Source organism: Passer montanus, unplaced genomic scaffold (genome assembly GCF_014805655.1).
Source record: "Passer montanus isolate IOZ18808 unplaced genomic scaffold, ASM1480565v1 scaffold21, whole genome shotgun sequence".
In the NCBI taxonomy this organism is placed as follows: domain Eukaryota; kingdom Metazoa; phylum Chordata; class Aves; order Passeriformes; family Passeridae; genus Passer; species Passer montanus.
In genome coordinates this window covers 8,166,693-8,226,820 of record NW_024366703.1, presented here as the reverse complement: position 1 = coordinate 8,226,820, position 60,128 = coordinate 8,166,693, and the positions used below count along the sequence as shown (strand labels likewise).

The following is a 60,128-nucleotide window of genomic DNA, read 5'->3' as shown; positions in this document are numbered from 1 at the left end:
CCAGTATTCTATAATATACTGAAGGAAAAAGGGACAAAACAGGGTTAAAATATCATCTTCAAAGACCACTTATATGAAACTCTGAAATACTGAGATTTCTGGTCTCAGTGAAAACCACAGAAACTAGATACAAAAAAATCACAAATACCTTAACAGAGGTAATATTATATTTAAATGTTTAAATTTTTCTTAAAATATTTTTAACAAGGTTTTTTATTAAGTGAAACCCTGAAATATTGAGTAAATTTTAGAAATAGCAGGTTTAGCCTGACACTTTGCTTTCCACAAGTGGATTTCACATTACTACCATAATAGCATTTTTATGTTGCAATTAACTTTTCTCCTTACAGACCGAACAGAATATTTCTTATTCTTCCTGCTAGACTTTGCTCCATATTCTCTTCATCACCGCATCACCAGCACAGGAGATTCAGAAGTACTTTAAGCTGGCAACTAAAGAGTTTTTCCTGCTTAGGTCTCTCATTGAGGCCCACCTTTATCACACAAGTAGACACAGGAGGGAGCTCAAGCAACCCCATTCACACTGAGGTTACGTGTCTTCCTGCAGCAGCTGAAGTGATTCTATACCTCTCATTCTCAAATCAGGGTTCCTTTAGGTCTTGGACTTCGAATTCCACACCTGCAAGAATAGAAGTCTCCTTTTTTAGATAGCAAAACAACTGATATGTGCACCCTGCATACCAGAAAAAAAAATCTGTAGCAGCGCTGGCTGAGCTGAGACCAGAGGGATTAAACCTTTGCTCACCAGATTTGGCAGTTGTAGATGTGGCTGCACACACACCTTCAATGAAACACTGCTCTTAGTACTGCTGGCTGAACTCTCAGCTGCCTTTTATGTTTGTTCTTGCTTGTCTACTTCTTTCTCCTTGCTAGACCTCACAAAGAAAACCCGAGGAGTTTCTCTTCTTTAGCCTCCTCCTCCCATTCTGCCTAAGCTGGAAGTCCATGGGTACAGCAAAAGGCATCTCCTGGGGAACAGGGAGCAGGAATTCCTTCTCTTCAGAGGATTTTTTTATTTGTGCAGCCACTGAGGCAAAGCTCTTGAAAGTAATGCTCATTTACCCTTTATATTCCTTTCTACAACAAATTTCATCCCCCTTATTTTGTCTCCCTTTCCCATTGCCCTTAATAGGAATATTTCATGGAATCATGAAATGGTTTGGATGGGAAGAGACCTTTGAAGGTTATCTGATTCCAACCTGCCTGCCATGGGCAGGGACACTTTTCATTGTACCAGGTTGCTCAGAGTTCCATCCAACCTGGCCTGGAACAATTATGAGGTATCCACAGCTTTCCAGTGGCTCGCTCCTTTCATAATTAAAAAAAAATCTTTATGCTCAATATAAAATATCCTTTTTCAGTTTAAAACCAATGCCCCTTGTCCTGTCATTACAGATCTTGGTAATGAGTCTCTCCTGTCCTATAAATCCCTTTATGTACTGAAAGGCTGCAGTAAGGACTTCCTGGAGCCTTCCCTTCTCCAGGATGAACAAACCCAACTGTTTCAGCCTTTCCTCACAGGAAAAGTGCTCCAGCCCTCTACTCACCTCTGTGGCCATTCTCTGGACTTGCTCCACCAGGTCCATGCCATTCCTGGGCTGGGTGCTCCAGAGCTGGACACCATACTCCAGGAGGGGTCTCAGGGAGTAGAAACAAGTGGGCAGATTAACCTCTCTTGACCTGCTGGCCACATTCCTTTTTATGCAGGTTGACTTTCTGGGCTGCAAGCACACATTACCATCTTATGTCCAGTTTTTCAGCACCAAAATAAAAATATTTGAAAGTGTCTCTTTAACCCAAGTTCACAATCCTCATTAAAAATGAAGCAGTTCATGAGAATCCAAAATAAATTCTTACAGGCACCTAAAATGAATTCACTAAAGGGAGAATCTACAGCCATAGCCCTCAGCAGCTACTGTCACCTGTTTCCACATCACACACAAGAGGTCAGGGAGCCCTGGAGGCAGAAAACATAATTAAATGAAGATTTGGATCAAATCATCTCAAAGTCAAACTGTGAGCAGACACCAAGATTAAATGTTTGCACATTTGCCAGAATATGGCCAAAACTAATTTTATTTTGGCACATATTTCTATAAATAATAGAATAGGCACTGACAGTGTGGCCTATTGTTTTCAGTTTTCCTTCTTTCTGTAACATCAGCAGTGTCAGGTAATTCTGGAAAGAAAGATAGTTTTGTTCTACTTTTTTCAAAAGAGGTTTTGGAGGATGTGATTATTTACTGATCTTCTTTGCAGTCCTCACACTATGAAACCCAACTTAGGCATTATCTTTGCACACCATAGCAATGGTGATTTGTAACAGCTGCAGCACCAAGAATGAACCTGGATGCATTAGAAGATCCCAGCAGAAATCACATGTCCAAGAGGACTTCATTAAATATAAGGAAGATTATTGACTTTTATCTTCTTCCTTATTTCCCTAATTTCTGCTGCTCATGATTGATGCAGGGATGTGATTATTAGCAACCTTTTTGCTGGGATGCACTGGCTGCTGCTAGTTGTCCTCTTTCCAGTTAAGCCCATACAGAACTCCCCAGCTGCTGCATTATCTTTCAGGCTTCTCATAATTTGCAAGGAGAGATCATTCTTCATTTGAGGGGGAATAAAACTAGCTTGATTTAATTTTCCATTTCTCCATTTCCCCTGTATCTAGAGGCCCAGTTTCCTAAAATGCCTGTTTTTCTGCATTGAGATGCTGTACTTTACATCTCTGAAGAGACCAGACATTCCATATTACCATCTGAGCACACTCAGTGGGGTATTGGAGTGCAGAATTCTCAGTCTGTTCCTCTGCCTCATTCATTACTGAGCAAATGCCTCCACAATGAACCAGTAAGTTGGCAACCCCATCTGCTCTGAATATACCCTGCCACCAGAGGAACCAACAGAATGTGTATGACATTCTTGTCCCCTTCTTCCAGCAGATCCCAGAGAGCTTTGCAAACTGCATAAGCCTTGAATGGGAATGCAGGTTATACATTGATTTTTTATTTTTTTTTTCAAATGATTCAAAGGATTTAAAGTTAGAACAGGCTCAGCTGGGCAACTGTGATAGTGTCAATGGCAAAATTAGCTAAAGAGCCCAGAAATCTTGATGCTGTTCTGCCTTCTGGTCAGGTCTTCTGCACCTTAAATTCATTTCACTCACTGCTCTGAGCAGAAGTCTGAAACTTATTTTTGACAGGGACTGCACTTCACCTCTAAGGGGAGTTTCTCCTTATTTGTATGCTTTATTTCCCAATTCTACTGCCTCAGAAGTCTCATTCTGTCCCAGACCTGCATATTGGCTTTCCACAACCCTCCTCATCTTGCATGGTGCATTGATCTATTCTTGCTGAGACTGAAGGATACAGGTACCTGCAGGAGTAGCATTTATGCTGGTTTGCATAGCAATGATTATAAAGAAAGTACAATCAGCAATTCCTTGCCAATATCTCTCAAGAGAAGCAATATTAAATCCTAGATTGTTACAATACTCTCGCTAACAAAAGTGTTTCATACTGGAAACATATTTTTAAAATATCTGGGCACTGCTATTTAAATACAAGCTCCAGTCCTAACCTGGAGACACTGAAGACTCCAACACCCAGGACACAGTGTGAAAATAAAGCCATGTCATGACCACACAGTTCCCTGCCACACAAAACCACCTCCAGCCTCTGCTCACCCTTGTTCACAGAGAGAAGTTCACTTATCTCTTCCAGGGACAACTCATCCAGACACGCAAACCCCTGGAAAACCCAGCAGAGACTGATGCACTCTGCTGCCTTGCAGAATGCTCAGGGCACCTGCCCTGGCCTGCCTGACTGTCACCACAATAGTCACAAGGGAAGAGCAGTTCTGTCACAGCCACAACAGCAGGGATAGATCTGCTGCCTGACTTCAGCTCTTTTCTTTCTTACAGGGAAGAGATAATGCAAAGGAACCTGAGGAAGGTGAAGAAGGCGGTGCAAAGAGAAGATATGAATTTACTGGTGATCAGAAGTGTGAAACTGCTCATTTGGTGCTTCTTTCCTCTTCTTTTCCTTCCCCAAGATTTTCTTTCAAACAGAATTCCCAGGCAATATCTACTTTTTCCTAGCTATTTTTTGTCTGTTTTGTTTCTCTAGAAGAGGAAATAAAGCTGTATATTTTCAGCTAAACTATATTAGTTATTGAGTGTTTTGCACTGTTTTTAGGGGAAAGGCTAAATGTTTATTAGAAAATATTTTGACAAAGGAGAAAACTAATTTCTAGCTAGGTCTAGCTGTAGGAAAGGTGAGCATGGCTCACTGAGTCTGTAACTGTATCAAAGGTTTAAAAAGTGCCAATTTAAAATCTAATCCCAGAGCCCTTGCATGAGCAATCCTAGTAAAGGGAGAACAAATTTACTTTTTTGCCTTCAGATTTATATTGGTTGTCAATATAAGCAAATGAGAATGAACGAAATTTAGAACCACAGACTGTTCTAAGCTGCACCACTTCAAAGAAACTCTCCAGGAGTCAAAGGATGTGCTTTTAATTAGCACTGGAAACACAGAGTTGAATCAAGAAGATACAGTTTTTAAGTTAATGAAGGTGGTATCATTTATACACTACAGTATCTCTGAATCACACAATACATTTCAAATACAAAAATTAGGATACCTCCCTTATTACCATGCACTCATGGTAACTGCTAGGTATGCACTCACCTTCCTTTGGTTACTGAGGTTTAATCAAAAAAATTCTCTAGGTCACTGTACCTGAACATTTTGTAAGTATCCCTGCATCTTGGTGATGTCTGTGTGTAAGCATCAAAAAATGATTGCTCAATTCTCAATATTCCACCACTTGTGATATTTCCAAAGTAAACAACTCTTCCTCCATTGGGAAATAATATCTAGGCTAAAATAAAATTGTGAAATACTAAAAGAAATCTAGCCTCCTCCATATTAACCTTAAAACATTTATGATAGATCAAGGCATTGAATTTCCAGATATAATGAGAGCTTTCAGCTCTGAGGTAACTCCTCAATTTATAAGGGAGGAGAGTAGGTTTCACCACTCCTTGGCCACCTGCCTCATAAAATCCTTCTCGTATTGTGCAATTGCAAAAATGGAAGTTAAATTATTGTTTTGTCTGGTCCTGCCTATGCTAAATCTGCTTAAACCCCATGTAAAGCCTCCTTCGTATGGACATAAATTACAATCACCCTATGACACCCTAAGCAATGAACAGGAAACTGGTCTGTGTGAAAATAAAACCTGCTGAGTGAATATCTCTTGTGAAAATCTGGCTTTTGATGGCAAGAAGAGGTAGAACATGACAGAAATTGTCTCTGAATCTTAGAAAATGTGTGGCAGAACAAGATGCTGACAACATGTTATTGAAGTATGTAGTAAGCCTAGCTTTTACATTATACATTCCTGAGCTAAAGGTGGTCAGTGTTAGAGTGCATCTCGTATCCATATTTCTGGTCAAGTTGGTTTCTTACTGATAAATAACAACATTGAGGTAAGAGCAGTGAAAGCCAGAGTCATGTTTTAAATAGACCAACAGTTCCACTTGAGGATAAGATCCCACTACCCATGTGCTCAGTGCTTGAGAACACAAGTTAAATAAGATCAGTGTCAATCTGCTTGTAGTCCTTATACTTATTCCAGCCAACATTCCCATTGCTCCTGCAAAGCAGCCCACACCTCAGTTTAGCACCCTCAGACCAATGCACTGAAAAGAGAGGTTCATCCCTCCACAGTCACTTTCCCAACTGCACTGGCTCCAGTTACTACTCTAAGCATTCCCAGATTTCCACTTATTTCCCGTTTCCCCATTGGTTTCAATCCTGCATCACAAATTCATAAAGCTCCTGTTGAGTTAACCTCAGAAAAAGGACCTTAGCTCAAAATGGGGTTTTCAACAGCTCTTGGCAAGGGCCTAAATTCAATTTCTTTGAGCAACTGTGACAAAATTTTACCAAAAGCTCTTTTAGGCATATCAGATAACCCCACTCCAACTCTGCATCAGCATTTTTCGCTGCACTGCACTTTGCCATCTTTTTGCTCTACAAATGCCATGTATCTTACAAATAGTAGGCAGCCTGAAATCCTACACCATTTCTTTGAGTCCTTCCCCCCCCCCAACCAAAATACAGAGACAGCTGAAGAGCTCAGAAAGAGCAGCAGTGCTTTTATTGAGTAATGCTGGCTTGGCACAGGAACTCTGATTAACTCCTATCATGTTAAGTCACGTTGTTTGCAAATTGCCTCCGTTTCCCTCCCTCAGCCTCTCCACCAAAAATCCCCAAGAACATCCCACATATTCAATAAAAGATGATAGTATCAGTAAAGAACAAAATTAGAGAAGTTTCACTCTCTTTTTGAAGGGCACATGTTTTTTCAGAGGCAGAGACAGTAAGGTTTCCATAATGTTTGCTGACCTGGAAAAAAATACTGTATTTCCAGAAGTGTGAAGGAATTCTGTTCCATTAATTCATTTGCATTTCATCCCCCATAAGATTAGGAACATAACCCTTTCTGTCTCCCCTGTCAGCTGACATTCCACATCCCAGCATGGCTGAGGCCACTGTCATGCCCCATTAAGCATTAGAGGACTTTGCTCAGCCAATACAAGTATTTTAAAACTCCCTAGAAAACACATTTATCAAATGGATTCGCAGTTGTGTAAAATCAAAGTTTTTAAATGTACCATATTTAGTACGCAATGGACTGTCAAACACCTCCAGCGTGCCAAATTGCCACAGCTCATTGCATCTCCTGGCTTATGAAAAACACGTAGAAGCACAGTCCTTTTGATATGCCTATTTTTATCATATTTTTGTTTCCTCAAAAAAAAAAATCAAAGCTCAATTCTAAATATAGAAGCAACAGACAAAATTTAGCATAGAACATAACCTGAGCAGGATCATAAAGCCCATGTCAGATCACAGTATGACTTATTCACCTGTGTGGGAAAACTAATACATATATTCACACACCCCATAAAATTTATGGCTCTCATTTTAAAACAAAGGTGACAAATACTTGTGCAATTTAGAAAATGGACCACTTTTCATGATTTAGCAGAGACACACACAGCATACTGTGTTCCAATTACAAACTAAATGGCACACATTCACTGGCAAATGGGAAACAGAAAATTATTTGCTTTGAATGTGTTGAATCATGGGAGAGATTTTGAAGTGGCACAGCACAGAAAACATCTCCAGCATGCATTTAATCCGCACAGATCAACGCTTAAGGCTTCACACATGAATTAGTGACCAGCACAATATCAAATACTCCTGTCCCATGCCACAATAATAGCATTACACAGCCCGACAATAAAACATTTACCCATTAATTCACCACTAGTTGCTCCGTGTTTGCTGTTGCTGGAAGCTCCCCAGAAAGGTCTGTCACTTCTGAACTCAGGTGTGTAATGTGCAGGGCATGGCCTCACCTTCTATGTGACCAATTTAAAAGTCACATGAAAAAGATGGCTAAAAACTCAGTTTAATGCTGGGAAGACTTGCAGTGGTTTTCCAGGGCATGCCTTTCTTTCCTCCTTTTACCCTTCTATGGCATTGGAACAACCCTGGGAAAGAAGGAACAGAGTCAGGCTGTGCTGGGGGGTAAAACAGAGCAACTCTAAAGCCAATGACTCAGGAAAGGCATTGGGACCAGCACCTGTCCCTGGGAGGTCAAGAGCTATGAGAACACTGTTCCTGATTCATTTCTGGCTTATATTGCCCTAACTCCATGACCTGTGAGAGAGTTGTAGCTAAATAAAAGCTGCACTAAACTCAAGGCAGTTACTCAAAATTTGCACCAGGAGCTGAATCTCTCAAGGCACATCCAAAGTGTGTGTAGGCAAGAAGAACATTTGTGATTATAGGAAAGGCAAACACAGCAAAATAGGGACTTAACAAGGTGAATAATGAAGAGAAAGCAGCACTCAAGTTGTTGTTCATACCCTTCTACTTCCATGCAAATGAAACAAACCTGAATGCTTGCCTGAACATGAGGGTAAGAAATGCCATTCATCACATTTACTCCTCATCCAGCACCAGCTCCACAGCTCATCTTCCTGAAATGAGGTTTACAAAGGTGATGAAACAAATAGAATATATAGCCTGCCATTGTGTTTCAAACAGGAAAAGGTGTGCCCATCGGCAAGGGAACTGCCTTAGCAAATCCAAACCCCTGCAAACAGGAAAAACATGCACAGAGTCTTCTAGAAGAAAAAAGTAAAACAGTACATTTTTAAAAATCCCTGCAGAGTCAGGAAGAGGCTGGAATACTTCCACTGTCCTTTCATGTCTCATTTGAACTGAGTACAAGAAGGGCCTGAGGCAGAGCTCCCAGCCAGGAGCACAGCTCAGGAACACAAACCTGAGGAGAGATGCTGCAGAGGTGCACAGCCTGTGGAAATGTGGGACCTCCCCACAGCAGCAATGCAGTGTAACCCTCAGGTGTGAGGGAGAGAGATTGCTCACTGGACTGATGAAAACAGGCACATACACAAGATAATTTGGGGATGTTATTTAGTTCCATACCTCCTTTCATTGACCTGACTCTGGAGTTTGGAATCTGACAAATGAGATTGTGCTACCCAGGACTTCTACTCGTGATTTTACCCCCAAGTAAAGGCAACATCATAGGAAAACACATTCCCTCCTCCACCAAAGCTCTAAAGCTGTGCATCATTCTGAAGCAGAAGAATAATGTCACAGTGGTAAGAATCAAGCCATACATGATGCCAAAAGGTGAAAAATCCAGCTTTGTATTATACATAACATATATATACACTAAGGGTGATCCATGTATTCCTTCAAATCCTAGTCTGTCCTGAGTTCTGAAAACAAAGTCTTAGACCTCCCTACATATTTTGACAGAAATGGAAAATGTCAGGGAAAAAAAAAAAACAAAAAAACCAAACCAAACAAAAAAAATATCAAGGGGGCAAGCTCAGTGCAAACTCAAGAAAGCCTTAGTCTTTTCCCTAGACTGCACTTTTCATTCATTTTGTCTTACAGCACAGTACAAATTGCTGAGCTAAAGAATCTCCTGATTTCAAACATAAAAGCACAGAGTAACAAGGCCGTGGTCTGAAGGATCACTGCTTTGCCTTTCTCATACCCAGACAATCCTTGCTCTGTTCTGCACAGAGAAGGAAACTGTCCACCCTGTTCACACCACATCCTCCGGGACAGATGAGCACCCAACATACCGAAGTGGCTTCCCCCAATACACTCCCTGAATTTTTAGTTATTTAAAAAGAACAACAGCAAACAAAAGCTCAATTGTGAGTACATCCTGAACTTAAAATCATCTAGAAAAGACCTTCCTTCATTCCCTGCTGTAGCTTTTTTTATCGCTGCCAGCTACACCGCAGTGCCCTAGGGTAAGTCACAAAATTCTCCATTCTTTTGAGACAGGAATAGTTCAGCTTAGAGAAGGAGCCATTGTCCATGTGACGAGATACATGTACCTGATGTCAGCACTGGGTTTGGGAAATAGGAAACCAAATTGAGAGAGAAGAAGAGGGAGAACTCTTCATTGTAATACAAATGCACCCACATCCACAGGATTTGGTTTGGTACTCTGGCAAAAACTCCTTACAGAGGTACTGAAAATGCACTTTAAGATCACACCACACCTGGGACTCTGTGATACTGGATGTGATGCAGAGACTGTCACTGCCAAGAACTGTTTTCATACTAAGCAGACCGTACAAAGAGTACGAAGAGAAATGAATAATTTGTAGCCATCAAACCAGCACTGTCTTAAAAGAGCTGGAGAGCAAATGCAGATTTTATATTGTGCACAGAAGGAGCAGCAGGTATCAGACACAGCGCAAACTACCTGAGAGCCTGTCTCATGCATCCATGCTTAAAGAGCTCCATGCCAGCATAGCACATGAACCAGCACGTCAAGTTAAGAATAAGCATTACACATCACAGTCTTCACAGGCTTGTGAATGTTGGGCTGTTGTGATTGAAGTGCAGGACCTGGCAGTTCACCTTACTGAACCTCATGCAACTGGCATTTCAACCCAGCATGTCCAGCTCCCTTGGCCTTCCTACTCCCCAGCAGATCAGCACTCCTGCCCAACTGTGCTGTCTGTGAACTTGGTAAGTCTGCCCTCAATCCCCTCCTCCAGACCACTGAAAAGGATATGAAACAGGCCTGCCCCCAGCACTGAGCCCTGGAGAGCACCAGTCGTGCCTGGCTGCTCACTGGGTGCAGCCCCATCCACCACCCCATGGGCCCAGCCACACAGGCAGGTTCTCACCCAGTGAGGTGTATTCCCACCCCATCCATCTGCAGTTTCTCCAGGAGGATGCTGTGGGAGACAGGGTCAAATGCTTTACTAAAGCACAGGCAGACACATCCTCAGCCTTTCCATCATCCATGTGATCACATTCCTCAGTTTGACCCCTTTGACAGTGGTCCCTGGAGCACAGACCAATCAGGCAAAATGAGGAGCACACACTGTAAAGGCAGGGCATGTTATTAGCTTTGAATTTCCATGTCAGGTCTAAGTCAACAGCTCCCAGTGCTTGTGGTAGCAGGGAAGGCAGATTCTAGCAGCATCAGGATGAGGATTCTGGGCTGGCTTTCCACCATGAGAACTATTTCTGTAATAGCATTTTCAGAAACTGCATCTTAGGAGGATGTTATAGTCACCCTAGTAAGGAGGGAAAGGGAATATGGCAAGAACCAAGTAAGCCTACTCACATGTTCAAAGGCAGAGAATTACAGTCGATAGCTCTGATACTAAGTGGTAACTCCAAGCCTCCAGCTCCTTTTCTTGCCAGAAGTTAGCAGGTATCTGCTATAAGCATGCACCTCTGTGGCTTGCTGTCAGGCATCACCAAAGGCTGGAGAGATGGTAGATCTACAAAGAAAGCAGAGGCACTGGCACCAGGATTTATGTCACTTCCCTCCCTTTTCTAGGGTTAAAAACCAGCATTACAGTCTGCTGAAAAGTCCAAAAGAGGAAAATTAATTATTTATGTAATTATTAATGATTTAAATTAATGTTCCTATTAGATTTTGCTGATAATTGTCATACAGTTTAAAACTGGTTGTGGATCAAGTCAAGGGTAAATGCACACAATTTCCTCTGTGCCAGCCAGCCTTCTCCAGCTCCAAAGATTCCCATGCTGCAAGCATCTCTCTCCATCACAGCTGCCACAAAACCACAGCCAGACAGAGCTGGGACAGCAACAGAAGGCAGGAGACTGTACAAGCACCATTTTCCTTTCCCCATCTGGGAGACTACTCAGATTTCAGGCTCTGTCGTGGCTTCTCATCTTCCCAAGCAGGCTCTGGTAGCTGCTGCTCAGGGCTCCCTGCACTTCATGCTTCCTGCTAACTCACACTGTGTTGTTACTTGCAGAAGCTAGATTGCCACATTTTCACCTTTTTGTATGAAATTTTGGTTAAAAATAGAGCTATCTTGGGGGAAAAGTATTTTCAAAATTTTAAATCAAATCATATTTTCACTTCAAATTTGTAAAAATCAGCAGGCACTTGGTTTTTCCCATAAAGAAGATTCAAAACCAAACCGTGCATGTTTAATAATGGCAATTATTTTACAAGCACTTCCATTTTTCCCCCTACTTCTTGCTGTCTGCTCCTATTTATGCAGAGACTTGAAAAAGTATGCAAGTTACTCATTCCTCCCAGCCCTGTCAGAAGGTTTGAAAGAACGTATTTTTCATAAGATAATAAGGACTTACTTAAAAAGCTTTTATGAAAAGCAGCATTGTGTTTATGCTTTTTAGAAGCAACTAAAAATTTTCACAAGCAAATTTGAAGTCAATAACCATTCAGCAAAAAGTTTTCCTACAGAGAACTTTGACTAGCAGCCGCTGAAGTCTGACAGTCAGGATGCTGCATGGACTTGGATCTAAATTAACTCAAAAGCACCCGAGTTCCTCCCCTAGTCACATCTTTATTACTATGTCATATATAACAAGAAACTCAAGTTTGGTGTTGAGGCAATTTGACAACACATGCTTACCTTAAGAACTTTTTTGATTCTACAAGGTGTACCAGAGGCTACACATTATTGCATCTCAATGTCAGTCTTCCTCAACAATTACCAGAATAACTTTTTCAGCTTTTTTCCCCACCCACAACTGAGACTGATATTTTTTCCCACTGAAAAATAAAACCCTCATTGCCATGGGAATTTACTAACAAATTCCCATAAGGCACAGTCTTACTCTGCCTTTCCACTTACAAAATTAAACTTAAAAAGTGACAGAAGTTGGCCAAGGGCAAGAATGAGAGAATCATAGTGAGTGCACTGAAGGATCACAGTAAAAGCATGCAGTTAAAGACTAATAAGAATTGTGTCTTTAAGGCAGGATCTAATCAAAAGAAAAGACAGAGCATGTTGTATTAGTTGTTCAGTGGATGACACCAACAAAATGCAGGAATGGGGGGAAAACCAGCTTTGTAATACATGAGGTGCCTTCTTTCCAGTAAGAGAGAGCTGTTAGACCATTACAAGAACTCTGCTGGGATAAAGCAGACAGTTCTGTCACCTACAGTCACAAAGAGTTACAAAGATCAGAAGTGGTGTGAAACAGGGCTAACAGTATGATCAGGAAGAGAAAAAAGCCATCCGACAAGTGGAACTTCCATTATAAAAGCAAAATCAAATGTGATCATTCTCCATATAAATCTTCAGTAATTATCACTAAGAAAAGAATTAACATGCAGTGACATTTTAGCTGGGGAATATACAATGATTTCTAATCACAAGTGTTGGACTACCAAATGGCTTTTTGTTTGCAGTGATTCCTAGCTCATTTTAAAGTGAGTTTAACCAGTTAATAAAACAGTTAATGTTTTTGACAGCACAGACTGGGACCTCTTGACACAGAAGATTCATTCCACAAATTTTCTTTCATGTTTCTGAACTCCTAAAGACTAAATGAATCCATGTTTCCATCTGCTGGGTTGAAACATTTGTTCAACAACAATATTCTTCCAACATTTATCATTGTCGCCTGTTCATTAAGCACTGGATATGGAATTACAGCTCTACCAAAGAAAGAACATATCTAGGCTCTTCCCATCTAAACAGAAAGCTCTTTCATCCTGTTATGTAAGTTTCCTGCTCCCCAAAGGAATCTCAAACACTTAAATGCCATGCACTGGTTTAGCGTACACAGAGATTTACCAATTATAGCATGCAGCTCCTCTGGGGTGATGCGTGTCAGCTGCTTCAACAGCCCACAGCAGACACGCAGAACAGATGAGAGCATGTCCTCCTGAACACACAGAGCAGATTCTCTGGGAAACAGGCTGGAACTACACTAAACTTGGACTCTGGCCAGGACTTCATGTCTCACACCTCCAAGTGGTCCCACAATATCTCTGAAGCAACAGGGAAGTTTGTTTTAGGCTATATCCAAATAAGACTCTGGAGTTGCTGACATCACGATGGCACATAAGCGGTCTATAAGAAAATTGATAAATTAGCATTAGTACTGAGGACCACTGTGAGTCAGGGTAAGGATATTTTACCCAATTTACAAATGGGTAAAGTGTGGGTAAAGTATAAACCACGGCTCACTGTACCTAAGTAATTTCTACATAGTAGCAAAAGAACTCTGTGGTGGATTGAACCCCAGTTTATACCCCAGTTGTTCTTCCATTAGCTGTTCTTTAAGCCACCCATTGCTGCAAAGAATAAATATGAGGTTTATTTACTGAAGTGAAAACTCCCATGCTTATAAATTTCACTCCCAAAATCCCAGACTAATTTCTTGGATTTCAACAACTCCTATTTCACCATTTCTAGTATCTGAAGAATGCAGATACCCTGTCCTTTCAGGAAAAGCTGCCTCCATATGTTAATTTCCATGACAGCCTTGACACCCATTTGTCTATGGTAGATTTACAGTAAATAGTAGATTTATTTTTAGTCCAAGCTCTGCCACCAAAAGTAGTGAATCCATTTTGTCCTCCACAACAGCTAAAATAAAGTTTTGTACTTCCGTGGTTTTACCCATCAAATGAGCTCCCTGTGCTGCACAAACTGATGCACCAGGGGGGTCCATCAAACAGATCTACTCCATGACAACAATGTATATGGACTGTGACTGAAATCTCCCCGCGGTCTCAAAGTGGAGCACTACTTTCAACCTTGTTTTAGAGCTGGGGTAAAAGAAATCAAAGAAGTTTGCTGCAGAACAGAGTGTTGAATTTAAATTACTCAGTTCATATGCAAAACTTCTAAGCATTAGACCAGTCTTCCTTTTACCGTAAAAAAATATAGAAGAGATCATAATGTGCTTAGGTGACAATAACATGCTTCTCTAAACTGCATGTTTCTTAAACTAAAAGCTTCAGATTATTGGAAACATTGGTGTTCCTAATGTCCTTTTATAGCCTAATTCCTCCTTTTTCCTCTACTCCACCTCCAAACTTTGCTGTGTTTGAAAATGTCATCATTCACTTGGTGACACATCCCAGCCACGTAGGGTGGCAGCTGAGTCACCTCCCTGCTGTGACGAGGTGTAATGGTGACAAAACTGCACAATCCTTTTTTGGGCACTTTGTGTTGGAGGTTGCTCTATACAAAGGCTGGGTGGGAGGAACAAATCAGGGTGGGAGAACTCCACACACACAAAGGAGAAAGGAGGGATTGGAGGTGGCCCTGGCAATCAAATTACATCGTCAAGCTAAAGAGCACATGAGAGCCAGGCACAGACTGAAAGATCAGGAGTGAGTCAGAGACTCCTTTGGGTTGACATTTGGCTGATATCTACTGAAGGCTCTGAACTAAAGCATCTCTTGAAGCATCTATGTCTCTCCAGAGACTTTGTGGAGATACTGGAATGTAGCATCACATCTTTGGCTTTGATGCCAGCTAAAAATGTTTCTCTCTTTCTCCCACCAATTCTGTGTCTTCCAGTTCATGAGGAGGTTCACCTTCTTCTCAGGCCTGCTAGTAAGGCCATTTGTGGGGTTCTCCTGGAAACTGGAATAGTAGATTATCCTAATTTAAAATATGCCATTTGTCAGGGGAAAAAGGGCCAGAAATCCCTGCATCCAGCTTTGCTGTTCAAGAAAATGGACCAGCACCACAGATCACCTAATATTCCCAAGCCTTATTCTGTTTGACTATGCCCTCATACCCATGTCAGAGAATGTTTTACCAGGCAGATGATCATACAGCACCCACAGTAATAAATACTGCCTAAAGTGCAATGGAAAATCACTGAAAAATCAGACTGTTCAGTCTAAGCTGGACTTTGATGGGTAGGTGGGGAAAAAAGTCCTTCCAAACAGGTGACAACACATAATCCCAAGTGCACAATTTTGCCTTGAGTCCTTGATGGCCAAACCCCCATCCCTTGTGTATGAGAGAGAAGCTGAACTCGTGGTGCTGAGATTCCAGAAAAACAGCTTATTTACATCCTTTCCCCAAGGAATAAATTTGCTCATGAAAATTGGCCTCAGCAGAATGGCAGATCAGCTACATACATCCTCTTCTCTCTCTAATGCTCAGGAGCCTGGCAGTTGTGTTTCCTAGGTTTGAAATCATGGTTTTATGCAAAACATTGTCCAGCATGGCAGCTGGTTAACCAAGGAAACAAACCTGGAACTGACCACCAAACCATAACCTTCTTGCACGTTCATTTGTGCCTCCTTTCTGTGAATCAGGAAGGGCATTATTCCAGGTGGTATTATAATGTCCTGGAAATATTTGCAAACTTCTAGAAAAACTTTCATTTCCTTTTTGGCCTGCACCATGAAAGATCCATTTTCTCCCACCAACTGGTCCACCAAAATACTGGACCTTTTATCAGACCAATTTACAGCTAATAGAGAAACAGAATAACTACAAGCAATGCTAGAGCATCACTGACAACTAAGGACAGGATGCTTTCTCTGTTCCCTTAGTGTTTCCCACTTAAATATAGACCCACTTGCTACGTCATGATGACCTGAAGACCCCTATCAGATGGAACTACAGGTCAATTATTCTTCTCTTCTATCCTCTGCTTCAAGTCAGCTCAGGTCCAATTTTAAATGCTTTTAAAAGTAAACTCTGTACAGGAATCTTTTATCGACACTTTCTTACAACTGGAGTTGAGCAATTCTTCCTGTGGAGGCCACACTAAATGTCTACAATGGGTTTGACCTCACAGGATACATCCCTGATGCAGTCTTTGTCCAGTTTACTCTCTGGGGGACAAGAGGAGAATAGAAAAAAGTATAAGAGCAAAAATGAGAATTCAGTGCACTGTAGAGTGTTCTCCCTGGTGTAATTGTCTTGGCTGCACAAAAGTAGTAAGTACCTATTTCTGGGACTTCTGTAAGAATCTCAGCTTAACAGCTGACCCTTACATACAGCCTAGTTACAAAAAGAGATGATCCATCATTCACACATCACTTCCTCACCTTTGGCTGAAGTAACTGGAAAGGGATCAATGGTAAAGATAAAACCTGAAAAATCAGATGTCTTCCCAAAGGGGCCAGGAGTTTTTACTTTTATTTAAAAAGCTTTGAGAAATGTTAACAGTAAGTCAATATAGACAGGGGAAGAAATGCAGCTGGGCTACCCCTTGCTCCCAGGAGCAGGCAGACAAGGAAAGAGCACAACACTTACACAGTAAAAAGAGATCTGCAAAGTTAATGTCTGTCTCAGGCCTGCAGCAGGCCAGAGTGTTACTGTGAACCCAGCATGCTGTGCAAGCTGCTCTAAACTGGCTAAGAGTAGTCACTTTATTCTGCACTTATCAGTGCCTTTGGCACTGCTTATCCTTTTGTCAGCTGGGGTAGAGTTAATTTTCTTCCTATTAGCTGGTATGGAGCTGTGTTTTGGATTTAGGATGAGAATAATGTTGATAACATGCTGATGTTTTAGCTGTTGCTGAGCAGCGCTTACACTAAGTCAAGGACTTTTCAGATTCTTTGCTGCCTGGCCAGCAAGAAGGATGGGGGTTCACAAGAAGATGGGAAGGGGCACAACCAATACAGCTGACCCCAGCTGGACAGAGGGATATTCCAGCTCATATGGCATCCTGATGAACAATAAATGTGGGGGCAGTTGGCTGGGGGTGGCAGCCAGCATGAGAGATTGCACGGCAGGAGAGGGACACAGTGCATTCCCAGCCTTGCACCATCCCAGCCAAACCAGAGCACCCAACTGAAGCCTCTAAGTTTTCTATGAGAAAAAGAGAAAACAGCTGCATGCTCACCCCCAGGAACTGTGCACTGTGTGCCTCTCTCCCAAAACCTTCTGTCCAAGGCTGCAGCAGATGAAGGTTCAAATCCTGCCATAATGCTTGGTGGAGCTGCTGGCCACTTAACACACAGGACTCCTGCATGTGTTGGGGGAAGACAATGTTAAGCCCTGTGGTTCATGTGGACAAGAATTACTGAAGAGTCACCAGAGTCCCAGGAGCACTGGCAGGACAAAGATTCTTTACATTTCAGATTTCTGCCCAATGTTACCCCCAGCCCTCAGAAATTAGTCTCCAATGCTTACAGTCCTATAACAACCCCTTTTAAAAGGCTTCTTCATTTTCTGGTCTTTCTGTGTCACATACCTAATCAAATGTGGTAAATTTATTCTGTAGTCCCTTCTACACGTTCTCTTCCTCTTCGAGATAATTTTCAAATGAATTTTTTTCCAGCATCTGCTCCTTCCTGTTTCTGTACCACTGCTGCAAATGGGATTTTTCTTCTTGACATCAAAAGAAGCAAAATAGGGCTTCCTAAGATAGTTTTCTGGCTGATTACACAGAAGCAGTGCAGTAGTCATGAGCAATAGATAAGTAGCTTTAACACATCATAGTTTTGCTTCTTTGGGCTGTAGAACAACATAAATATGTTAATGAATCCTGCTCTGTGCCCTGCAGAGCTCCACAGCAGCCTCTGCAAAGGTGAGTACACGCCTCAGTGGGAAAGGCTCCTGCTCTGCACCTGCAGCTGTGCACAGGCACCAGCACAACAGCCTCACAACACCTCTAATGTGCCCTGGGCCACCACTAAACCACACGGGGCCAGCACTGGAGGTGGTGACAGCTGGAGATGTCCCTCAGGGGGTAATGTGGCCATTGAGCGGGGAAGCAACACAGGCCAGGTCCTCCGGAGAGGACTGCCATGAAATAAAATTAAGAATAGTATCTAACTGTCTGTTTCAACCACAGATCCCATCCAGATCATACCTGAACTAACCCGCTCACTGATTTCTTTTTTTCTAAAAAAAGCAAACAAAACAAAACATTAAAAAAACCCCTCTGGTGCTCCCATGTGTTCATATTTAGGTAACAAACAAACTGGAAAAACCCAGTCAAGTAAAAAAACTTTTGCAAAGGGGTTCAGGCAGGCAGTACTTAGAGAACAATTTCCTGAACAGAAACTGTCTTCACTGGCTAACAGCACAGAGACAGTCAGTTTTATGCACTGCAAAAGCATGTCTGTAGAAAACTATAGTCATGGTCAAAGGAGCAGAGATAGAAGGAAGGATGAAGAGACACTCAGGAGGATGGAAAGGCACAGAGGTTCAGTGAAAGCAGAGCCCTGGACTGCTTTTGGCAGATTCAAATATCTGCTGTAGAATATTTCTTATGATAACATTATATATACATGTATTTGGAGATATGTATTTCTTTCCTACATTTATGGAATTGTCATGAAATAAAACATTTCTCAATAAGTAATTCTTCGACAGAATAATTTACAGTTATGTACACAAGTCATCTACCAAACTACAGTTGCATCTAGACTTCCATTTCTGAGCTAGTTCATAAGATTTTCATGTAGTAGCACAATTTTGCTTGTATTCCTGAGACTGCAGGCAAATGTTTAAATATTTTACAAATAGAAAACCATTTTGGATGAATTTTTAAAGCCAAGATGTAATGTTTCTATTCCTATTTGATTTGAGGAGTTTCATACGGTTAAAGAATGCCCCGTCTGGGACTTGAACTGAGAAACCAATGGCTCTTCAGTTTTTACAGGTACAGACTGATTCCGCATTGAATGCATGGGATGACTTTTGAACTTCTGGTTAAACTCAAGACACTAAATTATAAAAATGTTTCCATTATCATTATATATTCTATATTCCCTTACTAGTTGCTTTCCAGCTTTCCAAAATTCTCAGTATATCCTGAGACAAACCTGAACAATTCAGTGGTGCAAACCACATCTGAATGAGAACTGAAGTCTTCCTGGGGTGCCTGAAAGGAAGGAGCCAGATAGAAGACATTAAACTATTTTCTATATAGATTTTTCATCCATGTCCTTTACCTGATGAATGGCTGCACGAGTCTGAATTAGGAGTTTCCTTGAAAACACCATCCAAAACTAACAAATTGACAGGTAGTTATAGAATGAAAAATATACCCTAGAAAATAGATTGAGTTGAAGTTCCTCAAACTGTACAAGGCAATAAAGCAGGAGTAGAACTGCTAAGTCAGGTCAAGCTCCACACAATGTTTGAAATAACCCAGGTAGAAACTTCTTAGAGATTGCTGAAGTAGACAAAAAGGAAGTCTTTGAGATTTAGATTCTTCAACTGTTAACATTTTCTACTCTTTCCTCAGTTCCTTGCCAGAAAGAATCCCCCCTAAAGAAGATGATGTCCTCATTCTGAAGCTCTTTGACCATATTCAATTTTTGCATGGATAGAGAATTTTAGCAAAGACCTTGAGGTCTTCTGTGTTCTCTGGTACTTTGCCATACAAATAAATTGGGTATTTAATACCAGACGTCTATGGCAATGAATGCTTTTGTGGATGCGTGGTGGGAAGGAAGAGTGGATCCTTTGTCATCCTTGAGGAGCACAAAAGGAGGGTGTATCTGCCCCTTTATTTTTGGTCTCTGAGGCCCCTCCTGGAGCAAAGTGTCCAGCTCTGGAGCACTCAACACAGACGTGTTGGAGCAAGTCCAGAGAAGGACCACAAAAATGATCAGAGGGCTTGAGCATCTCCCTTGGAAGACACAGAGCTGCAACTGTTCAGCCTGCAGAAGAGAAGGTTTTAAGTTCCTTTCTAACCCATGCGTTTTTGTGACTCTGAGAAGTTAGCATTAAGATTCAAAATATGATGAACAAAAAGAAAAGGATACACAAGCCTGTCAGCCTGCTACAGAATTCTCCTCTGCTGTCCAAAACATTTTTTACTTTCAAGAACCAACTTTCACAGAATAATTTATGTTCTTTACTTGTTATGTGCTTCCTTGCAAACATTGAAATCAATCATGTCTAGAAACCATCAGACCCAAATAGGAGAGGATTATGCAACAGCGTGTCATTAGTGAATCAATATTTTCTGACCAGGCCATGTGCTTGTCAAGGTCACATTGATTTCTTTAATGACCTTCCTGGCAGATCCATCCGTGCTGCAGTGGTTACAGGTGCACACTCACCTCATTGCTTCACAGTCTGCAGGATGCTTTTCCATCCCAAGTTTCCACTCTTCATCTGAAGCACCATTGCCCTCCATATGTTGTGTCCAACTCCAGCAAAACCTGGACACTGCTACAGTGTCTCCTGCTTCCTCTGGCTGGACACAGTCAGCTGCTGAGATATCCCATTAAATCCCCTGTTCAAAAAGCATCAGAAGCTACATGTGCTTAGCACACTAAAACCACATCATTTTTTACGGAAAGCTGAAAACTATCAAATCTCTAGGGTATGATCATAAAAATTTCATCTTTGGCCATCGAGCAGTGGTCCTTATTATCCATTGAGTACACACCAGGAAGTGTAATAGGAGCAACATAACAGGATTGTTCACCACTGTGACTGTCATCTTTTACTTTTAAGCTGGGAATTGTTAAAACTTGTCTTCCCCATTTTTTACAGCATGACATTATGAGGTGCATTGAAGAAAAACAGTTCAGAGTATAATTAGATATCAAGGGCAATAAGCAGAAAGTTCTATATTTATTACCAGATGTTAGTGGCAAGTTGCAATACAAGCATGTAGCCTGGCAGCAAAGACCAGGCCCAGCAAGAGTTGGGAACAAGAGCCAATTCACACAGGAGTGTTATGTCCCAGGCTGAAGAGTGGTGTCAGATATTCCAGCAGTTTCTTAACCAAATAAAGCCACAGAGCCAAATCAGGGTGCAACATGAGTGAGAATGTTATTTCTAGGCAGAGTACAGACTGGTGGCAGGCAGAAGAACTCCATGTGCCAAGCAAAACCAGTTAGCCAACTGTCTCTGCTCTTTGGGTGTGAACATGTTGCTTTTCTTCTGCTTGGATGATTTTTAAATTTTTTATTGAATTCTGTTCCTAACCCTAGAGTAAAGCAGCCCAATTCTCAATGCTGCTAATAAAACAACTCCCATTAAACACAACATTTAATAAAGAAAAAAAGCAGTCACATAGGTAAAACCAGAAAAAAGTTGGCTGGGGGATAAGTCTGCAATAGGAAATTTGGAGCAATCAGAGAACACAAATCTGGCTGCTTATCCTGCAAAATAAAGATACGTGAGGAAAGCGATGAGCTAGTTCCCCTGGTTAACACCTGATTAACAGTTGTATCATTACAAAGCAAAGATGAAACAATTGAAAGTCTCCTCATTAAAGTAACACAGATGAGGAAAAAAAAGATCTTTGAAAATGATGAGCAGTTAACACAAGTTTAACTCATTTCCCAACTGGGTGAGCAGAGAATGGAAAAACACCGAGAATTTGGAGAAACAGTTCTCAGAATAAGTGTGAAGTCCCTTTCTTCCCCTATATAAGAACTCCAAGAACCAAACATGGACTTTTTTTCAACAACTGTTCAAAACCATGAGTTGATTATGTGCACAGCCTGTTCCATCTTGGGTGTCAGCTGTAAAGTAACCATATAGGTATTCATTAAATTCTCATAATGACATCTGGTGCTGAAGCGCCTCTTAAAAGACTATCAGTACCAAGTTTTTGGGAGATGCTGGCCCTCACTTTCATTAGATCCACCAAACTTTGGGAGCAGTCCATAAATAGCACCTACGCCAGTGCTTTTGTCACGTACTCAGTGCCTCAGTTGAATTAAAAAAGTGCTTAGACCATACCAAAGCTGTGTCTTTTAGGGAAGGGAGCATTCATGTGAGTAATGAGAGTGACACATTTCCACTAGTTCCATCTCCTAGCTTTCCACCATTTCAAGCAATACTGATTTCAAAAGCAGAGTCCATGCTGTCTGGTGCACAACTACGGGGGTAGAAGGTCAGTCCAACAGTCCAGGTAGGACCCCTCTGGCAGAGAGGGAACCTCTCAATATTGAGAGCTCAACTTTTTTTTTCTAACTCTCAAGTTATAGCAGTGCTGCAACATATTTTGCTTTTAGCAAAGTGAACTGAGTTTGAGTGCTTAATTCAAAGTAAACCAGTAAAATCATACAGACAAATCTGCTCCCACATACATCTCCTGGGACAACAGCCAGGGTTGACTTTCATGTCATCCCAGCAAGCACAACCCCTGAGGAATTCAGTTTAATTTATTCTAACACCTCTGCAGAAAGTGCATTGCAGCAACCCAAACATGAAGCAAAGGCAGCTACAAGTAAACCTTGGTATCTCCACTCTCTGTGCACAGCCCAATATCTATATATCTGGAGAAGAAAACTTCCTATTTCTGAAGGTAACCTCTGCAGCAAATCTTACTCCAGGCAGTACAGTTTAATGGTATTAATTCACAGATCTATATGCCCTCTGACATATTCATTACAATTTGGAAATCCCTTCAGGAGTGCCTGCCCCTTCCATTCATCCTTTTTTTTTTTTTAAAGTAACTGATTATTTTCAAACCAGTTTCATGAACCAGGAGAGGCTTCAGAGACATGCACCTCCTCAAAAGAGCTTCAGTACAAGTAGCTGGATAGAAAAGATACCCCCAGATTACTGTCTCTTCCTGGGAAATGTTTTTCTGTTAGACATCAGAAAATTCAACCCTTTGTCTCTCTCCCAGCCTTACAGATGGGAGACAAAAAGAGTCAACAGCCATGCTAGAAAGCAGTCTTCACATATTTTGATGTTCCTGGTGCAACTTCTTGAAAGTTCAGACAATTTCTGAGATAGTGACTTCCAAGGTGCCACTTCAGCCTGAGGTTTGGTTAGAGAGGAATGAGGACACCCAAAAACACACTTGGGCTTCTCAAAGAAACTACTTGGTTTGTGAGTCTAGAAGGCAAGTGGGCAGCTGTCATTGAAGCTTTGCTTCCCTGGGCATTACAGACATGAATTTACAATTTGGGGTTTGGATTGTTTTGCTCTTGGGGTTAGGGTCCTGGGTTTGTTGTAGATGGTGTGGTGATGGTGGGTTGTTTTGTTTTAAAAGCTTCATCCTCCAGAGAAAGCAGCTTCTGGGAGAGGCCAGGTTTCCCATTTATGTAGCAGGTGACAGGAAAGCTGCACATAATTTAGACAAAAAAGAAAGGTGCACAAAACTCAGGCAGTTTTAATTGAACATGTTTAAAAACAGCAAGGCAACATCTTGCATCAAAAGTTCTCTGTGGCTTACAGCTGGTGCCTGCTCTGCCATTGATCTCTCAAGGGTTTGGGGGCTTCACTTCTCCTTAGTGAATCTCTCTTATCCATAACACAGAAAACAGGAACCAAAGCTGTTTACTGACACAAATGGGAACAGGGTCCCAGTGTTTAGCCCAGTCAAGGACTTGAGGGATCAGGTTTCTCCTCCTCGCTGTAATGTTGGCTTCCTGTAAAGAAGTCACATGGGCCTGGTTCACAGTACTCCCTCCAGCATTAAAAAACAATCTCAGAGTTGTAGTGTGACATCTCAAATCAAAACGATGATGAATGATAAGCTACCAAAGGGCTTAAATTAAATATCGTCCCTGTCTTTCCACTGGCAGGTAGTTAGGAGTTTTCAAGCTAATCCCTCTGCTATATTGCAAGATACTGATGGTCTTGAGTATATAGTGATTGAAACCAGGAGTACAGAGAGAAACAACTCTGTGAGAAACAAATTACTTAATATTCCAGGAAATTTATTATAACAATCCTTAGTTCTCAACTAATGTTTCCTTTATATTAAAAAGGGCAATTTGTACAATTATCCCTGTATGGCATGATGACTGTGGGCAAAATTAGAGAAAACTGGGAAGTTATATTATGCACATTCCAGCAGAAGTTAGTACAGAAATTATAGGATGGAATGCAATTGGCATGTACAAAATGTATTCCACAATGATTCCCCACACAACAGAGCCTGCAACTTTGTGTACAGCCTAAGAGGGATGAGATGAAGGTGGGAGCAGCTGGAGACAGGGCAGCCAGGCTCTGCTGTAATCCTTGCAGGGATGGGAAGTCGATGGTACCAGGCAGCTGATAAATCACACAGCAGCTGTCAACCGAAGGAGATAGGAGATGTCTTGCTGCTGAACCAGCAACTGTGGCAAAACAGCTCTCTGCTGATGAGCTCGGTTCACCCACACCTCCACCCCAAAGTTACCTGCCTGCAAGGTACAACCACTCCTCACTCAGCATCTGCTCTATACTTCACTGACTGTATTTTTCAGAGCAAAGCAAGAGACTTTTAAACCAATCGGAAACAAAGGTACTTATGACTGGAGTCACTCAGGCTCTACCTAAAGGAAAGCAGTATAATGTTGAATTGAGGATGGGGAGAAGTCAGGGAAGATTCCACTGTAACTTCTGGGGTCAGTCAGTGGGCTGAAACTGTCCTCTCCCCACAGGGACTCCTATTGGTTAAGAATTGCATTTGGTGCACACTGAATGACTATTTGAGCAGCTTTCACTGGTGATTTGAGCTTGGCTGTGTATTGCTTTAAATTCAGCTTAAATGCAGCTGCCAGCAGCAGATGATAGGATCACCTGAAAGCAGGGATATCCAGGAAAAGGTGGCGGGGGAGTGTCTTCCTAAATTATAATAAAGGATTCAACTCTCTTACACTGTTGGTACATGCCCCTGCTCAAGGTAGTCAGGGCACCCTTGATATAGTGGATTGTTCAGTGGAGTCCCCATAACAGGACACCAACAGACTGGTCAGGCACAAGAGATAAATCCCATCTCATTTGCTATCTTTGCTGTGGACATTAACCACTAGCAAACCATAGATAAGCCATGAATAGCACAGGCCCAGTATAAATAAGAACACTGTTTGTTACAGCTGGGTACACACACCTCTGAAGAAGGTCCTATTGATCTGATGGAGAGGAAGATAATATTTTAATAACCATTTAGTTAAGAGAAGTTGTTAATGAGCTGTTTACAAATGGGAACTTTAGGCATTACTCAATTGAAATCTGTTCAATTTTAGAGCAGAGAGACCTCTATAATAAGTGCTATAAGCTAGCAAAACAAAATTAAAAATCTGAAAGTATATTCGCTTTTTCATTAGAGTTGGGACAAATTTATGGTATTCTATTTGCACATATCTTTATTGATTTAATACCCGTTACACTGCCCAGGAATTTTATGTAAAATAGGTCAAACAAGAAATCCAGCAGATTATTTCTACAGACTTCTAGAAATAGCACAGGGTGTAGTCTATTTTGTATTTTGTCTATCCATTAATCACAAATTAACAATAAAAACCAGTCCAGACTGGTTCTCCATGCATGGCTGTTTTCAATCTATTTGGGGTATTTCTCCTAAACAGAACTGCTATGGTTATTTGTATCAGGAGGAGCTAACTCATGTTGGTGAAAGTATTTCGAGGTCCCCGGAAAATCAAACCAATCAAACCCACCAGGCCATGCATAAAATCAGCTCTGTGGCTCCACTGTATGTGTGGTAAGCAGCAAAACAAGGCTGAGGAAGCCAAGTGTTTTAACTGAAGGGTCCTAGCCAGGTCTGGTTTACTTGACATCATGAAGGATTAAGGGCAAGCAGAATCTCAGCCCAGCCCTCCAAAACTGACAGATGCTGAAGCCTTAAACTAACAAAAACTTTTAATCACTTGGAAGTGATGGGAAGAGTGCACCATAGCAGTGTCTAAGGACCACTTCCACTAGACATTCTACCAGAGCAAAGACCTTCATTTCCATAGCATGAGCTGCCTCATTCTGTGGGTCACACACCAGCACAGCCCACTGCAAATCACAGGGAGGTGTTTACTGCCTGGATTAAAAACCTTGCTGTGTAGGAGGCAGGCAGAATCTGGACCAGTACCCTTTATCATTTATTAACTTCACTCAGCCTCATGATCTATTTCTGTCATTCAGGACAGAACAGCCAGACAATCTTTCCATCAATCAGTGCCAAACAAGTGGTAAAAATATTACTCGTCTGCATCCAAACATTTTTTTTAATTTTATATCTATTGAGTTAGAGGAAATGCCAGACTACAAATGCGTAACATATTCATCAACATTCTCACCTTTATCTTGTTTTTTTTCTTCCACTGCTGTTAAGAAAAAAGAAAATCCTTGTTGAAAAATTTATACTGGAAGAATTTAGCATTGAAGGAAAATAGCCTTGTCAGCTCACAACAGAAAGAACTATTCAGAATGGGAGAATTTCTTGCATTGTACCCCCTCTTCACTCCAGAGCTGCCTGATTTAACAGCTTCTGAAAGCAGCAGGGAATTTGCTGCTTTAAATTGCTTTCCATGTGCTCCTGTGGATCACTCCTACACATGCTCAGCTGAGCAAAGGTGAAACCTGTCCCAAGGGAAGGTGGCTCTAGCCTTGAAATAGGGCAATTATGCTGCAGAGTGAATGAAGTCGCCTTTAGCAGAAGATTGAGTGAAGCTTCCCAAGAGCACCAAGGTCATTGTGTTATATCAGATCTGCCCCTTAAAGAGAGGACAGAGCAGAACTTGCTGTGGTGAAGAGGTTCACAGGCTTCTGTATGAAATTACCATGTTTGGAATATTCCTCAGGCTAGACATGCCCTCAGGTGAGTGGGCTGTGTCCTCATGTCACACATCAGACAGACCCAGAGGCTCTCAAAGAGTTGCAGCTGTTTGGGATATGCCTCCTGAAAGCTGCCCAAGGCCACCTTAACCCTGCACACAGACCAGGCTCCTGCTACGAGCACCCCAGCAGGAGCAGGCAGAGGATTTCAGCCCTTCCTCAGACTGATGGCTGCTAGCACTCAATTCCACAAGGGAACTCCCTTGAGCAGAACAAGGGAAACCCAGCCAGGCAATTCTGCTGCTGTCAGATGGGCAGCTGGGGTCCATCTCTCTCAGACACTGTACACCCTCTCTTCAGCACTGTCCTCCTGCAGCCATGAGAAGACTCCCTTTCCTAGGTAGGGATGAAGAGTTTAATACATCTCAATAAATTTATTCCTCTCCTGAGCAAAGCTGTCAGAATTCAATGAGCTGTCAGCAACAGCTCTAACTGTATAATTTTATCTCTAGGGTCCTTCACAGCTCATATGACAATAGACGTCTGTCCCACGTTCTTCTGGGGACCACAATATTCAGCACACTGAGACAAAAAGCAAGGGTACAGAAAAAAAAATGGATGAGACTGTATTTTGAGTGTGAAGAGAAAAAATGTTGGTTATATGCTGCCTAAACAAAAAGCCTTAGAAATAATTTCATTTTCTACTTCCCAAAGTCCAAATAGGACTATATTGGAGATCCTCTGTCACACTGCTACCTTGCTCTGATTTGTAAGTGCTCATACCACTTTCCACATGTATGGTTTCCAGCCTTCTTCATTTTGAGTAGAAGGAGGGAAAAATTAAACTTCCCTTTTAGTGAAAGATAAGGAAATCATGACTCCCAAACTAGACTGACTGTTTACTCATGCATGGGAGGTTCTTCAAGTGAGTGTGTATTTCCAAAGAAAGGGACTTTGAGGGCAGACTAACTGAAAGAAAGTCTGGCCTACATTCACTGGATGAATGCAATTATATCAGGAAAGTTTAGTTGCATCAGCTTTTTTCACCTAACCTAAACAATTCTTAAGGCCTCAGATACTGACTAAACAGTCAGTGTTTCCTAAAATCGGGAACTAGCAATCCACATACAGACCAACCTGAAATAAGTAAGATTTTATGATACTTACAGGATTCAAGTTGGCCTAGCTTAACCCCTGTCATACAAGCAATTTTGGTTCCATTAAATTTAAAAATTTAATTTCCCCCTACCTCTTTCAGAGAAAACGTTTAAATCACTGATCTCAATGTCTCTACCAAGAAATGAGACATTTAATTCCTGATGAGCATTAGCCCAGTTAATTTCAAAAAATTAAAGCAAAAGAGCAGGTAAAACAATGTACAGTAAAAGGAGGCTACCCAGCAGGTCACTGATGATGGGACTTTCTAAGATGCTAATGAAGATATATTTAAATTCTACTGGAATTTGGCACTTTAACCTTGAGGCAAAATTTGCTTAGTGAGTTGCAAAGACTTTTAACTGCACACGGCCAGCCTTATTGAGTTATGCCAAGCTGACAAGTGTCAGCACAGCTTCCTAAAGCCAGCAGTATCCCAACCCTCATATATTGCCAAGGGCTCCTTTCAGGTTTGTTTTAGTCTGACAGAGACCCCTCCAGTTCTGAGCAGAAATATCCAGGTTCCATTCCTCCACTAACATGAGTTCCATCTGAGCAATCTATACAGGAAGAAAACATAGTAAAGAGGGAAAGTGAGTTACCAACATTTTTACAGCTTCTTTAAATGTTTTGCCCGTTCCTGTTAGAAGTCATATTAATTCTATAAAACCTCAAGCTCTGAACAGTGAAAATGAAACAGAGGAGCCCAGAAAGCACCTCTGTAATCTGGCTGAAGAACTGTCCAATTGCAGTCCAACACTGCAAGGTAAAAGAAAGGAGGACAGTGACAGTACAGGAGAGTCAGTGTGGCTGTGCCATCAGTAAGTCACCGAGGAGGCCAGACCTCAGCTCTGTGCTCTGATCAAGCAGTCTCTGGCTCACATCTGGCACAGTGGGAAGAACACAGCGACACAAATGTTTGATTATCCTTCTTAAAACATTCAGTTCAAACTCCAACCTTGTTTCATACAGACGCATTTCAGGGGCACATCCTCCCATTACTAGGAGCAAAGGAAACAGAGCTTTGAATGTGACCAAAAATAAACTGTCTGTCAGAGAGGGAGAGATCATTATATCTTTTCAAAAAAACAAGACATTAGGGACTTTGTTTCACTCCATTTGATGTCTGGTATTTGATGTCAACACTTCAGAAACAAAACAACTAAAATTGTTTGAATTTGGTTTCTTTCTTTATAGAATTCACTTTTTTGTCTTGCAGTCAGTGGCATTATAAGGGTCTCAACAATTACAGGTAACAAAGTATGTCTCTATTGCCATAAATACTTTGCAAAGACGGGAAAAGTGGAGTACTTTGTGCTTTATAGAAGCTGTAAGTATTGGGTGAAAAGAGGCCTGGGGATCTCTGTACCAAAGACTACTTCCAACAGCTTGTGTGTTTCCTGTGCATTGTCCAATCCTTTGAATGCCAAAAGTCCCACATCGTTTTGTTAAAAAGAAAAAACATGCCATGCACTACTAATTGAACAAATCAATACACAGAGAAGGCCATGAAGGGAATGAAATGTTTTTGACACGTACAAGCAGCTGTTTTCAATGTGCGTAAGAGGAAAAAACCCTGCTTGCCCTTTATGCCTTAATTAAGACAACCTCAGGAACATGGGGTGAAAGACCTTTGCTCTGCACCCTCCTCACCATTCTGCTCTTAGCTCCCTGCTGTTTGGCCATTAGTGGCAGTCAGAAGTCTGCAAACACAAAACAAGTCACTGCAGTCTCTAAGAGGGGATCCAAACACCAGATGGGTTCCCACCAAGCTCCAGAACAGCCTCAGAAATCCATGAAAGGAAATGTGTTGCCATAACAGAGGCTTGATATAAAGTGTATTTACAGGGTCCAATCACATGAGCTATTGAAAGACTTTGGTAATTTTTTCACTTACAAATATCTACGTGTTCTTGGATATTTTAAATCCTTTGTCTCCAGAAAGGCCTTCCAAGGACACCCTTACAAAACTTTTACAGCCAAGGGTCTAACAAAGACAGCAATTTCGGCAGAAATCTTCCTCCAGAAGCTTCTTCTGAGCTGATGAGCACCCATGAAATAGCCTAAGGCAGCTTGCTTTGAAAGCACTGTAAGGAGCTCCATGGAAGCCTGGCTTTTGAAGCCACTGAGATTTACCCTTTCCCAGAGATGTTCTCATAATGTGAATCTCTGCAGGGAGATTCACTGCAATGCAAAGATGAGCAACTTCCCCTTTCTGGCTGCTGGAACTCTGGGTTCTGTCTGGTAGCTCTTGGTGCAGTGCTTCTCTGCCCTGTTTGTGTCTCCCTGGAGGTCAGGCTGTGAACTGCTGTGGTGGCAAACTGCAGAGAGAATCTGTGGTGCACTGTGGGATCCGCATCTGGTTTCTCATCCCCCAGTAGAACCATTTGCAGGGATTCATATTCCCTACGCATGGCACTGGCTTAGATTTATACTTTGAAAGCCTCAGCCTGCTTTCCTCATGAAATCTAACTCTTAAAGGCAATCTAGTGTGGACTGACAAGAAGCCATTTCAGTCCTCCAAGGAATTTCATCATTCTCTTTCGTTTACTGCCATTTCTGAGATCCTCAAGATTGGATGGAAAGGGAAAGTAGACATCAGAGAAGTTACAGCAACCATAGACTGAGCTCAATTAAGGCCTGCCTGCCTATCCCTACAGCTAAACAGACAGTATGTGATTTACTGCCAGTCAGAAAATGTGGGGACATTCCCATCACACAAGCGAGCAAAAAATTATTGAGAAAAAGTTCCAAATATTTCAATGCTTTCACATCCCAGGATAGAGTATGAAATGAGATATAATCAAAGAATTGTAGAAGATACAGTTAGCAAATGACCTGGTCTAATCTATTTCTATACCCTCAGGAATGACCACTTGCATCTAAACCAATCCCAACAGATGTTAGTTTTTCTTAAGGGTGATATAAATTATGCCTTTCAAATTGTTAGGAAACATGTCTGCTTCCAAAGCTTTTGGAGTGAAAACTTAGGTCAGAGTTCTTTAAAGAACTACTATAAAATTTCCAACTTTTTATACTTTTGGTGAAGGATGGAATCTTAAAACAAGTTTTCTTCAGCCTTACAGACTCTTGTCACACACTCTGCAATGATGATTTCTGCCTATTTCACACATCCCCTTCCACCAGGTTCCACTGGTCATTCCAACAGAAATATATCCAGAGAGTTCTCTACAGAGAAAGCTTTGGAATTTTCCAGAAGTGCAATGGGATAAAGAAACTACCTAATCAAATCCAACCAGAAACTCTCTGCAGCTTCAGTCTTCGTTGCTTCTAGCAACACTGGAGATTCTGGAGGTTATTTAATGGCTTCTAAGCCACCTATTCAGTAGGAGAAATGAATTACACTAGAGACATAGTTCTTTGATTGAGAGCCAAAAGTCAAGATCATTAATCCTAATAATCAAAACAGTGGTGCACTAATTGAAAAAAGCAGGGTATAAGCCTTCTTGTCCCAAACAGATTTTAACCCTCTGAACCACAGCTCAGATAAATTTCCTGATTCTGATTTGCTATTTCATACCCTTGACTCCAAAAGTAAAGCTGGGTGGTAGAGTCACTGCTGTATTCAACACTATCAGATTGACATTAGCTCATGAGTGTATTTTGGGGGAGGGGAAAAAAAAGTCATGCAAAACACAAAAGATTCTCAAAAAAATGTTGTAAGAAAAAAAATTTTATCTTTAGTGGGGACAGTTTTGTACAAACCAGAGAGAGGAAAATAAAACTCAGCATTTAAAAACAATTTCTGGAGCAAGCAAGCCTTCAATTTTCTCAAAATCTGCAATTTTTTCTGAATCTTAGCACTTCTCAGGTTGCATTTTAATGTTCAGTTTTTCATTGGCTATAGTTAGTACATCCATCTGCAAAATGCTGCAGGATTATTTGAGAGGAAAAGCTTATGCATATGAAATAATTTTTATGTATGTACTTATAAAAGAGTAGTTCTAAAGTCACTTCCAGCATGCCAATTCTATTTCTTCTTATATTAATCTAATGTTTAAAAAAATCTTTGCTGTTCTATGATCACAAATTAATTTCTATGTGCTCAAACTTTAGAAATACATATATACTTTGCTGAAAATGTTATATTTAGACATAATCATAAGCTTCAGAATTCCAAAAAGCTGCTTTGGGAAGAAATGCTTCAACTGATTTGGGAGCTAGAAGCATCACTAACCACCCTTGTGATCTGCCATGGTGCATGGAATTAGATATTTTCTCAAAAAGAATGTCACATATAAAATCACCCATTAGAGGTAACAGAAAGGCTTCAGCAAAACTTACATTCCCTTTTCCTTGATAGCCACAGAGTGCCCTTTCCAAGCTGATTTCAGCAGCAGGAGACATCTAAAGGCTAAGTAACACACTGCATGCAAACAAGTAATTTCATTCAACAGCCCATTTCTTGGACACTGTGCAGTGAGTCTGCTTCACATTGTTCATCATCTATTACTAAACATGGTGAGGTTTTCAGGCACTGAGAACAATCAATAACCCTTTCAATACACTCTTTGATATGAAAATTCCCAATTTGGGGAGTTAGTTGAAAGAAATCTGATTCCAGCTCTTAAGTCTAATTCTATTTGTTTCACTCCAGCTTTTGTCAAATCTTGAAATATTGATGTGTCTTAAAGGGAAACTATTTTTAAAGATTTAGTAGTTATTAAAATAGAAGAAGCTCATACAGGCAGATTGATGACATTTCTGAAGTACTGTAAATGTCCATGGAAACTCATCATAAAATGGGTGAGATTATATAGCACAGTTTAGACTGCAAAAATTAAAATTAATTTGGATTTTTTTTGTTTGCTTGTTTTTTAACCCAGCAGTCAAGGACAGTCCACTGAAACTCCGCTGATGTGCTGTAACTCAGCACAGTGACCTGAATAAGGGTCCATTCCTTGCCATCATACCAGGGGTTCTAAGTCAGAATGTTGGAGCAATCCTTGTATCATCAGCATTGTACCAGCACCAGGCAGCTGGAAACCTAGCCTCAGTCCTGCAGATCTGGACCCAAAAATCCAGTCCTACAAACATCCCAAGGCTGATAATTTCCATGGGTGGAATAACTGCCAGCTTCTGTTCCACCTCCCTCAGACTGTCTGCAAACACAACCCACATGTAATAACAGAGACCATAGTCCATAAGACAGCAAATCTGGGGTCCAGACATCCTGTGCAGTGCAGTGTTCCAACTCTGATAGTCCTCTGCCTTTAACCCAATAACCAACTTTTCATTAAAATAAGCAATGTGCATAGTGCTCCTCTCCGCAAAAAGAAAGGGGAGGTGAATAGCATCCCTCTGCTCCTCTGCATTTTGCTGCTGGCTAATTATTCATTTGCTATTTATCAGCTAATTACACATGTGCCTTGGCATTTGAAGACTTAGGGGCATACTTTATTTAATGGCTAGTAATTACACAGGCCTCCTCTGATCCCTGTGCTCAAATAGGAAGGTTTTTCTGTTTTTGTCCTTGTGCTGTTAGGTCTAGAGGTTAAATACCCCAGGACAGATGGCTATCCTGTTGCACACAGAAGCAGGTTTATACTTCATATGATGATAGAGGGCTCCCCAATAATTATGTGTTAATGCAACAAATTATTTCCTTCAGAGCTCAGTGTTGATCTGTTTACGTGTAGATGAAAAATTACCAAGGTGCAAAAGGTAATATGAAGACCAATTCACTGCTGATTTTTCCCTGAGAACAGTCCAATATACAGGCCAGTCCAACATACAGGCCTTGCTCTTCAGCTCAACATCTACACAACCCACTGCTGCAGTTACCCACCTTGGTATGCAACACCACTGGAATGTCCCTGTGATACAGAGCTTGAGCCCCAAAATATATCTATGTGGAAAAGACTAACAGATATAGCAGGATGCAAAGAATTCTTTGAAACTTGGCACAGATGGTTGACCAGTACAGCTGGAGGGAATGAGACTTCAGGTAGAAATGCTGCCAGAGATGGGAAATATTGACAGTAGTTGCAGTTGTGGAGAACAGGTTTTGCATTTGTTGCCATTGGTGTTTGTGAGGATTATGCTCAAGTAATTGCCTAGGAGACTTAACTGAGGGTCATTTCATCATGAGAATGCTCAGAAAAATGAGGTAGGTTAGCAAGGGGGATGGAAGCAGCACACATAAATTAGGGCTCCTTACATTCCCAAATGGGTATCATTGTCCTGGACGTTTTAAAGCCCTGCTGCTCATTCCTCTAACATAAGGCCACTTTATGTCCGAAAGAGTTCACATGAGTTTGGAGGTTAATTTATTCCAATAGTTGATAACCTGTACCTTGCATGAGGAGTTTTCTTCTGCAGACAAACTGTGTCCCAGCCATTTATTACTATAGAACCTTTAAAGTTTCCAGGCTCCAGACACAATAGAAAGGTATTTATATATGCCTTCAAACAAGAGGAGACTTCAGAGATTGTGATATCCAAATCAAACACTTGCATCAATAACCCCTCTTCAGAGTCAGGCTTCTGAACACCTCTGATTTTGGCAATGGATTAACTCCAGAGCGAATAGAAACTTGAACCTACCACTCCTATCCCAGCTCAGCTGGTAGTCAAATCATTTGCCCATCTGTGATCTGCACTAGCTGAATCAATCAGCTCACATGAAAGGCAAATGATCTCTTAAGCTTCTCATAATAGAATCATTTCTCTTTCTCACCTTAGGTAAATAACTTCTTGGAAACCATCCTAAATCAGCAAGACTTAGCAGCATCTGATATAATAAGTTAATACTTCCTGCTCAGGAATTCAGAAAAATAAAAAGAAAGAAAGAAAAACAACAAAGTGGCTTTCAAACGTAATGGGACCAAGCTGATAGGTCCAGTGATGGTGGATTGTACTTATGGATATATCAAATACTGCAGAGGGTTGTAAGTCCAATAAAAATTGTTGTTCTGCATCTGTACTGTTTCTTCATTTAACTATGCATCAGTTCTACTGAAAAAGCTTGTCCTTACTCACATGCACATTTACCTGTTCCTGCTATTAAACTAGTGGCATCCACATCACCTGAATGATGACCAGCCAAGCTTGCAAATACACCAGTCCTGGGAAAAGGAATGACTGTTTTAACAGGAAGCCATGAGAGGCCAGAATCATTTAGGTTGGAAAGACCTTTAAGATCAAATCCAGCTGTAAAATTAACACAGTCCAGACCACCACCAAATCACATCTTCCAAATATCTCAAAGCTGGTGAGCCACTTTCCTTGGCAAACTTTTCCAGTGCTCCATACCCTTTCTGTGAAGAAACTTTTCCTAATATCCAATCTAGGCTTCACCTCTGGGACGTAAGGCTGCTTCTTCTCACCCTATCATTTATACGTAGTACCGGAGGAGAAGCCTCAAATGACACAGGAAATACATTTTCTGAAATAGCCCATTAAGGAGAGGGGTAAACAGCACTTAAAGCAAAGCTATAATACTCCAGCTTTAGTTTATCAGCGTTGGTATTGGATCCCAATAATGAGCAGAGATGTTTCACTGCAGCTTGAAGCCAACTGTGAAAGAAAAATCAGTTTCTGGTTTAGATTATAAAGGTTCCCATTGTGATTTTACTTACTTGATGTCTAACATTGGAATTTTTCCCTACTTCAAATGATGTTATAAGAAATAAGAACACAGAAAAAAGGGAAGCTATAAACAAATATATTTGGGGGAATAACAATAGAAAAAAGGAGGGGGTGCTTCACTTCATGGCAGCAGTGCTTGCTCAGAAAACAAAAATGTCAGGTCCTATTCCAGATCTCTTGCTCAAGAAAAAGTGGGAAGAAGAGAATTAGCCAGAGAGAAGCAAGTGGATGAGTCTTTTCTGGGTAAATAGCAGAAGTATCCCCTTCTCTGAAGGATATTGGCTACTGAAAACAGTGAAATATGAAACAGAGTCTAGGTCCTTTCTGATGGTGATGAGTCTTTGTTTTAAAGGCTGAGGTAAATAGTGGGAATTTAGATTTTATTCCAATAAGGAGAAACTGTTAAGGACTGAAAGGTTGAAAGCAATGCAGATGAAAGTGATCATAAGACAGCAGAGAAAGGGAAAGATTCCAGGAGAATGAGGACAGTGGACTTAAAAAAAAAAAAAAAGGTGTCAGACTTGAACACATTCAGAACTGTGAGGGATGGTCTCTTGGGAAGATAATCTAAGGTAGGGAGGAATGCAGAGGATCTGGTAGTGCTGAAAGGGACTGTACAAAAAGCACAATAGCAGCCTATCCTGGTACAGAGCAAAGCTAGTGAACATAGCTTGAAACCAATATGGTTACTTTAGGAGCACTTTAAAGGCTGAACAATCAAAAAGCAACTGTACAGAAAGTGGGAACAAGGACAAGCATCTCAAAGTATAAAGGACTAGCATAAGCAAGCAGGGATAAATCAGAAAGGCTAAGGCACAAGTTGAATTACAACTAACAAGGACATAAAGGCAACAAAGGAGGCTCTATAAATACATTAGAAGAAGAGAGGAAAGGAAAGCATAAGCCCATCAGTTAATGGAGATGAACAAATCTGATGATGCTGAGAGTGCAATGTTATCTCTGCAACAGCCTGCAGAAAAACAGGTGACTTGTGACCCAACACTTAACACAATCATAATAAGAGAGGTGGACAGAATACGGAACAAGTTGCAAACTGCTTAAACAAGTTAGAGCTTGCTAGCCCAGGGATATTAATACATAGTAAATTCAGGTGTGAATTTACCCCTGTGACTCAGCACCAACCACCAGTGCTGCACATCTGTATCCACAGAATAAGTGGGCAGATGTACTGTTCCAGAAGCTTGTTGGTGTCTGACCTTGGCAAGGAGGTGGGGATAATGAAGCACCCAGAATATTTCTGGAGATAAGAAAAAGTACATTTTCTCAAAGACAAATTTCAACATTTTGAAGACTTTTTTTTTAACAATTCCTTGAATCTGCTCATCAGAGAAGTGTGAAAAGGGCCCCACAGTTACCAGTTCAGTGCAATTGGGTAATTCCAGCTTTGCTCTGCCATTTTCCATGGAGGCCAGCCTTCAAAAAATATAGAAACATTTCCTATAGTCAGAAACACAACTCCTCGGTGCTATCAGATGTGCCACCCAGCAGTTCTGCTGCTAAGTCAAGGTACAGACAACCTCTTACACTCCATGTTGGAATCTCTCCTGGCTGGCCAGGATGTCTCCCTGCCTACCATCCTCCATATGGCACAGACCAGATGAAGTGTGTGCTCTCAGGACTCCAAGTTTTAACTGTCCTCTATTAATAACACAGATTCTTCTTTCTACAACACAAAGTGACTCCACAGCATTTTCTGGTAAGGGAAATTATAGCTTGGCATCTGTTCTTTTCACTGCCGGAACCAGATTGCTCATCTTATTATATCTTACAAAATTGCTCAAGACCTGTAAGGAGAAAATGGATTTTCAATATGGCTTTTTTTTTTTTTAATAGGCATGCTTAAGATCATGAAAAGCACCATGCCACTTCCAAACACACCACAGAGCTTTTTCAAGGACAGACATCATAAGGGCATTAGGAAATAAAACTGAGGAGCTTCAAAACTTAACATCCCAACACTGATCCCAAGATCATCTGTTTGATTAAAAAGCTCTGTGCAGTGCTGTCACATTTCAGCTCAGCTGGGAGCAAGCATACCACTTAACCCTGGCTGGTGAGTGAGCACAGCAGAAAACATCTCAGGACCTAAAAAAAAGGACATTTTCCTCTCTCCTGCAATCTCTTAATTTACAGGTGAATCAAATTCTCACAACTGGAATTTCTAACTGAGACACAAAGGAACTGTTAAGAACATGACACAATGGCACAGGTTCAAAAGAGGAGGCACCTGGCAGTCAGGATTTACATTCCTATTCACTATCACCCATGTTAGGGGACAGAAGGACCACACAGCCAGGAAGAGCTGTGTATCTGCATTCAGCTGTGCTCTCTGCTGAATAGAGGTTACATTAAATCAATAGGTAAAATAATTCTTGCCTTTCATCCTGCTGCCACACCTTGCCAGCATGATAAAGTTGTCAACCACCTGCTGGGTTACACATGGCTTTCCTAAGCCTCACATGAATCCACAACAGAAATAAAACTCCAAGAAATCAGGATCTGTGGAAAACAGCATACCTTTGCAGGTAATGTGTCTTCTACCAAAATCTCCTCAGAACAAGTGAATGTCTCCATTCCAAGAAGTCATTTAAATTCCTTTATAGGCCAGTCCAGCTGTTGAGTTTGCCAAATGTCATCCAGAGAAAAGGGACTATTAATAAATAGCCATTATCCATGTGGTACTCACACCATTTGCTTGTATGTTAGGTACTATTGCCCCTGCACCACAAAACTACACAGCTTGAAGGCTCAGCCCACAGCTGGCTGTGTCTCAGAAGCATTTCCAAGAGGCAGCACCCACAGACAGACCTCAAAGCAGTAGACAAGTTCAGAATAGAGTCCAGCTCCAGCATGAAAGATCAGCCTTTGGTGGCTGCTGAGAACACCAGAACACAAAAGCCAGGAAAAGAAAAATAGTTTGACTTCCAAGTCAGACTGTCCCACATGTCTTAGGCTGACACTTCTGATTTAGCCTCTTTACATGTCCTCTTCCATATCCCTGCTCAGTTAGGCCTTAGCAGAATTAAGAAAGGAAGCCACAAATATGGTATAAGCTTCTAAAAGAAAATATGAACTCCAAAATTGCCACATTTACGTTATTGAGGAAATGATTGCTATAAAATTGCCTTGAGAGACTGTCTCTGTCACCACCCTGGAGTCCCAGTTCAGCTGGTACATTCAGCTCAGGGACACCCATGACTAATAATACTGCTGCAGCCTGGTTGTTGGTCAGCAGCTGAGCACGGGGAGATTTTCCTCCCTCTTCTCTAGCATCACAGAAGCAGCACACAAGATAATTCCCCTTCCAGGAGAAGGAGCTGGAACCATCTCAGTAAAGCAGAGGGGTCAGGGTGAGCAGCACAGCATCTTGGAGAGATGCAGTCTCTATTCCACAGGTGCACTGTGCAGCTCAGCCAGGTAATGTAGCTGTGCTGGCTTGACACAGAAATCATGCATTAGCATTTTCATTCTAAAACTCACCAGCATGGCACACAGCTCAGTTCAGTAGCAGAACTGCTATTCTAAGGGCATTCATTAAGTGCAAGTGGCCAAAGGAAACAGACACAGCACAGTGGCCGTTCCCCAAGTGTTTTCAGAAGACAATTATTTTCCTAATCTTCTGGCATTTTTTATTAACAAATCACTCCTTCACCAGTTTCATCTCCCTCCAAGTTTTCACTACCTAAAAGCTTCACTACTGCTTCTCTCAAAGGACTCCCAAGATCTGCACTAGTGCAATCTTCACATGTGCAATCACAACCCTTCCCATACATGCAGAAATCCTGCATTGCACTGAGAAAGATAAGGATACAGTCTGAAGAAACCTCCTTTCAGCATAAAGTTTGTGCTCTTTACACCAATGATTTTAAGATGAGTCTGAACTATTGACAGAGGATCAGTGGTTCCACTCCACTGCCATTCCGTTCTGGTAATTTACAATTGGGTAATATGGAACAGCACTAAATAATGTAAACATCAAAATAATGAAAGATGAAACATAAGGGGGTTATAGGAGCTGCAGCTTCAAGTGGTAAGTGCCAAGGTTGTTTTGGGCAATTTAAAATCAGTAAATGCACTCTGCATGCCAAGGGAACAGACACCTGTAAGCAGTTTGAGAAAAGAAGCCATTGAAAATGAGATAAGAGACAGGCTATGACTGAGCTGAGTTCAAGAACATAAAAAACACTGGGACCAATTCCAACCAAGGCTCAGTCTGTGCAACCCCACCCAAGGTTAGAGGGACTGATGACTCTCACAGTTTGCCAGACCCGAAGACTCTGAAAAGAAATCATGAAATCCAGAGATCACCTCTGTCAAATGAGGAATTGCTCATTGAATGCCCTGAGAACTCCACCATTTAAACCTTAAAAAAGGGGGGAAATTACCACCACCTACAGTCATTAAAACTGTTTTTAAAAGTTAAATTTTGATTGCAGAAATGTAATCTGGAAACAGTCTATGAATCTGAATTATGGTGAGTCATGCATATTTTATTTCCCTCTTCAAATGTAAATGAATGCCTAATGTATTTAAAGTTTCATCTATTGCCAGGTTGTTTTACCAGCAGATGTACAAAGGGAAAGAGATGACAAGGAAGCTAGAAACAAGACAGTTTTCCCAGTACTTGAAATCCTGAGTGTAGCAGCACAGTAGATATAGCCATGGTCCACATGTCCTAAATGGTGCAGAAAAAGACAAAGGAAAGAGTGAACAGTCAAGGAGAATGGGAAGGGGAAAAAAAATCTTCATTGTTACTGGGATGAAATGGGTTAGGTAGAAGTCACAGCTGTGTGTCTTGCTGTGTCTACTCAGAACCACCTTGATGTTCTGTCAATGAACCAGCAGGTTCTGGTCTCTAGAGTATCTAAGCAATCCTGAAGTTTCCTCCAATGCACAGGAAGTCATTTCCAGGAAACAACAATACCAAAATACAGCCATCATGCCCTCCCTCTTTGCCTGACCATGTATGTGATTTCTGTGTGGGACATTTGGGAAGTTAGGCAGCACAGGAAACTTGGAAGGTGGAAAACACATGGGGAAGGGAAAAGGATGTTTTCAAAACTTGCCATCTGGTTTGCCTCACCAGATAGCCCAGACCCATGGAATGTGTTGTAAAAACCATCTGTCTATTTGTGCTCTGGAGAAGCCCCAAGGAGCCTGCAGAGAGGGCAAGGTGGCCCAGACCAGCCTACAGATGTAGAAGAGACAATGAATTGCCATAGCTTTGAAAGAATAGCCAGGTCTCTGAAAAATATCCTATCCAAGAGACAGAAACAACTCAACGCCCTGCAGGGAAAGCAAAAAGCAAGTTTTGGTTTTGCAGCCTCTGAGCCCCCCACCCATTCTGTCTCCTACAGCATCAAAGCTTTATCAAGACCAAGAGGTCTGGAAAATGACCAAATTGTGGAAAGTGAATTAGTATTTCCAGTAACATATTCCTTTCACCTAGTTTATTCCTAATGACTAGAAGCTGCTGCTCACAGAACAGTAGGCATGAGAGATGGAAGGAGACCAAAGGACCAATTAGGTCATTAATCCATCAAATTGACAGAAGATTAGTTCCTTGAGTATATTTCTTATTATTTCATTCAGTTTATTTTAAAAAGCCCCAGCAATGGAGAGTTTATTCATTCCCTTAAGGAAATCACCCACAGCTTGTTAAATATCTCACATCAGGAAAATTTTTATTCTTTCCAGCTTACAGTTTCCCTTTTTCTTAATTTTATGTTGCTGCTCTCAGCAACCTTTTGTAGGCCATTCCCCAGCTCACAATCAGCAAGTGCACACACATCCTTCCTCATCCTCTAGCCACATGAACTATATTGAGTAATTTCATCCTTTTCAAATGCATTTTTTTCCAGTCCTTTAGTTTCAGAAAAAAGTGGTAGCTTCCTTTGGGATATTTCCTCCCTGAACTTCCCTTCCACCTGTCTCTCTATGTTCTACTGTCCCACTGGATTTGAAAAAAAAAAGGCTACATTTATCTGCTGAAAGTAGTAAGACAAAGAGACACAGATGATTATGGACTAATATCAAGTGCACCAGAGGGGAAAGAGAACACAGACAATTTTCTTCTTTCATGAGACAATGGGATGGAAGTTTGGCTGTTCAGTCCTCTCTCAGTAAGAGGTGTTATGCAAATACACATTTACCTGCCTAGCAGAAGGATCACACCAACCTCTGGTACAGAGTAAAAAGGCAAGCACGAACACAAAAAACACTCCCAGGCAAGCACATTCCCTGCTGACACCATTACATCCAGCCATGGCAGAGATTTGGATCTCAAAGCACCACTCCTCTCTCTAGGTCAAGTCTCAACCTCCCCATGGGCTGCAAAGGAGAGCAGCTGCAGTAATTGCTTGGGGGACAGCTGACTGTAGTCAAGGTCAAGGCTGCCCTTTGCTAGATGCCAAAAATCTCAGCTGAAGACTGCCTACACACTGGAGAAACCAAAAGGGACAGAATCCCCTCCAGTCTGAGAGCTGGAAATCAGAGGGGTCACACACCACAGAGCTCCAAAATGGAACAAACTGTTCTAACAAGATGTTTTTGATTAAACAGAAAATAAAGATTAATTTCTTAGTGCAGTATCTAACGGAGTTGCTGCCTGTAATTACAGGCAGAGGAGTGCCACAGGCAGCACAGCCTCTGGGTATCCCCAAGCAGAGATTCCCAGGGGACAGTTCTTCTCAAGGTAATTGCCTATGGACTTTCTCAAGCAGAAGTACTGCAAAACACACTACACAGTAGTCCAGCCCCACTGAAGGAAGAAAATTGGGCAGATTTCTGTCTGAAGGCCAGGGTAGCACAGCCACATGAGCAAATCCCTGCAGCCCCACTGACTTAAGAGGGAGTGACATCCACCAGCCAGAGCACACCTGCACAAGGATGAGCTCTTGTCTCTGCCTGTCCACTACAGGCCACTTTGTTTAACTGGAAGGGAAAGAAAATAGATGCTTTAATGGGACTGGAGAACCACAGACTGCTAGGAGAGTCCAGAGGTGGTTCAGCTTCAGGCAGTGTCTGAGCTTTCAACAGATAAACAACATTTCCTGCTCCTACTTGAGAACAGGAGCTGAGGATCATAAGCAACAGAAAACTGCTCCTGACAACCCCAGCTCTGTCTCCTCCTCACACGAGTGGAGGAGTCTCATTAATGCATTTTTACTCCACACCATCATAATCTCTCTTGACTTTCAATGGCTTTGAGCTGCAACCACACACCTTGAAGAGCCTGATAAACTCAACTTTAAACTGATTATTGAAATATCCAAGCTGTTCATGCAATGAGTGCCAGCTGAAGCTACACTCTCTTCACTGCTTAATCTTCACTTACAGTGACAGAATTCATTTGTTCTTTCCCACTGCACTCCTTATATCCAATTGTGCATTCCCAAACCCTCACACATACAGTTCTTCCCACCTCCAATGGGCACACTGCTTACAGGATTTCTGGAAATAGCTCATTTAAGGGAGAGCTTATTTGTTTCAAGCAATGAACAAAAAAGAAAAAGCAAAAGGAACAACTCAATTACTGTTTAGTTGAGGACAAAACCAGAACAGCTTTGATAACTTTATGTGCAGCAGCAGCAGAACTTCATATTTAATTATTTTCCACTTCCCCTTCTGAATTCCTGAGCAATATTAAGTAGCATCAGCTCTCCACACTGCCAGAAGCAATTGTATTTAGAAGTAAGATGTCCCAACCTAACTTGAAGAAGAAGCTATAAACACCAACATGCAGCTATCCCACCCCGCAAGGGGAATGGAGCTCTTTCACCACCCTGCCACCACTTATGGATTCAAGCAATGCATGGACTTACCCGACCCTTAAGGCCTCATCTGAGTGTGAAATCCCCGCACTTCTGCCACAAGTCCTTCCTCTAAGTTGCCTCCAGCTTCTTTCATTCTCCTCCAGACCAAGAGAGACAGGGAAGAGGAACTCGGAGTTCTCACTCCAGAAGCATCCTCCACATTGCTAACCTCTTGCTCCTCCTACCCATTGCAAATTTGAAGGTTCTTTTCCTCTGCAGCTGTTCCCACTCTCTCCTGAGGGCCACAGAAGCAAGGGCAGACAGCTGCAGCTTTCTGCAGAAAAGGTCACTTGCTGATTGTTTGCCAGGTGAGGGACAGTGTCCATCCCCTGAGGAAGGCAGATATCATCTCCTCTGTGTAACATTTGCACAGTGCTTTGGAACACTGCTATGCAAATGTACAGCAATCAGGGATGTTGTTCAAATCCTGCAAACCCATCCAAAGCCAAGAGGGCAATACATTCAAGTATCTAGATCTGTGTACTTAACAATCAGAAATTAAGTACAGGGCCTGTAAGCAAGTCCAGGTTTACTCAAATCTATGGCCAACACTTCACCACAGTTTTGCTGAAAAGCAAAATTCTCTCCAAAGAGAACAAAATTCAACCCATTTGAAGAGGTCATGTGACACTGCATTTATCATTGCCATGGCCAGAAAATTATCCAGCCCATCAAACAGCATGTGCAGTCTTTGCAGGTGGGTCAGTGGAAGCCTGAGGCACAGACCAGCAGGTACAGTAGAGGTCAAACAGCACTGTGGTGTGGGCACTGAGGCCAGCAGAAACTGTGAGCACACATGGATTTTAGGACACCACTTGGAAACGTGTCATTTTCTACTTCTCTTCCACTGAAGCCATGGGAATACTAACACTGCAACACTCCCCCACCTTCCCCAGCCCAATTAAGTCCCAGATAAAAGATTTGGCAGTGGTGATTTACCCAACTGCAGTGCAATCAGATGTTTAGAAACACCATGAGTCCTGAATTCCAACTACTGAGTCTTCTTATGTTTTTGCCTGACAGATCAAAAAGCTTTTTGCACATTTTCTGTTATGTAACATGATCCACTGGCCTAAGACTTTTGCCTTTATTAATAAAATACCCTGCAACAATACCCTGAAAGTCACAGGTAAAAAGTGCTGGCACTCCACAGGGCAATAGATGTGAAATACTCCACTACTTTTGTCCAGGGCTTTCCACGCAGCTCCGTGTTTAATGAGTCCATCACCAGGTTTAATGACCTGCCAGAGCTTTAGAAACACTCTTCCCTCCTCATCAATGATTCACATGCAGTCTTAAAGCTGCGCACAGATTAAAGAGGCTGCTGCTCTCCCACCTCGCTTCAACCCAAAGTGGTTTTAAATATTTCATCTCACCACAGAACTCTTCTGTACACATCCCAAAGGTGCTCTGAGAATCTCTCACCAGGAGTTCAGCATTACCTGGCAGAGAGCCTGCTGGCACCACAAGAAAGCCGTCACTGCCAGGCATGCCCACATCCTATATTTACTTTCTTCAATGAGTCCTGCATGACCCCAGCTGCCAAGAGTGGGAATAGGATTTTCTGAGGTGGTTGATGCTTTTTACAGAGAAACAGATGGAAGGCCTGATTGCAGGGACAGAATGAAGAAGTACTTGATCTGTAATTACTGGGGTCAGCAGGAATTTTCCTTTGACTTCAAGGGAAATGGAGTCATGACCCTCTTCTTCTCAGCTCTGAGGGGATTCAGAGGGTATCCAGAAACATGGGCTGGATCTTGCACTTCCCAGGAGAGCATGTCAAGGATTAGCAGTCTAATAGGATAGCCATTACACTCTGTAGCTCTCACTGTGTAGCAACCCCGATGTGAGAAGTCTCATGGTCCAGGCTGCCATAGAGACTTCCCCCTCCCTCCACACACAAAGCAAGATTCTGCCCTGTGGTGCAGTCCTCATAACCACTCTTTTGGTCCCAGGGAAAGCAGAGCCAAGTAGCACAGGGAAGAAGGTGAAAAGACCTTGAGCCATCCTCCAGCTTTGCCACCAATGGCAGGATTTTGCTGATACCACTCCAAGCCACCACTTTGCCTTCTCACAGCTGGGAATGATGCCAGCACATCTCACATTCTAAGCCTCTGTCAGCTTTAGTAGTCCATGGCTAGCAGCCACAGTCTCCACATACCTGTGGAGACATTAAGGAAAGGTTCCTCAGAAGATCACCCTGGGGTCCTCTTGAAAATTCCTGACCTTTGGATTTTCATTTAAATCAACTTTAGAACCTCCAGAACCTCCATGGCACAGAAGAGTCTGCCCCCCACAGAAAAAGCTCCCTTTGCAGCATCTGTCCATGGTCAGGAATGTGGATGAGGAACCAGATGATTCCCCTACACTGCCAGGGACAGTACAGCAGGTAATACTTGGTCACATCATTTCTTTGGCCTCATTTCTTCTCTCACCCCATAACGGAAAATGGGGGAAAAATCCTTCAAAAGATGATGGGAGTCACATCAGTCCACAGCAGGTGTGGCCAAACCATGAAAAATGTTGTTTGTTGGCACACTCAGAATATGAAGCCTTGTCTTCTGTGTAATTCAGCCTTTCCTGTGTAAGGAAAGAGTGATGACCTCTGCAGGCCTGCAAAGGGTAGACCTGACTGAGAGAGAATACAAAGATCTCTTTACTTAGTGCAAAGCCAAACAAAAGTGAGCAATAAAGCACTGCAGAAAACAAGCAGGTAAGTACTTGTGTTTTATCTTCAGTCAATACCTTTTCAGCATGGCTGATCTCTGAAATCTGATTTCATGTAGTTCTGCAAACCCATACCCCCTGGGAAGCTTGCCTTGCTCTAGCCAAGCATTAGCTCTCACTTCATTTGTCCACACAATCTCTACACAGCTGTCATCTTGACATCCAAGCAAGCTTAAACAAAAACAATCTCTCCATAAAGCACACCTCTCTTCCCAAATAGCTGTTGCTCTCAGGTGTCCCTTTCCATGAAATCCATCACCAAACCACTTTGCCTTCCTCAGCAAAGGGAGGGCATTTAGAGAAGAAAGCTCTGTAGTACATCACAGTCTCAATTTACTGTGGCTCATTGCCTCTTTCCTGCTCCCTCTAATCCTTCCTGGAGGTGAGAGGGCCATGGCATGGGTTCTTGGCCACAGTCACTGCAGCAGCCACAGAAGGATTCATTGTACATCCTCACTGTACAACAAAGCCGTCAAGAAAAGGATGTGGCAAGAGAGAGCATTCAGTTAAAGGGCTGTGTGATGAACAACTGGACCTTGAGGTGGATGAAGGAACCAGATGATAAGGCAAGGAAATATCCACTGCCGTAATGTAAATTCACTTCCTCCTTCTTTCATATCCCTTCTTGTCTAATGACTCAGGGCTTTCAATGAAAGGAACTGATCAGTGCAGTCCAACCCACGCCCAGGAACCACTGTGGTTCCCCATCACCCCCCGTCAGCTCCAGCTGTCTTATTCTGCTCAGCACAGGGTGAATTTCCATGTTTCTGCACAACCCCTGTCCAGAAATCCTTGCATTTTAACCACGGCACCAAAGCATCACACCAAAGGAAAGGATGCAGGTGCTGGGCTGTTTCCAACCTGTCTTCCACTCAGCTGTCTCCAGTGCAGCTCAGACAGAGAGCAGCACCACAGCCCTCCCAGTGAGCTGCTCACTGGAGTAGTGGTGCCAGCACCTGGGCACCCCACTAAGCCACCAGTGCCACCAGGGCTCCTGAGCAAAGAGCCATCAGGTACCCACCGTGCCACCAAAAACCCTACACATTCAGGAAGTTTGAATCATATGGAAATGAAGATTTATCAAATCCCAATCTTCTCCATCCCCAGCAGAAGCTGGGTGAATCTTAGAGAAGTTTTATCAGGTTTGAACTTATCCCAGGTTATATAAAATTGCTGCAGTAGTCTCACAGATGTGAAACATGGGTATGAGAGTGCAATTATGTTAGAGTTGATTGCATTGTGGAGTTAAGGTTAGTGGAACCAAACTCAAGCTGGTGTGAATCATCACAGTTCCACTGGAGGAAACAGTTACATTATTTACTCCGGATGGAAATCTGTTTCACTAGGTTGAACAGAACAAGAAAAGGGCTATAAACAGAATCAGACTTATAAAACAGTAAACCACAATTTTCTGTCCTGAAAATAAGTCTCTCTCCAGCACTAGATTTCAAAACTGGGGCCATGTCAGGTGAAAGGCAAGGCCTTCCACTTTCTGATTTACACACACACAAAAGGATGACACCTGACGACACCTGTCAGGTATAACTCACTTGCCACATCAGGAAGCAGAGCTCATAGATGGACAGGCCCAGCTGCCCCTCATTCACCTGAGAACATTGTTTAAATATTTTCTCCAGATGCAAAGCCAGCTCTATGGATTGCAGCACAGGTGTTGGATTTTACTTGCTTCTACTACAGCTACTCCCCAGCAAGGCTTTTAAGTTGTGTCTGAACCAGTCAGCCTCCAGGACTACCCTGCACTTTTACCAATGAATGCACAAAATAGCCTCAGCTGAGGAGCAGGGACTGGTGCCCATGACATTGTGTGCTTCCCTCCTGGAGATGCCCTCTCATCTTCCTGCTCTTCCTCTTCATTGAATCACTGAAACTCCCTGAGGTCTCTGCCACAGGGAACCACGATCAAGAACAGCTCTGCAGCTCCTTATTTTTGATGCCCAGCTCTGCCATATCCTGCTTCCTCCCACAGCCCAGGTGGGGAAAACTCCTGAGAGCTCTGTTTTCTGAGCAAGCAGCGTGCTGCAGGGGGCTTGGTGCACTGCAGGGTGTTGGATAGACCCGGCAACACCAGCAGTCAGAGGTGATATCTCATATTAAATTTCTGGGATGTAGGGCTGGGGTAACAGACAAGTGACAAGGGTTAAAGTGCTCAAAAGACAAGCATTTGAGCACTTTAACCCTTGTCACATTGCTCCACTTACAGAAGGCTCAGACTATTTCAGTCAGCTGATGGAGAACTATGGAATGAGGGTGAGGACTCTGACTTTGCAGTGCCTGTAATGCCAGAAATTTACACCGACCTTGGTGGCCCCACAACACTGAACCACGTAATGCACAGCTCCCCACCAGCCTCCACCCCCTGCAACAGGGCCAGACTTTGCACACTGGAACATTAAATCAGCAATCCTCTGCTTCTCTGACATCACCATGGGACTCTGCTGCTCAGGTTTCCCTGCCATAGGAGTTTGATTCACAGCAGCAAGATTTTCAGCTATGGCTGTGAAGCTGATCTACATATTAATATAATAACCCTTTACAATTCAATAAGATGAGAAGTGGAAAAATATGAGAAAGAAAAGATTAAGTCCTCTGCAGATGTTGTCCACACATATGGCATCCCATATGGTTGTATTTCACTGCTGCTTGGTTTTATAAGATCTCTCTCTCCAGAGGGTAACCCCTGCCCCATTCCACACTGTGATCAAGAGATTGATTAAGAAACAGGTAACACTGCAAGCCACTTTGTCATTGCTGATAGAAGTGCTGAACAGCCACTGCTAAATTACAGCTATCAGTCTCCCAGCCTGTACATGGATCCATTAATTATTTCTTCCATTACCCACAGAGACAGATGCTTCCTGTTTTCTTGACATAAGCTGTGTGGATCACTTGCCCATCTGGCTTCTGTGTGTTGCTATAATGGTAGTTTTCCCTCAGATGTCATGTTACAATTCCTAACAGCCTCCACAGGGAGACAATATTATCACTAGCATTTCTAAAGGCTACCTCTCTAACCCTCCAGAATATGTTTATTCACCCTGGAATTCCTGGATTATGTTATGATGTACCATTAGTCAGATATGCAGGGGGTGTGTAAGGATGGGAAACTGGAACCAGTGACCTGACTTGCCAAACATCATAGTAGTGATCATGATCATCATCTACAGTGACAAAGTAGACACACAAGCAAAAATCTGAAGCTTTGCTTTCACATCAGCATATAAGGATAAGAAAGAATGAGAGCATTCCATGACCTGCTGGTTTAGGGAAAACAGAGTCCCCATGCACAATGGATGGCTGCAGCTATAGCCAGGCCCAAGGATGATGATGTTTCTTTACAATCATGCAGAACGCCAATGGGATCTTGGGAGGGGAGAAGAGCAGCAGCACAGGGTGAAGCCACGGACACACTGGCAGGGCCACCACCAGCAGTGTACCAGATTCCACAAGATCTGAACTGTCCCCTGCACACACAGAAAGCTCCAGGGTTTCTGCATGGAGAGGAAGCCCTGCAGCATGAGTTTCATCAACAAAGCTGGAGCTCTCTCCAGCTAACAGATATAGAAAGGAGCTGGTTTGGGGAATTCCCATTTCAAGTTCACACCTCGCCCATAACCTGTGAGGGGAAGATGGCTATAGATGTAGATTAGAGCAATTCTACAAATTATCTCTCCTGAGCATCAGCTTCTCCAGGCAAAGAGGAATGGGTAGTTTTGATAGTAGTTCCTTTTTCATTACTCACTTCCATGTCATTATACCAATAAGATCCTGTCTCTCCAGGATGTTTTCCTCTAGTGATTAAAGTTGTGAGCCTTCGACCTTGTGTCTTATCTACACTACAAACACACACTATAACCACCTAGAAACTTGCTGCCTTTCATCCCTTATTCTTAATAAAATTGCCAGCAGACCTATTGCAACAGAATAATGAAGCTAAGCAATTGCATTCAGCTCAGTAAATCTAGGAGCAGTGCCTGTTAAAAATAAATAGAGTTAGATTTTAAAAACTCTCACAACTAATTGCGGAAATGTGGAGTATTATGAAAATATCCCATCAGTTCAGCCAGAGTTCAAAAACCTCTCACTCTGCTGTTTCAGCTGCTGAAAGGAAAAAGTGTGAGAAGAAATGAGAGAAAGGACTTGCATATATCTGGAAGAGGACGAAGAGGAGATGTCAGGACATATCCACAGGCAGTGTGTGCCTTAGGGAGCTGCAGACAGCATGGCCTCTGGCACGAGATGCTCAGGAAGGGAAGGAATGGTGCTCAGAAGCAGGTGCTTTGGCAGAGTGCTGGGGATAAGGCAGCCCAGCACCTGGCTGCTGAAGCTTCAAATTTGGTGAAATTTCAGTCAGTTGACATCAATAACCTGCAGTTTATGTTGTGTTACTGATGCAATTGGGCATTTCTGGCATGAAGCACAAGGCAGATCTTCTTCCAAGGCAAGGCACATGGGCAGGATGTAGCACTAAGGCACAGGGTAAGCACTGCATATGCAGGGACACCTGACACTGCTCTGCTGAGCAGACACATGAGGGCTATTCAGGTCCAGGTGCCTATCTGGAGGTGCTGAAGGTATGGCCCTTCTCCAGCATTGCCTGTGCATGGAGCCTGTGGTAACCACGTTTCCACCTCTGGGTGCTCTCTTTGGGTCTGATGGATGGGCCCACAGAAGGTCTCACCTGCAGGATCACACACAGACATCTGTCAGGGCTCATGACACTGCCCCTTACATGCTGGGCAGCCTGAGACTGCTGCAATACTTAAAGCCACAGAAATTTATTCAGTCCCCAGCAGGTGGTAGGAGAAAGCAAGAACCATGGCCTTCCCCATAACCAATTCCCCCCAACAACAAGGTCATAAGGGGAAAATGCCCAAATCACCCCAGGATTACCAACAAGTACGATGAATCCCTTCTGCTTCTACACCTCCCTGGATCTCTAGGGAGAGATCCAAAAACCTCCAGTAGCTGCCACAACTACCCCAAAGTATTTTCTCCAGCTACCAAGTCACTTGCAACTGGATCTAGATCTGTGTCTGACTTCCTGGGAGAAATTGCTGCTGCAGGTGTAAGCTGCTGCCCTGACTTTCCAGCAAGAAAGGCAATACATGCCCCAGATAGACAGAGAACAAGAAAAGGGAGCTCCATCTCCACAGTGCACTTCACAGTAAGTGCTATAATTTATAGCACATAAATACTGTACATATACCGCTGCGTTTTGCAGACATTATCATCTCAAAGGGTAGGTAGGAGGTGGGAAAACAGCTTGTAACAACTGTAGCTTAGACAGCTGCTTTCCTTGCCACGTCTAATGCTGTTTAGGGAGGTAAAATAGGTCTACCCTGCAGTGCCTCTGCTTCTGCTAGGATACACTGCAGCTCCATGTGAAGCTTCTGCTGAATAATTAGGTTCAAGGCAGAATCATGTAAACAATCTTGTAGAGGCTTTCTGGGAGAAGGACAAAACCATTCCTAACTCCAAGCCCATTCCTTTCTCAGGAGAAACTACACTGTGCTCATGCTGGGCTTTGGCACTGGGTCTAACACAGTCTGTGTGACCCAGCCACTGTGGCTGAAAATCTGTGGACAGGATTATCCTCCCACATGCCAGGTATGCCAGCTAATGGCACATTTCAGCTGCATACAAGACTACTTCAAAAAGTTTTTTTCCACATCAAAAAGTTAGTCCTAGTCTTCCTACCCCTCCTCCTTTCTTCCCCCAACCTGATTATTGGCCACTTGTCCTTGTCCTCTCGTGTCCTTGTGTCAGAGCCTCCACAGAGCCAGTTCAGCTCACTCATCTGACAGAATGTGCTTCCTTTATTCTATCCTGGGGGAAAACTTTTGGCCAAATTTGTTTTTTGTGCCAACTTAGTGAGTTAAATTGTCTCAGCAGGAGCTGACTAGCAAAACCAAAATCAAAGCCGATTTTGATTTTGACAATAGCTCTACCACCAAACATATATAAATGGAAAGTGAAAAAATTCAGGATCATGAAGACATTGGATCAGCTCAGGTGCACTACTGAGCTACACCCTCCATTAAACATGGCACATCTCATTTTACACTTCTTTATATTAAACAAATAGGTGATTTCTCTCCTAAAGTCTACAGGATATAATAAATCGTATTTTCACTGGTCTAGTTTATTCTAGTTGTTGGATATCTTGGCTCTACTGGCCAAAAGAGTAGCTTTTTCTCATTTGTGCTTGGAGTTTGCCTTGAGGAAGTTTGGCAGGATGCAGCTATGACATCTGTAATGGTAACAGCATGGGAAAGGACTGGCAAGGTGATTCTGTTTTAGTAAGGGCAATCACACTGCACTTATGCAGCCTTAAAGAAGCCATAACATGACCCAGGAGTTTTAGCACATAGATGAATGCAGGAGACACAGTGTCTGGTTCTGGAAGCCTCTGAGATCACCAGAAGCACAGCACAGCAGTGAAGAGGGTAGATCACTCTTTGCTCATCCTGTTCCTGTGCTGTGACAGCACGGTGCTGTCACGGTGCTGCCACAGATCTCTGCTCTGACCCACCAGGGCTCCCTCAGCTCTGGCCTAGACCCCACAGACACAGCCCAACACAGGCCAGCAGCCCTTCTTGGCTCCTCCCTTCCTCTCTGCTCTGAGCTCTCAGAGCAAGGAAAGCTTTGCTTTTCCCTTTAGGGATGTTAGGCCAAGAGTTCCCAGCACTGATGGTTTGTCTGAGCAGCACAGAATTGCCATGGTTACAGCCTTATTTGTGGACTTAGGGAGAACAGCAGGATCCATGGAGCCAAACTCAAAAGCTCGCTTGAACATCAGAGAGATACAACTGAGGATGAGTCAACATCAGAAGGAAAATAAATTGCTTCTCCCACCACCCAAAATGCCAAAAGGGACAGTTAGGAAAAACATCATTGCATCAGGGCTTTGAGAAGTTTGAGCTCAATCCCTTTCATTAAAAGGCATAGGGAAATAACTAACCTTCATCACTGCAACTCAGTGCCCCTTCTCCTCAAGGGCAAAGTTTAATTATTCTTTCAGAAGTTCAAACTCCTTCAAGCAGTTCTCTTTGCTCCTTATTTTGTTTCAGCCAGAAGTTGTGAGGTTCTAAATGTTGTGAGGTTCCAAATCTCTGCTTCCAGCAGCACTGATGGAGGCTGTGAGAGGAGTTCAAGGTAGAGCTCACCCTGGAAGACACATCTCACCTGTGTCAGCTTCCCCCTCACAAGTGTGACACGACAGAGTCCCACAAAACCTGCAGGTGCAAGGTGCAGAAGCTGAGAAGGGCAGCTGTGTCCTGACTGCCCCTTTGGGTAGTGCTATCCCACTTAAGATCTCACTCCATTCATCCATGAGAGGTCCCCACACTCAGCCCAGGCTGGACACAGCCTGAACACAGCCTGAAGCCAGAGCCTGTGCCTGTGCTCTCTCTCATACCTGCAGTATGAGCAGGCACCACAAGGTCCTCAGCCATGGAGCACCCTTGGTTCTGGTGGCAATTCCCACTGTGATTCCCTTGGCCCTCAAAACAGCCAGATGTGCATCCGTGCTGCAGCTGTACAGCACTGCCAAATACCCAGCAGCAAAACTTGTCCAGTGGCACCGTGCTGGACAGCTGGTCACAGCCTCAGGGACAGTGTAAAATGCTGCTCTATGACAAGTGTGACATGCTGTATGTGTTACAAGTGACATTGCAATTCGTGGCCTCAAGGGATCCTTCCCACCAGGCACAGACAGCACCAGGGTGAGGCTGGTATTTGCCCTGTGGTGCTGTGAGCCAGGATTTGACCCACAAGCTTCTGCATTTACAGGAAAACACCCCCCAACACAAACCGACTGCATCACTCAGAGCCCTTGGGAAGCATCTAGAAAGCAACAGGAGCCCACCACTGTCAGTTCTGGAGGTCACTGTCCATGAACGTGACCACATGAGCTCCTTTTTCAGGCCTCTTCCAGCACAAGATATAAGAAGCAGGCTCACTCCTCCCATTTCACTGGGCACAGGAGCAGTCTGAGCACACAGAAGAGCAAGGGAAGAGCCTTCCCTGTTCAATCTGCCTGACCTCTGCAGTGTCCCTGTGTGACCAGCACTGCACCTTCTGTCATATTCTGTGATTCTTTGAAACCTGTTTGACCCCACAGAGGCAGTAGCAGCATAACAACTCAGAAGCTCAGAAAGATATTTCTGCTGGTGTGAATACCCATTCCCCAGGAAATCAGTGTATTTATAGCCCCAATTTAAACTGCTATAAGCACTATCACTAAAAACATATTTGCATTATTATCACTGCACTGAGCAGTTAATTGCTGTACAAATATTTGTGCTGCCCACATTCATCACAAGGGCTGCTGCTGCCTCTGGGTGAACTTACTCAAAATCTGATGTGTTTTCCCAAGACTGGAAGTCTTAAAGGGGATGTCTCTATTTTAATGCTCTGAGAAACACCGATCCAAGATTTCTTTCCACTGAAGTGGATCCAGAGCAACAGGGGACCATTTGCTTCAGAGGAAAAGCATGATGGGGCAAGACTTCCCAGGCTATATTTTTGGACCAAGAAGTCAGGCTGAACTTACCTTTCCTCTTGTCAGCCCATTGTGATTTATTTAGATTTATCACCAGTCTTTCCTATTCCCCTTTCTCTTTCTCTCCCCTTTCTTTTTTAATTAGGCCACTGAGGCCTTGTTTTTAGAAACCGTCTGGATCCCAACAGAAGCTTTTAAGTCTTAGACATCAAATGGCAGGCATTTTACTATAGTTAATTATGGTAATTTTTGCTTAGTAGTAGCTTCCCTCTGAAGACCCAAAACTACTTAGAAAAAGCCCCAGCCTCAGGCATGAATTTCTAAGAACATATTTTTTGTCATTCATTATTTCACAAAGTTAAGTAGCAGCAGAAAGTTATAATCCAGAAGGGAAAAAAGAGCTGACAAAAAGAATAAGCTTTTGGGGGCCATACACACAAGCAGACAATATTTGCCTTTTGCAGGCATCAGGCACTGCTGTGCTGAGCTGTCCTCCACCACAGCTGTATGCAGCTGGAAAGGCTGCTCTGAACTGCACAGAAGGGCAGGCAGCTCTCTAGCCAGCCCCAGAGTAGAGAAGGCACAAAGGTATCCTGAAAATTCTCACAAGCAGGAGCTGTGAGGGAGGCACGTTGTGTGTGCAATGCAGGCACCCAAGCAGCCAGGCCCACAGGGATGCCACCCCCTTTGGATGCAGAGAATTTTGTGGCCCACTGCAGGACATCCCAATGCAGCCACAGACCAGCAAGATCACAGAAACAACAGGAAACGTCCTCCAAATTCCCTTCTATAGGAAGAAATTCCCTTCTATAGGGAGATCATGTGCAGCAACAGGGCTTGCAAAATACCCTGACTAAAGCAGACCCTGCCTCTTAGCGTGGATTCAGCCTGTGGGTGAGAACATATTGCACGTTAAAAATTAATATAACTATGGCATTCACAAAAATGATCCACTACAAAGAGGATGGAGATGATTTATGCAGGGTTCTTGCACAAGGAAAAGAGGCACAAGCCAAACAGTGAGGAATTAAGAGCTATTTTCCCAATGTCTTGACAAACCATCACCTTGCTGCCTGCAGATTGCTCAGCCTTACATGAGCTAAATACCTTGATTTCTGCCCCTGCTTTTTCTGTTGCCAATCAAGACTATCAACCTTTATTTGTTTTCCAGAATTTCCTTCTAAGTTCCCATAAGGGGAAAAAAAAACTTTTTGAAGTTTGCCAGCTGGAGAGGAAAGGAAAACAGAAGGAGAATTGACAGTTTGCCTTTGATTTCTATGGCTACAGAGTCTGGCCAGATAATCTGGGGCTTTAATACACAGATTCATTCTTTTATGAAGGGTCTGAAAAGGTGGTGCTTTTATCAATTACCAAAAATATGTAATCTTCAGCTCTGCTTTGCTACTGATGAGTTTGTTTCATCTTCAGACTCTTATACAGTTTAGCATTTCATCTGGGAATCTAGAAACTACTGGGAGCAGTTGAAGTAAAACTTTCAAATATTTATATTTGATGGGTTCAGAGGTATGCACAAGAATGTAAAATACAAGTTCAGAGCTTCCTGCATAACCCATCTCAGCACTGGAAGAAAGGAGGAGGGGAAAATATATGTGTGTTCTAATTTAATCAAAAACAAGTATCCAAGCAATCACTGTGGTCCTTTCCAGAAGTTCTCATTCTGTGGATGCTGCAGCTGTTTGTTTGCCAAGTGGTTTAAACAGCTTAATCATTGTTTAGTGTAAAAGAAAGCAATTGATTTTTGAATTTACACTGAGACATTACACAGCACTGAGAAGACTGCCTAGATTTCCAAAAACATCTTTTAAAATAGTTTGTCTTTTTCAGCAAAGTAGATCTAGGTCTCTGCCTACTTTCAGACAATGAAATTCAGGCTCTCATCAAGCTTCTTTCTATGCAAACATGACTAGGTTTCTGATCAAACATATCTGGTGCTTGAGGCCAAACCTGATGCACAAGAAAGTTAGACAGCCCCCATGGTCCCTTCCAGCCCTATTCTGTGCAGCTCTGGAATAAACACTGGGCTCATTTGTCCTTTCACCACCCCTTCCCTGAATCCTACAATCAATCTAGAGGGCCACCAAGCAGTGGACAAGAATTTGGCATTGGGACTCAGAGCTCCACCAAAGCCCTTCAGTGCCCAGGTGGTTTCACAGCCTCCAGCCACTCCAGGCCATGGTTACAGCTTGAGGGCTCATGCCAAGCATTAGAGGCCGTGGGACAATGGACAGGCTGGTGTGCTTTATGGATTTGTGGCACTGCAGAGAAAAGGAGCAGTGCAAAAGATGCCAGCTGGCAGGGATAAAGCTGAAGAGTTCCATTTCCCAGGCCACGCAGCTCCACTGCCCAAACTGAGACCTTTTCTTTCAGCAGTCATGGGCTGTGACATTTCCCTTCTGTGACAATTAGGGAGACCAGCCAGCCCCTGCAAGAAAACATAAGGACAGCTCCTGGAACAGTAGCAGTGGTAGGACCAGCTGAGGTAGAGGGAAAACAACCATATCTCCATGGCAAACTGCAAAACTCATCTAACTCCCAGGAGCAAAGCCCAAGGACCATTTTTTGTGATCCCTCATGCCTCACAGCCAGCTCTGCTTTCCTAGGACACAGCCTGTCTCCTGTCACGCTCCTTTACAACAGAGTTTTGGAGCCTTAAACATCCCACCCCAGCGCCACCAAAAAAAAAAAAAAAAGGCCAAGCCTTACAGGTAAGTACAACAATCAAAATTATAAGAAAAGTTTCACTTCATTAACTTTCACTGCATTATCCATGTGGTGAACATGGGGTTACAATAAGGGAGCAGTGGGAAAACCTCAGATAGCCTAAAAGTTCCCCTTGGAGAAAGTCATGGGGCTCAGCTATCCAGATATACTCACTTCTCTAAATTCATACAGGATGAGAGTAACTCCTGCAGCACCACTTCTCACGTTACACTTCAAATCTTCCACTTCAGAATTAGAAGATTAGAGGACATAAAAAAACGCCCATGCTAATACCTATCCCTTAAATAGATCAAGGTACTTTATATAGAATACCTCAAAGAGAGTGATAACAAGGTCCAGACCTGTGCTAAACATCAATGGAAAAATCTCAAAGCACTGTGTACAGACACTTTTGCTCTGAGGCCAGCATGCACACTGGGAATTTCAGTTCCCTCTCCCAGTTCTTGCTTCCCAAACTCTGCAGTGCACATTCAAGAGCAGCTGATGCAACAACATCTGACTGGAACTTGGTTCACCCTCCTCATAACCTGCCCCTCTCCTGCTGTGGCTTTAAGAACCAGCACACCAAAGATGACACAATTTGTGTGTGCCTTCTGAGTTGTCATCAAGAATCCTCCTCTCTCATTAACCAGGCCCCTCCTTCATGCCACTGCCAACCAGAGCATGGCTTTCTTCTTAGTGACTAACCCAAACTGAAAGAGCTGCCTTCTGTTCCCCACAGCTGAGAAAAAACATGTGGCAAGTCAGGGAAAGTTTTCCCTTTATCCTTTCAGCAATGCCATCACATTCCTTCTAACTCAAATATGCTCTTTGGGTCCAGGGGCAAGGATTTCCATGTGTCCCAGTTCATAACATGCATTGGGGCTGGGGATAAAAAGACAGAAGCAATGTCACTATACTGGTGAAATCAGTGTTTTGTTGGAATGTGTTTGTTGGAATGTGCCTGTCCCCACGTCACACAGTTCTGCAAGGCCTTGGCAAAGGACACCTAAAAGCCCTGGGTTTGTATCACTTGTCCTGAAGCTGAAGTCATTTGTCCACAGAGCAAAGGAGAGCCCTCTTCCTCTTGAACAAACAAACATAAAAGCAACAAAAATAACCCCAACAGAACAAGGGAAGAGAAAAGGGTTTAAATGCATGGAAAAGTGACCCACTTACCTCATCTCTCCCTGCTCAGCATCTGTTCAATCCAAGCTCCCAACCCCTCACACAGGTGCAATCACCTGTTCCTCTGTCCATCAGCAGCCAAAATCTTGCCTGAAGATTGGCCTGAGCACACCACACTTGGAGCAGCCAGCATCTAGCAGCATCACACAGCTCCGTCCCAGGAAAGCAAGTCTGTGAGGGGAAACTATTCACTTGTCAAACACAGCGAGCTAGAGACACCAATTCCACTGTCTGTTTTAGTATTGTTGCCTTTTCATCAGCTGCCTCAGCTCTGTCTGGGGTCAGGCTCCCCCCACCCCACACCTTGGTAATAGTGCTGCTTTTCTGGCCAGATCTGAATCGTTGCTGGATAAAGCAACCCTGATGAGAGCTTGGTCAATTAAGAGCACTAAACTGATTCTGTTCTCTCCTTTGGCTTGTTAAGAACTTGAGTTCAAAAGGATTTCCACTGCCAAGAAATCAATTAGAGTGGTTGCAGAGGATACAGAGGAGAAAGATGCAGACAGACACGCTGATTAAAAAGGTTCCCATCCCATGGTTGTGTTTCCACCTGCCAGCTCTCCCGCCTGTGCCATAGTCCCAAAGGAAGATTCTTTAGTTTTCCTTAGTCCAGTTCATAGAAATTCAGCCTGAGGAGTTTGGAGCCCATTTTGTGGCTGCATTTGCTCATACTGCTGGTTTTTCCATGTGGCAGCTCAGGGAGAGCTCAGGGGAGCCCTCCCATCAGGGCTGGGGCAGCCACGTTGCTCCAAAGGGCAGACACGAGGTGAGGAGCATCAGTCAGCCACACAGCAAAGGAAAGGGAAAGCATTTCCTCATCCACAGAGCACTTTAAACTCTCAGAACTTTTGGAAAATAGTGACTCATGCCCTGCTTGGGTTACTGGCTGCTGTGAAACCCATTCTCTCTCCCCATGGAGGTTGTGCATTCCCCACCTCCTCCACCAGCAACTACCACCTGAGGACCCCTCCTATGCCACCTGGTGCCACCCCCCAGCTTCTGATGACAACCATGGGCCCAAGCAGGTTACAGAGCATCAGTAGGGCTGTCCCTTTGGGAGCACCAGCTCTGTGCTACGTCCCATCCCTCAGAGCACCACTGCAGAGCAGCCAGTCCTTCTGCCAGCTCCCCTCAGCACTGCCTGCAAGGATCCCCCCTCTCATAGCTGGTTGCACCAAGTCTGGTGCAAGAGCAAGTCAATTTTGGTGAAATCACTTGAACTTTCCATGTCTCCTTCAATGATCTGTCAAATGATGTTGATAATATCTCACTAAGTCACAGTAAGGCTTAGTTAATTATTTTAATGTACATGAAGATTTCTACATATTTGTTATGTGCACACACATAGGCAGGCTGTGTACTTGATGAGTGCCAGCCCTTGACTGAGTACATCTCAGGGTTTGTAGCAACAGGCATGAGGTTAACAAGTGGGAAAGTAGCAAAAGTTATCTGTGGACAGATGGCAAAGCCTCCCCAGTCTCACAGATGCCTGTCCTGTATTTGTGAAGTACCCTGTCCATTTCTAATCACTGCCCAGCTTACA

At 42.8% G+C, this 60,128-nt stretch overlaps 1 long non-coding RNA gene across 1 annotated transcript; it reads right to left on the bottom strand.

Annotated features, from left to right (window-relative positions):
* Positions 1 to 10,752: 10,752 nt before the first annotated feature.
* On the bottom strand, positions 10,753 to 43,574 carry LOC120502175. The gene is made up of 5 exons (XR_005627471.1): positions 43,435 to 43,574; positions 17,592 to 17,708; positions 17,241 to 17,363; positions 13,208 to 13,486; positions 10,753 to 10,906 (listed from the first exon to the last, which is right to left on the bottom strand). It is a non-coding gene; the product is annotated as an uncharacterized LOC120502175 (long non-coding RNA).
* Between the last annotated feature and the right edge of the window lie 16,554 nt (positions 43,575 to 60,128).